General features: G+C 48.2%; 1 protein-coding gene across 1 annotated transcript; it reads left to right on the top strand.

Moving 5' to 3' along the window:
• The first annotated feature begins 16,666 nt into the window (after window positions 1-16,666).
• LOC149349304 (neuropeptide F receptor-like) lies at window positions 16,667-38,896 on the top strand. Its single transcript, XM_089575429.1, has 2 exons — window positions 16,667-17,023; window positions 37,322-38,896. The coding sequence occupies exons 1-2, from the start codon at window positions 16,667-16,669 to the stop codon at window positions 38,513-38,515; spliced, it is 1,551 nt and encodes a 516-aa protein (XP_089431555.1). The 3' UTR covers window positions 38,516-38,896.
• The last annotated feature ends 33,193 nt before the right edge of the window (window positions 38,897-72,089 follow it).

Here is a 72,089-nt window from a genome sequence, read left to right as displayed (position 1 = left end):
CAGAGCACTCGCCACTGTGCTAATTAAAAAACCCGACGAATGAATTTCATCTTTCGCACAAACCTCGAGCTTGCATCTAAAAAGTATAGTCACAATGCTGCAGAATCGGGAAGAAAATCGCCACTGCTGACCAAAAGCCGGTGCGAGCTCATTGACAACGAATTTGGGACAGCTCACATTAACGCGGTATGCATCAAATGAACAGATGCATGCAGTTCATTTCAGAACACAGCATAATATTCAAGAGATTCTGAACAAATCTAGTTTTCTCATTCAAGTCACGCGCAATTCAACTTGCGATGAAAAAAAAATGTGCGGAAAAAAAAAGTTTCACCATGCGGGATTTGAACCCACGCACTCCCATTACCTGTCGACTGTCAAGAGCGACGCGTTAGACCACACGGCCACAGAACCGCGCGGACTGATATACCTCTCTTTATTTTTTTGGCGGACTATTTCCGTAGCCTTCACAGCGTTGCACATGTACCTCGTCGCTCCATGCTCGTCGCCATTGGCAGTCAGCTGATGACGGGCGTTGGTAGCGTTCCCTCGCGGTACAAAGCAAAATTTAATAATGCAAGAATCACTCTAAAGCGCTTTAAATCCAAATCTTGCACACTATAAAATGCTTATAAAGGTGTAATAAGTGCAATATAAATTTCAACAAACCTCGTTTGTCTAATTGCACACGCAATGCACTTGGTAGAGCGACACACAAACGAAAAGTGCACCGGTGGTTGGCTCACGTGACCCGTTCTTTGTAGACCGCCCAAGAAGCCCATGAAGTGGGGCCGATGTGATGATAAAGCATGGAATATATCCAGATAACCCAATGAAGCTGGAGGCCTGACGAGGGTGGGATTTTGTCTTGCTATCATTAGTTCACTCATCTGAGGGCGTCGCGAGAGCTCGGGAAGATTCCGAGTTTCAGCAAACTCGGGCCTTCCAGCATAGCGCCCCAAGGTTACATTATTCGCAGGTGACTGCGTCCTGTATGTATAAGTACAGAGCCGGGAAGCCAAGTAGCTCTCAACAAGGATTTTGGTTTTGCAGCCCAATGGTGCACAAACTGACAAATGGCCATCAACCTTAAAAAAACAGTTATAATGCCAATAAGAAGAAAGAAATCCAAGCTCTGCTTTTCGTGCGGTCATGACGGTACCATCCATAACACTGTCACTGAGTTTAAGTATATGGCGTCTTGGTATCATCAGATCTCGGTTGGGCAGCTCTTGTATACCATATGGCAAACACATGTGGCAAAGTTTATGTACCTAAAACGGGCCCTGCGCTGGTCTATGAAGGGAGCCAAGCTTTTCGCTTATGTGACGTTTATACGTCCGATCTTGGAATACGTAAACGTGGCGTCGTTTCCGTTTACCCAAAATCTCATATCTACGGTTGAAACTGTCGAACGAAAGGCCGCGCGTTTTATCTGCAACAGATATCGTTGCGCCGACGCGCCGACTCGCCAACGCAGATGCTGACCGAGATTGGGCTTCATACATTAACCAGTCGTCCGATGCTACAACGTGTGAAATTTTTGTATGTTATCCTGCATAGCAAGATTAAAGTAAATTATATCATCTATTGGTATTTAAAAAGTCCAGAGAAACCCGTCACAAGCATAAATTCACACTTCAAGAAGAATTTTCCGCTAATGCATACAGTTTTTGATTTTTCCCGCGAGCTGTGAGTGATTGGAACTCTTTAGACAAGAAGGAGGTCTCGCACTCCACTATCGACACATTTGCTGAACTTGCTCGCAAATCTGTACTGTCATTAACGAGGAAGTGATGTTATCTTTACTGTGTGTTTCTTTTATTTTATTGTCGTGGTTTTATTTTATTGTCGTGGTAGAAACAATTCATTCAAAGCACTAATATATACCAAAACGGCCAATATGATTCATTATAACGACGAACCTTCGATTCAGTGGTACAAAAACAACATTGAAATGCAAATACTGTTACGACGGAGCTAATAACAGGGAAAAAATGGGAATTACAAATCGTACATACAAAAAGGCAGCTTAGCTCTGATTAAAATATTGGTCAAGATTTTATTGAAAAGCTGTCATGCAGACATTATGTACAACATGACTAGGCAGTTCGTTCCACAGCTGTATCGCACCAGGAAAGAAGGAACAACGAAAGACGTCAGTGCGCGCAAAGTAAGGACGTATTGTGAGATCATTGCTCAGCCGGGCGCTAAGTTTGGCTGGAGGATGCAGGTACCTGTGTCTGTCTATGTTTTATTCTCCATGCAGCATCTTAGTATAAAAATATCAAACTTTGTTTTTTTTTCTCCTGGTTTCTAGAAGATCAAGGTTGCAGGACTGCAACATTTCAGTGACCGAATCGGTCCTCCTGTACCTCCCACGGATAAAACCAGCGGCAAATCTTTGTATCCTTTCTAGATCAGATTTTAGCGTTCTTTGGTGAGGATCCCAGGCAACTGAAGCATACGCCAAAACTGGCCGAACGAATCTTTTATAGGCCAATAACTTGACGTCCTTCGGGGCTCTTGACGTCCTTGCCCTCAAGAAACACAGCTTTTAAAATTTGCTGTTGATACAGATTCAACACGCTTACGCCAATTCAGAACATGTGCAATAGTTATCCCCAAATATTTAAAGCTGCTTACATTTGTCAAGGAATAGTTACAGATAGAGTGCTGGAACGAAAGGGGATTCTTTTTCCTGGTAATATGCGTAAAAGTGCTTTTACCGTACTTTATTTGCATTCCCGATTTCTGACACCACTCGCTGAATGCATTACGACACTGGTTAATTCCTACCTGGTCATCGATAGAAGTTACTGATCCATAAATTAAACAATCATCAGCAAAAATTTTGATTTGCACAGGGGGGTCCACGGCGGTAACTACATCATTGATGTAGATCAGAAGAACAGAACCCTAAGGCACGCCAGAGTACACGTTCAAGAAACCAGATTCACAACCATCAATTCTTACAACCTTTGTACGCTTCTAATATACGATTACGTTATATGTATAATGTAAATCTTTGATAGTGTCTCCGTGTGAATGATAGAATCGTTTGTTTCTTTATTTCTTGTGGTTGCCTCCTTTTTTTTTGTAATAGTCTTCGGGTACCCTTGTGCGCATATGTGCGAATGCCTGTATGAGCAAATGTATACAGGTCCTCATAACCCACTCCTGTAAAAATCTCTAATGGGACTGACAGTATCTTGAAACGAATAAATTATGAGTAAATATTGACTGGCGGGCTGAAAGCAGCGAAAGTGTCGAATTCCCCAGTCTGGGCATGTCGCCCGCTTGGAGGGGGACCGCAACAGGTGGTCTAATTGGTGTTTACACGCCGGATATACAATTCAGATAAGGTGTATTAGGCTACAGGGAAAAAAACTATAGTATAAATTTGGTCCAATGGAAACAGTCAAATCAGAGGTCACAATCGCGTCATGGGAAGAAAGGACGCGACATGTGCGGGACAGCGATTGTGGTCTCGCCTGCAGCCAGACACGCGGACCGTGCCCACGAGTAGCCGCGATGTGGGCTCACGGGGCGTCCAGGGAGATCAAATACTGTTGCTGCTGTACACGGCCGTCTGTATAAAACAGTAATAATACTTCACTTCTATCAGATCAAATACAATTTGATTGAGGAGTGAGGAAAAAAGCGGCACGGAGTTCCCACCTTCCGTTCACACAGCAGTGACAGGGGACGAGAAACGTGCTCGATAACTCTACTGAAAAAACTTAGGCCACGGTCAGTATGCATGAACAAAAAACATTAAAATAAACATAACAGTGCACGCAATCAAACAGAATACAATGGACTGTAAGCAGTGAACAACATAATAGGCGGGTAAGCATCAAACAAGAAAAAGGGTTGAAAGCCATTTCATACAACTGCAGTTGATGCCTTAGTAATAACATAAATGAGGAATAATACTTCGCAGAGCGGGGATAGCAAGTTCTGAGAAGCTAACGCTAGCTTCAAAAAACAGGTTTAGCAAAAACTGTAATTGATAACGAGCCCATTGACAGCCGTAGTTTGTTCTTGTAAATGATGAAACTTCTTGTGGATTATGGCGACGCAGGTATGGCGAATCACAGTGTTGCAAAGAAGCCAGAGAGGAAATGTTATCAATACGTCGGTTTTGCTCAACTTCATACAAGTGCAACAGTCTATGAGCCTATATTTAGAATGGCAACGATGTCGAGGTTAATTATCAAATCCTGAGTTTTGCGTCTGTTGGGTAAGTCATAGACAATGGTAAGATTTTTTTAAGGATGAATATTTTATGCAACAATGTATGTATTGTTGTTGCCCGGACTAGATAGAGTACTGTAATTTAGGTGGGAGCAGTGTTCGGAATTATACAAGGCGTTTGACTTTCTCCTGCAAAATGTTTGTGTGACGCGATAGGAAGCATACAACCATGGATGCCTTCAACATGACATGACTGACATGGTCATTCCATTGCAAGTTTTCTTGAAAATACACACCAAGTGTTTGGAACGATTCCACTATTTCAGTTAGTTGTGATTTCCAAAATAAGCTTTCTGCGCTACAAGTCATGTTTTTCGGACGTAAAAGTAGAGCTTTGGATTTTGATACATTTATTGAAAGGGAATTTGAGTCCGGCAATTGTTCTAGATTGTTTAACATGCGACGTTATTTCATTTGTATTTGAATTATTGCAGTCTATATGAAGTCGCTGCTGCCAAAATGGTTCCCTGACCTAGTCAAGCTGTCCTCACAGATTTTTGTCACGGAAGCCATCAACATTGTATCAATGTTCAAAATAAATTTGATTTGATTTGACTTGCATGCATGTATAGATCGTTGCAGGTTTGGTTTACTGTTTACGGGGGTTTAACGTCCCAAAGCGACTCAGGCTATGAGGGATGCCGTAGTGAAGGTCTCCGGAAATTTCGACCACCTGGGGTTCTTTAACGTGCACTAACTGCGCACAGTATACACGGGCCTCTAGAATTTCACCTCCATCAAAATTTGACCACCGCGGCAGGGATTGAACCCGCGTGTTTCGGGTCAGCAGCCGAGCGAAATAACCACTGAGCCACCGCGGCTCGTTGCAGGTATCAGACCGTTGCATGTATCACCTGGTCTAATGGACATGGGAGAGCGGCTACCATGCGGTCGCTAAGTTCTCCATTCTGCTTTCTTGTGCAGCTTGCTGTCTATGGCTTCCCGTCATCACCGACTGACACGTGTTATGCATCGATAACTGCTTGGGAATTTGGCCTGGATCTGCGACTACCAACAGCTGACAACGGGCCTTATCTGAGCACAGTAGACGTCATCACCTTCACGTCCGAGTCTCGTGGAACATCGACGCATCCGTCAGCGGAAGCACTGCACCGCCCCTATTTAAGCAGCTGGCATCTACGAGGCGCTTCCAGTGGGCATGGGAGAGCGGCTACCATGCGGTCGCTAAGTTCTCCATTCTGCTTTCTTGTGCAGCTTGCTGTCTATGGCTTCCCGTCATCACCGACTGACACGTGTTATACATCGATATCTGCTTGGGAATTTGGCCTGGATCTGCGACTACCAACAGCTGACAACGGGCTTTATCTGAGCACAGTAGACGTCATCACCTTCACGTCCGAGTCTCGTGGAACATCGACGCATCCGTCAGCGGAAGCACTGGACCGCCCCTATTTAAGCAGCTGGCATCTACGAGGCGCTTCCAGTGGTCATGGGAGAGCGGCTACCATGCGGTCGCTAAGTTCTCCATTCTGCTTTCTTGTGCAGGTTAGTCAATCTGAATCGCTATTTTGCAAACGTACAAGCAATGTATGTTTGCTGCTCTTCCCTTGCCCACAAGTGCTTGCTGCCACCTTGAATGATTGTGCATCCACTGCAATGTTGCTGTTACTTTCCGGCGATGTAGAACTAAATCCTGGTCCTAACAAGGATGTGGACCGTCAGCATAGTGAAGTTATGGCCGCGATAGCTGCTTTGTCGTCCAAGTTTGATACACGACATGAAGAAATGATGAATGCCATAGCTGAACTCAAGGTTAACCAGGAAGCGCTGTCCGACACTGTTTCAGACCTTTCTAATAGGATGACTGCTGTGAAAGCCGCGGTTGAGTGTCTCGAAAACATGCCTTCTAGTATCGATGTTACTGCAGCAGTCTAAGAGGCTGTTTCAAATGACAGCGTTGCGCTCGCGTCCAGACTGGACGAGCTGGAGGACCAGTCAAGACGCGACAACTTAATATTCTATGGCATCTCTGACAATTCGTCAGAAACGTGGGCACAATCGGAAGCCCAGATCCAACACTTTCTTTCCAAGTCTCTCAATCTGAATTCCTCGGAAGTCGCGATTCACAGGGCTCATAGGTTAGGCAGCTGTGGAAATGGCAAAACACGACCTGTTATTGCTATGTTTGCGTCCTATAAAACTCGAGAATATATACTTTCACAAAAACCAAAGTTTAAAGAAGGCGTTTCTATCGGCGAAGATTTTTGTAAAGCTACCCGTAAATCGCGGAAAGCCCTTAGTGATTTCGGCAAGGCTAGCGGCCAATTCTATTCTTTACGCCACAACAAATTGATCATAGGTAAAAAATGCTACGCTTATTGTGCAGCTACTGACGAAGTATGCGAAATCGGACCAGCCAGGAGTGCAATTACCCCAAAAAGAGACATCACACCGCCAGGTTCACCCACCGCACATTCAAGCTCAGCATAGCTATCTCATGATCGAACGCAGACTACATATCGCTTCTTTTAACTAATGTCCGAAGTGTCATCAACAAACGTACATCACTATCGTCACATATCGATGCATGCTCGGCTGATATTGTTGTGCTCACCGAAACTTGGCTCTCAGCAAAAATAAAGAATAGCGAAATACTAGACTGCGAAAAAACATACAAGTTTTACAGATACGACCGCGATTTCCGAACAGGCGGAGGTGTACTGATTGCCGTGAGCTCTGCTATCAATTCCTTTGCTATCTCTATCGATTCACCACTAGAAATCGTTTGCATCCATGTTAGCTTTCCAACGGGTGACCTTATCTTTTGCGCTTGTTATAGATCCCCATCCTCACCTACTACTTTTTGCCCCGACCTTCATGATGCCCTGAATAAATTAATTGTTCGACACCCGAAATCACACTTATTCCTACTGGGTGATTTTAACTTCCCAAACATAGTGTGGCGAAGCTGTATTCCCTCCCTTAAGCAGCCATCCTCCGAGTGCACTAATTTTTTAGAAACCTGCGCCGATTTTAATCTAACCCAGCTAATTAACAAACCCACACATACCACCAGCACATCGTCTAATATTTTAGACCTCTGTTTTACTACAGCTCCAGATTTGGTCTCTCCGCCAACGTACCTAGAAGGACTGAGTGACCACTCAATGCTTCACTTCACAATTAGGAAGAATGTTCGTCCTAAGAAAATAGTTAAGACCATATGTGATTACAATGCCGCCGGTACCACGTCCATCACAGCTGAACTAGAATCATTCATTGCCGACTACACTGAGAACTTTTCCGAACTTACTATTGAAGAATACTGGTCATTGTACAAAAATAAACTGATAGAATTAATAGATAGATACGTACCTAAAATTAGGATTGTCTCAAATACTACCTCTCCGTGGTTTACCAAAACCCTACGCCGCTTATGCAACAAAAAAAAGCGTATTTTTCGTCGCGCTAAAGCATCTAACCTTCCTGAACGCTGGGCAGCATATCATCGCATTCATGCTGAATATTTAATAGCTGTTCAAGATGCTAAACAGAACTTTTTTGACAACACCCTCCCATCACTTCTGCCATCTAATCCGCGTAAATTCTGGAATATTGTTGGGGGCAAAGAAGATAAGGTAATTCAACTAACCCGTTTTGACAATATTTCCATTCCTCCGAACCAGTGCTGTTCCGTTTTAAATGATGTGTTTGCTTCCGTTTTCCAGAAAAGTGCTAATATTTTACCGTCCGTAACTACTTTCTCTTATTTGCCAATGGACCCTATTATTATTGACTGGGTCGGCGTGCAAAAGTTAATTGAAAACCTGAAAATGTCTTCTTCGCCCGGTGACGATGCAATCAGCTCTAAAATGCTGAAACTCACTGAACCCTACTCTTCTATTATGTTTTCAATGCTGTTTTCCCAGTCACTCTGTTCCTCAGTACTTCCAGGCGATTGGAGGGTTGGCAAGGTTGTTCCAGTACCAAAATCAGGTAACACTCATTCTCCCGATAACTATCGTCCTATATCACTCACAAGTATACCATGTAAAATTTTGGAGCATATCATATACTCTCATCTGATTGATTTCCTTGAGTCTAATTCCTTCTTTTCAGCAGAACAACACGGTTTCAGGAAAACATTTTCATGTGAAACACAGCTTGTATGTTTTACTAATGACATTTTTGCTTACACTGACTTGAACATTGATGTAGACTGTGTGTTTTTGGACTTCGCGAAAGCTTTTGATACTGTTTCCCACGATCTCCTAATTCTTAAGCTTAGCATACTTAACATTGACACTAACGTACTGAACTGGATTAAAAGCTTCTTATCGAATCTAAGTCAATATGTCTCTGCTAACGGCTGTTCCTCCTCTCACACCTCTGTGACATCCGGTGTACCACAAGGGTCGGTACTGGGACTTCTCTTCCTAATTTACATTAACGATATTCCTGAATGCATCTCTCATTCTTCTATCAGGCTTTTCGCAGACGACTGCGTCATCTATCACAAAATATCTAACCAAACTGATTCTATTTATTTTCAGGATGATCTCACATGCGTATCTAACTGGTGTGATAAGTGGTGCATGCGACTAAACGTTAATAAATGTAAAACGATGCATGTGTCACGTCGCACTAACATCACTGATAACAAGCGTACTTATGTTCTTCACGACATTCCACTTGAATCAGTTAACTCCTACAAATACCTAGGTGTTCATATCTCGCGTAACTTATCATGGCATAGACACGTCGAACATGTCGCAAATAACGCCAACAGGACTCTTGGATACTTGCGCCGAAATTTCTCTACCGCGCCTCTGCCGATAAAACTAACCCTTTATAAAACATTAGTACGACCAAAGTTAGAATATGCATCTGCAGTTTGGGATCCTAATATAATCACACTGATAAACACACTAGAATCCATTCAAAATCGTGCAGCACGTTTCATCTTAACTATTCCCGTTTGCGCCAGCATTACTTCTATGAAAAACACACTTGCCTTACCAGACCTTTCTTCGCGCCGGAAGTGTTTTCGACTACGTCTTTTCCACAGACTGTATCACCATAACCCTCTGTTAAACGATCATCTTTTTTCGAGCCCTTCGTACATTTCATCCCGTTCCGATCATATATTTAAAGTCGGTGTTCTATTTTCGAGAACAAAATTGTGTCATGATTCTTTTATTCCTAAAACCAGCGTTGACTGGAACGACCTTCCTCCCTCCATCGCTGCCATTACCGATGTTGAGAACTTCAAGAAAACTGTGTTTTTTGCCATCATATAACCTGTTTTGTATAACTATGTACTGTATCTTTTTTGTTGTTTTTTTGTAATGCCTTCAGGCCCTGAAAGTATGTGAAATAAATAAATAAATAAATAAATAAATAAATAATGATAGTAGTGTCATCTGCATAAATAATAAAGCAGACGATATTATCAATAGTAACCTTATCATTGAAATAGAGATTGAACAGCAGAGGACGAAGAATACTACCTTGAGGCCCACAGGTGTTAACCGAGCGTAATGGGGGTTTAAAGTTGCAAATCTGAATATATTGTTTCCGGAATGATAAATAGGATCTCCTGAGCAGTAAAGCCTGTCCTCGTATCCCGTATAATTCCAGCTTTCAAAAAGTACATTATGAATAATTCTGTCTCAAAAATAAAGCTAGTGCTAACATTTTCCTTCCAATATGTTGTAATATGTGTTGCGTTTCGTGAAGGGCGAGTTCTGTTGATTTATTTTGTCTGAATCCTTACTGTGAGCTAGTAATTAGGTTATAGATTGCACAAATTTTTCCATTCGTGTTATCACGATTTTTCCTAGACCCTTTGAAAATGCAGGAACAATACTAAGTGCCCTGTAAATACCGAAGCCATCCTTGTTATCCTTTACGTGGAGGACACTCACCATTGCTATTTCAATATGTGAGGGGAAAATTGCTTTTTCCAGATATTGGTTATATATATATATATAAGCAAGAGGGTTAGAGATGTATTCAATGATATATTTCACAGGGAGAATCTACAAATTGTTTACGTCACAAGAGGTGGAGTTTGATGAATAATCGAATGTTCATATAATTTATCTTCCGTCAACAGCGCAAGGAAAACGGTGGTAGGACACCTAGAGATACATGTATGGTGCACTAGAGATGCAGGCTCAACATGCTGTTACGTGGCGGCCAGCCGAAGAATTTTTATGATTGACTAATAAAAACTCTGATTCTGACCCGCGGTGAATGACGGACAAGAGATGTTCTGAAGGCCGCTGGCCTAGCGCGAGTTTGTTGTTGTTTTCCTCAAAATAATGGTGCGTGCCCACTGCGGGGGATTGCCCAAGACACAGGCGGTGACTGAATGATGCTGAAAACGTTAAAAAATATTATATATATAGGTTGCGAGAGCATGAAGTACATGCCTGCTTACAAGAGTATATAGCGAAGTATACGCTTCGTTAAAGGAAACATATTTATTCGACTCGACGTTTCGATCGGAAGACCCGCGAAAGCAGATTCACAGCCGTCGCCGTAGCGCAGAGGTAGAGCACCGGACGCGTGATTCGGAGGTCCTGGGTTCGGTTCCCACCGGCGGCACGTGGTTGTTTTTTGTTCTGTTTTTTTAATCAATTATCTTTAAGCGATAGAATATTCAGTAATATTCTCCATTGATCAACATCACAAAATGTCGTGTCCGGTCGCTGTGTTGAACGCAGCGAAAGACGCACACGGTACTTTAAGACTTCGTTTATTTAAAGCCGATGAGGGTGCGACCAGCGTCGACCGAGGCAGGAGCCGAACTGGCCGCCCGAAGAAAGGAGGGAGCGGAGAAGCGTCCACGGGAGGGAGTGGCTTCCCAGAACAGGAGGAGGGTGCGGGGGCGCACCGTGGGGGGGCATCTGGCGACAGCGTGCGACGAAGGGCAAGTGGTCGTTAGGAGGAGGATGCGAGTGGTCGTTAGGAGGAGGGTGCGGGGGCGCACACAAACAAAAGCAATAAGGGGACACAACACTTCCTTCCCCCTTAGAAAGTTGCCTGGTATCGTGCAGGGGGTCGGCGCTCACGCGTGGAGGCGCGCTGGCTTTGTGCGCTCGGGGGAGAAACACTTGTAGGCTGGCTGTTGTTCGCTGTGTCTCCTAGGTCTGTCCTGGGCGAAGTCTCTTCTTCCGGGAAGAGGTGCCAGGCTATGTGGGAAGATGGTGCACGTGTTCTCTCCGCTGGCGGACAGCTCTCAGACGGCGTCGTAAATCTACGCAGCTGGTTGAGATGTCGGCGTGCTACTGTGCCATGTATGTTGACGAGCCAAGAGCGCAGGCCTATGCGTCTGACAATTGTAGCTTCCTCCCAGCGTGGCTTTTTCAGAAACTGTCGGGCGAGGACGCGCTGCCCCTCATTAAGCGTGCCGCAGCGCGGAATTGCTTTTTCTTCCCGGAACGTCTCTGCCTTTGGCTCGGGGAGGATGGCTGTGAGCTGGGTTCGCATTTCACGCTCGAACATCATTTTCGAGGGGGTCTCGCCTGTTGTGCTCTGAACCGTCGTGTGCTGCTTGAAGAGAAAGCGCGCAAGGCGGCGCTGCAGCGAGCCTGTCTGATCTCTTTCAAGGGCGCGTTTTAGCTCGGCTACGTAGCGCTCGGCTTGTCCGTTTGTCGCTGGGTGGTAGGGGGCCGATGTAACTGATGAGATCCCGTTGTCGCGATAAAACTTGAGGATCTCCGCAGACACAAACGGTGTTCCGTTGTCCGACACTACCTTGCGCGGCAGGCCGAACGTTGCAAATAGTGATCGGAGGTTGTCAATGACTGCTGCCGAAGTCGTCTGTCCCATTTGCCTTATCTCAAGCCACTTTGTGTAGGCATCTACGACCACAAGGAAAGTGCAGCCCTCAATTGGTCCTGCAAAATCAATGTGCAGTGTGTGCCATGGTGTGTCTGGCTTTTTCCATTCTGGGACAGGAGCTTTCGGCGGGGCGCTCCGGCTGCTCTGGCAAGGCTTGCATTCTCGCACCACTGTTTCGATGTCGTTGTCAATGCCAGGCCACCACATGTAGCTTCTGGCACACTTTTTCATTGCAACGATGCCCCGATGTCCGGCGTGGATGAGAGACATAGCTTGTGCGCGTAGTTCTCTCGGCATCACAACTCGGGACCCAAATATGATGCAGCCGCGATGGGTGCTCAACTCTGTAGCTCGCCTGCGGTAAGCGTCGAAGTTGTCCCCTTTGAGTTTATGCACGTTGCCTTGTTGAACAGCTGTGTAAACTAGCCGGAGAGCTGCGCACTTCTGCGTAGATGCTGCAACTGTGCCTGCTGTAAGCGGAGGTTCTGGCAGTGCTTCGAACATCAGAACGTCTCCTGGTGGAAATGATTCGTCAACAGTTGCGTCTAGTGGCAGACGGCTTAGCGCATCGGCGTTTTGATGTTTACTCCCATTGCGGTAGACCAGAGCGTAGTCGTACGCTGAGAGTTTGATGCACCAACGTGTCATTCGCGGAGACAAAGTTGGTGGCATAGGCCTTTGTGGTCCCAGAATGCCCAATAGCGGTCGGTGATCGGTTATAAAGGTCACCTTCCGGCCGGCAATGTACTGGTGAAAATGTGTCGCCGCGTAGACGATGGCTAGCCCTTCTTTGTCAAGTTGCGCGTAGTTGCGTTCTGCTTGCGACAACGTACGTGAGGCGAAGGCGATGGGAGCTTCCCTTCCTTGCTCGTCAGTTTGCGATAGAACCGCGCCGACTCCGTACGGTGATGCGTCGCAAGCCAAAAGCAGAGGCTTCCTTTCGTCGTAGTGGCGGAGGACTGTACATCTTCGAATCAGGTCTTTCAGGGCATCGAATGACTGCTGATGGCGTGGCGACCATGTCCATGTCACATCTTTCCGAAGGAGTTGGTATAAGTCGTTGGCCACGGTAGCTCTTTGTTCCAAGAACCGGTCGTAGAACGTCAAGAGTCCGAGAAAAGCCTGTAGCTCCTGCTTGTTTGTTGGAGCTCGTGCTTCTGTGATCGCTCGCACTTTGTCCTCGGTAGGGTGAATGCCTTCCGCATCAATTCGGTGTCCCAGAAATTGCACCTCTGGCACCGCAAAACAGCATTTCACTTTGCTTATGCGCAAATTTGCGTTTGATAGCCTTTCGAGAACGAGCTCTAGGCGCACTGCATGCTCTTCAGTGGAAGTGCCACTGATGATGACATCGTCAAGGTAGACACAAACTCCTGGGATGCCCTGAAGCACTGTCTCCATGAATTTTTGAAATATGGCCGGGGCTGCAGCTACGCCAAAAGGCAGTCGCTTGACTTTGTACAAGCCTTTCAGTGTGTTAATTGCCAATAATTCAGCAGTTGACTCGCTCACCTTCAGCTGCTGATACGCCTGGGTGAGGTCCAATGTGCTGAAGACTCTTGCGCCACGTAGTACACTGAATACTTCTTCAGGTGTCGGTAGCGGGTAAGAGGACGCTTTAGTCGCAAGATTGACGGTGCTCCGGTAGTCTCCGCAGAGGCGTATGGTTCCGTTCTTCTTGCGAACTACGACAAGTGGTGTGGCCCATTCTGAATGCTGCGTCGGCTCGATGACACCTTGCTGCTCCAGTTTGTCCAACTCTTTTTCAACTGAATCTCGGAGAGCAAACGGCACCGGCCTGGCCTTCAGAAATTTGGGTTGCGCGTTGTCCAACAACTCCAGTGTGACCGGGGGCCCTTCGTTTCCTGGAATCTCTTCTGAGAATACTCTTTCGTATTTCTCTTGCAGTTGCTCAACCATGTTCTGGCTCGGCGTCTGGTGTATGCCGCATATCATCACGCCTAGTGGAGAAAACCAGTTTCTCCCTAGAAGGCTTGATCCTGTGCCCTTCACAACAAGCAGAGGTAGCGTATGGGTCTGGCCGTTGTAGTTAACCTGCACGTTGGCAGAGCCCAATAGTGGCAGATTCTGTCCTGACCACGTTCGCAGGTGCGTGTCGTCTTGTTGCAGGGCGGGTGCGTCAGATGGCCATGAAGTTCGGAACGTGTCCTCACTGATCAGAGTACAGGCTGCGCCGGAGTCCACCTCGAACTTAATCAGCTGGTGATGTACGCTTACTTCTGTAAAAATCTTCGGTCGCGTGCCGAGATTCATGGTGTTCAGGTCGTACAACACAGATGGTGTTGCTGATGTTCCATGGAGATCAGATAGCGGCGTATTCTCTGAGGCGTTGACGCTGTGATTAGGCTGGGAAGGTGACTTTATCTTGGCAAGTCTCCGTTTCGTAATGCATGCTCTTTCGATATGCCCTCGCTTGTGGCAAAAATTACACGTGGCTGACTGGAATCGACATCCCTGGGGGTTGTGTTGGTCGTCACACCGCCAGCAGCGTTGTGCCTTTTTGACCGATTTTACAACAACAGAAGGCTTGCGCACCTGGTTGCTTGTCTGGTGTACCGGCTCGGTGTTCCGGCGAATCCCTCTCTGCTGGTGACCGGCGCTCTCCGCTCGAACGGCGATGTCGTAAGCTTTGCTGAATGTGAGGTCCTTCTCAGCGAACAGGCGCTGCTGCAGTGACTCGTCACTCAGTCCGCACACAAATCTGTCGCGTAACATCACGTCCAAGGGAAGCATGGTGGTGTTAGCAGAAGAAGCTGCGTCTCCCTCCTGCCCGGTAGCTGTTGTCGACAGCGTTCCAAAATTGCAGTCGGCAGCGAGCTTCTTGAGCGCGGCTACGTAGGCGCTCACAGTTTCTCCTCCCAGTTGATCTCGTCGTTGGAAGCGAGCCCGGCTGTAGACCTCGGATGGCCTTGGGTCGTAGTGCTTTTGCAGCGCTTTTACGATGTCGTCGTAAGACACTGCCGCTGGTGTGCTTGGCTGAATAAGGGCGCAGACAGTATCGTAGGTCTGCTCCCCGCACAGCGTCAGCAGGTTGGCCCTCTTCAAGGCTGGGTCTGTGATGTTGTTAGCTTCAAAGTAGAACTGAAGGCGTCCAACCCACGATGACCACGATGAGCCGTTGAACTCTGGTATCTGATTGGGAAACCCTCGCGTAGCCATGGCTTGTCAATAGCGTTGCGTAGCGCGGGTCGAATCCACTTTCTCGTCGCCACTGTCGTGTCCGGTCGCTGTGTTGAACGCAGCGAAAGACGCACACGGTACTTTAAGACTTCGTTTATTTAAAGCCGATGAGGGTGCGACCAGCGTCGACCGAGGCAGGAGCCGAACTGGCCGCCCGAAGAAAGGAGGGAGCGGAGAAGCGTCCACGGGAGGGAGTGGCTTCCCAGAACAGGAGGAGGGTGCGGGGGCGCACCGTGGGGGGGCATCTGGCGACAGCGTGCGACGAAGGGCAAGTGGTCGTTAGGAGGAGGATGCGAGTGGTCGTTAGGAGGAGGGTGCGGGGGCGCACACACACAAAAGCAATAAGGGGACACAACACAAAATAAACAACTATATATAAAATCCCCTGTGTTCCTTGGTTTCCGTGCGTAACGAGCACCTCATTACCCTTCACTGATCTGCTGTATATATATATATATATATATATATATATATATATATATATATATATATATATACATAAACATAATTCGGTTGACACAAGGTACAAAAACATATATATATATATATATATATATATATATATATATATATAAAGGGAAGCATTCACAGTGTAAAATCACTCCTGAAGAAGATCGGTCTTCCGATCGAAACGTCGAGTTGAATAAATATGTTTCCTTTAACGAAGCGTATACTTCGCTATATACATATATATATATATATATATATATATATAAACGTAATTCGGTTGACACAAGGTACAAAAACAACTAACTTTATTTTAACGCTTCGACCAGGGTCTGGCCTTCGTCAGATCACTCTGACGTCAGATCACCGCCCTTTGAAACGGGGCGGTGGCAAGTGCCACCATGCTCAGCTTTTCTTTCTTTATTTTTGTTCAACTGTGTTGTCAATTCTCCTTAAGATTCGCCATCTTCTTTACGCACGGTTTCCTACATTTCTAACCTTATGCCACATCTCTGCTTTTCAGCCACCACTCCTCCAATCGCTTTTGGCTAACTTCTACTGCAGATTTATTTACATGACCATTGTTACTGCTGACACTCTCCGGCGCCACCTGGGGGCGGAACCTTACGCACTGCTGACACTCTGCCGGTGCCGCCTGGTGGCCGAACCTTAACTCCCAGCGCGTAGCCGAGCGTCTTCTTTGTCTTAACTAAGCTCGGCGGTTCGGCGAGCCTCGCGCTAGAGAACGGCTGCGCTTCCCGCTTCCTGCTGCGTTTGTCGGTGACATTTGGTGGAGCCGAGCTGGGTGCCGTCCCATGTACGCTGACTCCGACGACAGCCGTGACGCTTCTCCCCAACGCGCGGACGCCACACCCGTCCACAAAGCGAGCCGTAGCCTGCGAGGCCTGCAACCCGAGTTTGAGTCACTGACAAGGCCTGTGCGACTATGACGTCCACCCCTGAAAGCCAGACAGGTCAATGCTCCAGCAGTGCCCCGCCGTTCGTCCTTCTCGCACCTCGGTCGCCACCATCCTTCCACGGCGACCGTTTCGAGGATTTAGAAGATTTGTTGGCCAGTTTTGACCGTGTAGACGCATTCAACCAGTGGATCGACAAGCGGAAGCTGATGAATGTGTATTTCGCACGGCACGAGTCGGCGAAAACGTGGTTCGAGAACGACGAGGCGTCCTTCTCCAACAGGGCAGCTGTTCGCCGCGAGTTGCTCGCCACGTTCAGCTCGAGCGAACGAAAGGAAAATGCTGAAATTGCCCTTCGCTCCAGGTCACAGCAGTCCAAAGAGAGTGTGGCCATGTTTATAGAGGACATGACACGCCTCTCCAATCGGGCCGACCCTGCCATGCCAGAAGCTACAAAGGTACGGCACCTTATGCGTGGGGTGAAGGAGCAGCTCTTTGCTGGCCTCATGCGCGACCCTCCGCGAACCGTCGCTGCCTTCGCCAAGGAAGCCATGAGCATGGAACGTTCATTGCAGGAATGAAGTGCCCAATACGGCCGTCAGGCAAATGTAGCGGCCGCTCACTACGTGTCCTTGCCAGGCCCCGGAGACGAGGCGCTGCGAGAGCTTGTACTGAGCATTGTCCGCGAACAACTGCGACATCTCCACTTGGATGCTCCGTCGGCATACATAGCTTCCACAATGGACGTCCTCCGTGACGAAATCCAGCGAGCGGTGCAGCGACCATCAGCACCACTACCGGAGCCGCACGTCCTGTCTTACAGCGATGCCCTGCGTCGACCTGCCCCCGTGCGGCAAGCGTTTGGCCCCGTTGCTGGACCGCCACCCCCCCACTGTTACCTGCGCCCCGTCGAGCAGCAGCAGGACCTGCGCCCTCCTATCAGCAAAGCGCACGTGTGGCGCACGTCCAATGATCACCCGATCTGCTACCACTGCGGAGAGCCTGGCCATATTCTGCGGCATTGCCCGTACCGGCGTATGGGTTTGAGAGGGTTAGATAGATAGATAGATAGATAGATAGATAGATAGATAGATAGATAGATAGATAGATAGATAGATAGATAGATAGATAGATAGATAGATAGATAGATAGATAGATAGATAGATAGATAGATAGATAGATAGATAGATAGATAGATAGATAGATAGATAGATAGATAGATAGATAGATAGATAGATAGATAGATAGATAGATAGATAGATAGATAGATAGATAGATAGATAGATAGATAGATAGATAGATAGATAGATAGATAGATAGATAGATAGATAGATAGATAGATAGATAGATAGATAGATAGATAGATAGATAGATAGATAGATAGATAGATAGATAGATAGATAGATAGATAGATAGATAGATAGATAGATAGATAGATAGATAGATAGATAGATAGATAGATAGATAGATAGATAGATAGATAGATAGATAGATAGATAGATAGATAGATAGATAGATAGATAGATAGATAGATAGATAGATAGATAGATAGATAGATAGATAGATAGATAGATAGATAGATAGATAGATAGATAGATAGATAGATAGATAGATAGATAGATAGATAGATAGATAGATAGATAGATAGATAGATAGATAGATAGATAGATAGATAGATAGATAGATAGATAGATAGATAGATAGATAGATAGATAGATAGATAGATAGATAGATAGATAGATAGATAGATAGATAGATAGATAGATAGATAGATAGATAGATAGATAGATAGATAGATAGATAGATAGATAGATAGATAGATAGATAGATAGATAGATAGATAGATAGATAGATAGATAGATAGATAGATAGATAGATAGATAGATAGATAGATAGATAGATAGATAGATAGATAGATAGATAGATAGATAGATAGATAGATAGATAGATAGATAGATAGATAGATAGATAGATAGATAGATAGATAGATAGATAGATAGATAGATAGATAGATAGATAGATAGATAGATAGATAGATAGATAGATAGATAGATAGATAGATAGATAGATAGATAGATAGATAGATAGATAGATAGATAGATAGATAGATAGATAGATAGATAGATAGATAGATAGATAGATAGATAGATAGATAGATAGATAGATAGATAGATAGATAGATAGATAGATAGATAGATAGATAGATAGATAGATAGATAGATAGATAGATAGATAGATAGATAGATAGATAGATAGATAGATAGATAGATAGATAGATAGATAGATAGATAGATAGATAGATAGATAGATAGATAGATAGATAGATAGATAGATAGATAGATAGATAGATAGATAGATAGATAGATAGATAGATAGATAGATAGATAGATAGATAGATAGATAGATAGATAGATAGATAGATAGATAGATAGATAGATAGATAGATAGATAGATAGATAGATAGATAGATAGATAGATAGATAGATAGATAGATAGATAGATAGATAGATAGATAGATAGATAGATAGATAGATAGATAGATAGATAGATAGATAGATAGATAGATAGATAGATAGATAGATAGATAGATAGATAGATAGATAGATAGATAGATAGATAGATAGATAGATAGATAGATAGATAGATAGATAGATAGATAGATAGATAGATAGATAGATAGATAGATAGATAGATAGATAGATAGATAGATAGATAGATAGATAGATAGATAGATAGATAGATAGATAGATAGATAGATAGATAGATAGATAGATAGATAGATAGATAGATAGATAGATAGATAGATAGATAGATAGATAGATAGATAGATAGATAGATAGATAGATAGATAGATAGATAGATAGATAGATAGATAGATAGATAGATAGATAGATAGATAGATAGATAGATAGATAGATAGATAGATAGATAGATAGATAGATAGATAGATAGATAGATAGATAGATAGATAGATAGATAGATAGATAGATAGATAGATAGATAGATAGATAGATAGATAGATAGATAGATAGATAGATAGATAGATAGATAGATAGATAGATAGATAGATAGATAGATAGATAGATAGATAGATAGATAGATAGATAGATAGATAGATAGATAGATAGATAGATAGATAGATAGATAGATAGATAGATAGATAGATAGATAGATAGATAGATAGATAGATAGATAGATAGATAGATAGATAGATAGATAGATAGATAGATAGATAGATAGATAGATAGATAGATAGATAGATAGATAGATAGATAGATAGATAGATAGATAGATAGATAGATAGATAGATAGATAGATAGATAGATAGATAGATAGATAGATAGATAGATAGATAGATAGATAGATAGATAGATAGATAGATAGATAGATAGATAGATAGATAGATAGATAGATAGATAGATAGATAGATAGATAGATAGATAGATAGATAGATAGATAGATAGATAGATAGATAGATAGATAGATAGATAGATAGATAGATAGATAGATAGATAGATAGATAGATAGATAGATAGATAGATAGATAGATAGATAGATAGATAGATAGATAGATCTTTATTTAGACAACAAGGTCTCGGATGCAGGGGCAAAAGGCAGATGCACTCTGCCTGACGGGGCCCAAGCACCCGACACAATGCTCACGACAAGCGGCAAAAGAAGCAAGAGCTTCATGCACTCTCATTACAAAAAACAACACATAATTATACAAGGTAAAAGTAGGAGGAAGGTGCATACTTTTGCAAAGACATAATTAAAGTAAATATTTACAAGACACATCACAACTAGAAAAACACGAGAATTCAAAGAGTTGACGGAAAAACAGGGACATCAAGAATTTTAATCATTCGGGCGAGAAAGGAGGTAAGCTTTAGCATTTCTATTGAATGACTTTTGGGAAACAGATTTCTGAATAATTTCTATGGCCTGTATATGTTTATTTAGAAGACTGGGAATTAAATATGAAAGCATTTCGGTTCCATAGTTAGTCCTTACGAATGGTACTCTGTAACTGACGTGCCTTAATTTATAAGGCGCGTCACTACTAGAGTTTAATTGAACATATTTAGTGGGATGATGTTTGAAATCGTTAAACACATAAGAAAGCAGTTTCAACTCAAATAATTCATTGACTTTTAGAATAGAATGCTTAGAGAAGTACAAACCTGTATGATCATTGTATGCAAGGTTTTCGACATATCGTATTGCTTTTTTCTGTAATGTTATCAGCCTCGTGAGGTTAGTTTTCGTTGTAGATCCCCAAACAAGTAAACAATAATGAAGATGTGATTGAATTAGGGTATAATATAACTGCCACTTCAGCCATTTCGGAACAAGGTCTCGAAGTTTATATAATACACATAATGACCTTGATATGCTGGCATGAATCTTATTAATATGCAGGGTCCAACTCAAGTGTTCTTCAAAGATTATGCCTAAAAATTTGTAGGAAGAAACACGCTCAATTACGCTATTTTTGAATGTAAGATTAATTTCACTGTTATCAGGCTTGTTACGTGCCTTAAATACAATAAGCTTTGTTTTATTAACATTTAACTCTAGTTTATTTATATTCAACCATAAAGACAATTCTTGTAACCATGCATTTGCCTCAGCCTGAATATTACTAAGATGCATGCCAGAAAAAAATACACTGGTATCATCTGCATATAAAATTATTGTGGGAGTTCGAGGGATGGCTATTATATCGTTGATATAAAGAATGAAAAATACTGGACCCAAAATAGACCCTTGTGGGACACCGTATATTAATTGACCAGGTTGTGATTGATGACCATTCAAACATGTATACTGAACGCGACCGGAAAGATAAGTACGGATCAAATTTAAGGCAACTCCTCGAATGCCGTAAAAAGGTAGCCTATAAAATAAAATATCATGTTTAACTGAATCAAATGCCTTCCTGAAATCTAAAAAAAGTCCAACTGTAAATTGTTTGTCATCCATATTAGAAAATATTTTTTCCTTTATACTAAGCAATGCCATTTCTGTTGACTTCTTCTCACGAAATCCGAACTGTTCGTTAACAAAAATTTGTCTGTCGTCAAAGAACTTACACAGTCTGATTTTGATCAAATATTCCAGCAGTTTAGAAAACAAAGGGAGTACAGATATAGGTCTGTAGTTGTTTATATTGTCATAAGGGCCACCTTTGTGTAAAACAACCACTCTGGCAATTTTCATACCATCTGGAAAAGTACCTTGAACTAACGCGTTGTTACATATATGCTGCAAGGGCAAGCTAATTAGATCGGCAACAGCAATAATAGGCTCGGCCTTAATTTCATCTGCGCCTGCCGCAGTGGATTTGTCTAGGCTTCTAAGAAATGTGAATACTTCATGTTCGCTGCAAGGATTCAAGAATATGGAACTACCAATTGGAGAGGCAATATACTGAGCAATTTCATGATTTCTATCCTGCTTCTGAGATGATTCGCCAGAGGATAGGAAATGAGCATTAAACTTGTCTGCCAAAGCAGCGCCACTGTATTCAACACCATTGAATGTTAATGTGCTGGGAATATGGGTTGTCGCCCTTCCCATGAGGTCGCTCAAACAATCCCATATTTTCTTAGGGCAATTGGAGACTGCTGAAAATTTATTCTGATAATACTGTTTCTTAGCTTTTTTAATATCAGAGCCTAACTTATTTCTAAGTTTTTTTGTATTCCTTAAGTATGACTGGATCTTTTGATTGGATGAATTTGTCAAAAAGCCTGTCACGGGTTTGAATTCGTCGATATAACTCTCTCGTAACCCACGGCTTTCGAGACTTTTTGTGAGTTTTTCCCACTGTCAAAGGAAATGCGGTATCATATTTGCTTTTTACTAACTGAAGAAAGATATTGTACGCTATACTAGGATTTAACTCATTGTAAACTTCGCTCCAGGCAGTGCTTTCCATCATGGATCTAAACCTAGCTAAGTTTTCTTGATTGAAACTGCGATATACTATCTGGGGAGTTGGTACTTGCTTCCTTTTTTTATCGCCCGAGGAAAAAAACAGAATATAGGCAGATGGTCGCTCAAATCAAATGTAAGCACACCTGATAGCACTCTTGATAACTCATGATTTGTAACACATAAATCTAATAATGAGTCCCTCTCTAAGGTTATTCTTGTTGGTGACTGAATAACATTGGTGCAGAGAAATGCATCAATGGTTTCACAAAAAAGACGTCGCGGGGAGCTGTTTGTCAAAAGATCAATGTTAAAGTCTCCAACCAAAACAACAGGGATATTTACGATACAAGCATATTCAAGAAGATCACGCACAAACTTGATAAATTCGGCACTTTCACTAGATGGGGGCCGATAAATGCAAGCGATCAGTGTTCCATGACATTTTATAGCAACCGATTCGTAGTGGGTATCGACAAGAGAAAAATCTGATAAAGCTTCATAGTCAAGGTTTTCTTTAACATACAATGCGACGCCACCTCCTCTACGGTTTTCTCTGAACACGCCTTCAAACTTGTAGCCACGAAAGAAGATAACATCATTTTGATTTGTGAACCATGTTTCGGTGTACGCTAGTATATCAAATCTGTGATTCAGGGAATCCAAAGCTGATTGCATTTCAAAGTGCTTATTTTTTAGACTTCTAATATTCACATGAAAGACTGACATCCTGTCATTTTCGTGAACAAGACAACTGCGCACCGCAGAGTTAAAAGATAAAGCATTGTAGTAAAGAGGCTTTGTTTGTGATGCCATCAAAGAAAAATAATGAAAAAAACTGATCAGTAAGGTGAAGTAGAGGCGGTGCCTGCTCAGATGATATTTTCCAGGTCAGCAACACACGCGATCCGTGTTGCCGTTTCACCCTGGCACTTGCGCACAAAAAGCTTTCCATTACTGTGCCAAGCATATTCGTACTGCTTTTCTGTGGCCCTTGTCCTCATCATCCACATGAGCTTTTTGTTCTGCGCTGTTAAATTGTCAAGAAAGTACACTGTGGATTCAGCTTCCCGCATACTTTGCTTCTTTGCCATCCATTGGTCCTTCATTACACGTGAGGAAAAGCGAACCAGAACTGCCGGGGTTTTGCCACGTTTAGCGGGCAGTCTATGAAGGCCTTCAACGTCGTGCTCAGTCAACTGAGGAAGCTCTAGGTCCTGGGCTATAGCATTGATTTTTTGGAACAAGTTTTCATTTTTGGTTTGCGCAAGTCCATGTACTTCCAAGTTATTCCGCCTGCTGTACTGTTCCAGACTGTTTATTTGCTGTCGTAGTTCGCAGACTTCGGTGTTAGTGTTCTCTGACTGAATCTGTGCCTCAATCTTTTCAACCCTTTTCGATAAAGTGACAATCTCAGTGGACTGAAGCTGCATTTTGGCCAGCACTTCATCATACTGATCTGAAAGATGCTGAACAGACTTTTCCATACTTTCCACTGTCTCTTTTACCTGGAAAAGGATATCTAACTTCTGTTTGATTTCCGGTAGTTCACAGAGCTTTTTGTTGATTTCCATTAGCATCATTTCTGTCAGAGACTGCTCCTTCTGTACCTTTGTTACAATTTTTGAGCCTCGAGCAGCTGAAACTACACATGTTTGACACTTCCAACTTTTTTTATCGATATCTGTCATTGCTTTGTAGGCAGCTTTCGTCGTATTAGAACAAGCGCCTAAGTGGTAACCGTATCGGCATTCTGAGCAGGTAAGGGACGAGCCCTCTGCTGGAAGTGACTGATTACAAACCAGGCATATATCACAAACAGGATCACCCATAGCACTCGCGATGGAAAAGCATGCGGCACAGTAGAAAACAACTACAGCAACAGCACAGACTCAAGCGGCGGCGGCGTTTGGCAGAAGGTTTCTTATGACTTCAATAAGTGAAAGCACACCAACCTGCAAAGTGAAGGATTTGCAGTTACTCTGTGCCGCTGTTGCTTCCGCCACCGCCGCTGAGCAAGTGTGGGGGGCACAGGTGAGCCTTGTCCTTTTATATGCTCCTGGCTGGTGCTGCTTGTGTCGTTATCTTGCGGGGCCGATCGTCGTCGCTCTTGCCACTTTAGTTCATCAGGTGTATCGCTGCAAGCCTGGCCAAGAACTGCAAAGTGAAGGATTTGCAGTTACTCTGTGCCGCTGTTGCTTCCGCCACCGCCGCTGAGCAAGTGTGGGGGGCACAGGTGAGCCTTGTCCTTTTATATGCTCCTGGCTGGTGCTGCTTGTGTCGTTATCTTGCGGGGCCGATCGTCGTCGCTCTTGCCACTTTAGTTCATCAGGTGTATCGCTGCAAGCCTGGCCAAGAACTGCAAAGTGAAGGATTTGCAGTTACTCTGTGCCGCTGTTGCTTCCGCCACCGCCGCTGAGCAAGTGTGGGGGGCACAGGTGAGCCTTGTCCTTTTATATGCTCCTGGCTGGTGCTGCTTGTGTCGTTATCTTGCGGGGCCGATCGTCGTCGCTCTTGCCACTTTAGTTCATCAGGTGTATCGCTGCAAGCCTGGCCAAGAACTGCAAAGTGAAGGATTTGCAGTTACTCTGTGCCGCTGTTGCTTCCGCCACCGCCGCTGAGCAAGTGTGGGGGGCACAGGTGAGCCTTGTCCTTTTATATGCTCCTGGCTGGTGCCGCTTGTGTCGTTATCTTGCGGGGCCGATCGTCGTCGCTCTTGCCACTTTAGTTCATCAGGTGTATCGCTGCAAGCCTGGCCAAGAACTGCAAAGTGAAGGATTTGCAGTTACTCTGTGCCGCTGTTACTTCCGCCACCGCCGCTGAGCAAGTGTTCCCACCAGACGCGGCTCGACCGCGCTATGGGGAAAAACCACAGAACATAAAGGAGTACCTCGCCGATCCCACGCTGCCCCCGACCTCGCAGCAGCGCCAGTCGCGATCGCCATCCCCGAGGCGCTTTGCTTCGCCCAGTCGGCCCTCAACCTCTGGTCAGTTTAGACGCGCGTCCCCTCGCCGGGAAAACTGAAAACGGCGTCCTCTGGAGGTAGGGCCGCCACCACTGCACAGAGTCAACAGCCTCCACCTGACGATTTGACGCGACGACCCGGGCGGCGACCACCCGCTCCGACGACCTCACCGACGTGCTACGAACGATTAGTTTGTGCTGAAATTTTAGTAACCGCTGACAGTCACGAACTGACCGCACTCGTCGATACTGGCGCTGATTTTTCTGTGATGAGTAGTCAGCTCGCCACGACTCTTCGTAAGGTTCTGACTCCTTAGTGGGGACCCGTGATCCGCACCGCCGGTGGCCATGTAGTGACTCCGATCGGCCTCTGCACCTGCCGCATCCAGATCCATGATCTTATTTTCACTGGCTCCTTTGCCGTATTACGTGACTGTTCCGAAGATCTGATTCTTGGCATTGATTTCCTTTAAGAGTATGGTGCGATCATCGACCTTCGGGAGCTCATGGTATCTTTTTCCGCCCAGCGAGTCGTAAACACCAACACCGAGCCCAGCAGTGTAATTTTGCGCCTATGTGACGACTACATAACGATCCCTACGCGCGCCAGCAAGTTCGTCACAGTCGAGTGTAATGACAGCACAGGCACTCTGGGCATCGCTGAAGCAAACATGTCGCTGCTACTCTCTCGGCAAGTTTTTGTAGCTTGAGGCCTAGTAGAGCTTGCCAACGGTCGCATTGACATCTTAGTAGCCAACTTTACCCGTCAACCGAAACATTTCAAGAAGACAGAGGTCGTCGCTTATTTTGACGAGCTTGGCGAGTGTACCAGGCAGTGCTCTTTGTCCACTACGTCAGACCTCGACGAGGCGACGGCTACAACCATTCCGACATACGTAAACCCGCACCTCTTGGCCAGTCAGAAACGCTGCGTAAAAAAATCTGTATTCCGTCCGCTACTGTTTTGCATCAACTTTCAAGGTGCGACAGACAACGCTTACTAACCACCGAATTATCATTGCTGACGACCAAAGACCACTATGTCAGCGCCCTTATCGTGTATCTTCAAAAGAACGTGACGCCATCCGCCGCCAAGTTACACAAATGCTCCAGGACGAAGTCATACAACCGTCCACGAGCCCCTGCATCGCCTGTTGTCCTCGTCACGAAGAAAGATGGCACCCTCATGTTCTGAGTGGATTACAGGCGCCTAAATAACGTCACGAAAAAGGATGTGTACCCTCTGCAACGCACTGATGACTCCCTAGACCGCCTGCGCCATGCCACCTACTTTTCGTCCCTTGACCTCCGCAGTGGGTATTGGCAAATAGAGGTGGACGAACGCGACCGAGAGAAGACCGCCTTTATTTCCCCTGACAGTTTATACGAGTTTAAGGTGCTTCCTTTTGGCTTGTGCTCGGCCCCTGCCACATTCCAACGACTGATGGACACTGTGCTCTCTGGCCTGAAGTGGCAGTCGTGCCTCGTATATCTTGACGATGTCTTGATCTTCTCCGACACGTTCGATGAGCACCTGAAACGTTTGCGTGCTGTTTTCGAGGCAATATGTTCCGCTGGTCTCTCTATCAAACCAGAAAAATATCACTTTGCGTTTCATGAGGTGAAGTTTCTTGGTGACATTGTCAGCGCTCGAGTCGTTTGTCCAGACCCCGAAAAGACGGCCGCCGTAGCTGCCTTCCCCAAGCCCACAGACAAACGGAGCCTACGTCGCTTCTTGGGCCTCTGCGCCTACTATAGCCGGTTTGTTCATAATTTATCCAAGCTAGCTGAGCCTCTGACCCGCCTGAAGAAGGACGCTGAACCCTTCTGGGGCCAGGACCAAGAAAGAGCCTTCACTGAATTCAAGTCCCGTCTCCAATGTACGCCTGTATTTGGCCACTTCGACGAGGAGACCGACACGGAACTACACACTGATGCCAGTAACGTTGGTCTCGGTGCGGTCCTTGTGCAGTGGCAAGATGGCTTAGAACGCGTGATTGCTTACGCCAGCCGCACTTTATCCCGTTTCGAAGTCAACTGTTCCGCCACAGAAAAGGAATGTCTGGCTGTGCTGTGGGCCGTTACGAAATTTCGTCCGTACTTATATGACCGTCCATTTTGGGTTGTGAGCGATCATCATTCAATGTGTTGGCTGACGAATCTGAAAGATCCCTCGGGGCGGCTTGCTCGATGGAGCCTTCGGTTACAAGAATTTGATGTCACCACCGTGCACAAGTCTGGACAGAAACACAGCGCTGCTGACTGTCTGCCCCGCGCTCCTATTCCCTGCCCCGCGGACGAGTCCGACGACGATTCCGCTTTCCTCGGTGCTGTCCCCACGTCCACTCTTGCCCGCCAACAGAGGGCCGACTCCGAACTGCTGCCCCTGTCATCGTTTTGCTAGCGCGATGGTGTCCTCTACAAAAAGAATTACGGCCCAACGGACACTGTCTGTCTGCTTGGAGTACCTACAGTGCTTCGTGACAAGTTCTGCCTGCGTGCCACGACGACCTTCCTTCGGGCCACCTCGGGTTTTCCCGCACGTTGGCGCGCATACTTCACAAGTACTAGTGGCCCAGGCTTCCTGCGGTTGTCCACCGCTACGTACGAAGCTGTCGTGAGTGCCAGCGCCGGAAGACGCCACCGACTAAACCAGCCGGGCTCCTGTAGCCTATCGATCCCCCGCGCCCCCCATTTCAACAGGTCGGCATGGACTTACTCGGCCCATTTCCGGCGTCTTTCATGGGTAACCGGTATATTGCTGTTGCCACTACGAGGTCTGTTAGAAAAGTATCCGACCTTTTGCCGAAGAAAAAAAAACCGGCATAACTGGAACTTTGGAAACCTAATCATCTTCAAAGTAGGCTCCTTGGGACTCCACATAGTTCTTCCAGTGGTGCTGCCATTGTTGGAAGTATTCCGAAAAGGCCCTTTTCGGAATGGAGTTTAGCTCAGCTGTCGTTGCAGCCATAATGTCCTCTCTTGTCTGAAATCGCGCTCCTTCCAATGGCCTCTTGATTTTGGGAAACAGCCAGAAGTCACAGGAGGCCATATCAGGAAAGTAAGTAGTCTGTTGAACTACAGCAGTCTGGTTTTTCGCGAAAAAAGTGTGAATTTAGTGCGAGGAATGTGCAGGAGCATTGTCGTGATGGATGCGCGAATTTCCTGTTGACCTCAACTTCGGCCTCTTGCGCCGCACAGCACCACGCAGGCGACGGAGGACATCCCTGTAGTATTCTTTTAGTCAATGTTTACTTTGTGGGGTGCGTACGCGTGGTGTGCCACACAGAGGGAGTCAAAGAAAGCCGTCAGCATCATTCTGACATTGCTGCGCACTTGGCGGGCCTTTGGTCTTGGTGACGTGGAATGCTGCCATTGTGACGACTGGGATTTGGTTTCCGGGTCGTACCTGTACACCCAAGACTCGTCACCAGCGATTATGGTGTTGATGAAGTCGGGGTCACTGTTTGTGGAATCCAGCATACCCTGTGAGACTTCAACACGAAGCTGCTTTTGCTCCACCGTGAGCAGCTTCGGCGCGAATTTCGCCGCATCTTTCTCCATGGTCAAATTTTCGGTGATAATGGAATGTTCAGAAAAATTGGTGATGTCCACCTCTTCCACAATTTCTCGGATAGTCACACGATGATCCCGCGTCACCACAGCGTTCACTTCGGCAATGACCTGGTCATTTCGGCATGTTGATGGCTGACCGGAGCCTGGCTCTCTGTGCACCGATGTGCGGCCGTCTTTAAACCAATTATACCACTGCTTAATCTGTGTCCTGCTCATAGCATTGTCACCGAAAGCCGTCTGAATATTCCGAATGGTTTCCACTTGGCTGTCGCCTAGTTTCTGGCAAAATCTGATGCAGTAGCGCTGCTCCTTTCGCTCCGCCATTTTCCTTGCAATAAAAAACCGACGAGAGCACTGCGCACTGCCTCACTCAAACGCTGCGTGCCAGTGACTGACGGTATCGGCAGGCGAGAAAAAATTTGTGCATGCGCACGAAGGCTCAATGTAGCCTGGCGCAAGCGTGCTTGTTTCAAATCCATTAGATGTTCGTAAAAAAAAAATAAAGTTGGATACTTTTCTAACAGACCTCGTATCTTAGCCGCTACTGTGAGACCAAGGCCCTTCCCCGTGGTACCGCAGCCGAAGTTCCATATTTCTTCCTTCAGAACATTGTGCTTCGTCACGGAGCCCCCACAGTCGTATTAACTGAGAGGGGAACCGCGTTTACGTCGGCACTAACGAGCCAGGTACTTCGTCTCAGTGGCACCAACCATCGGAAGACTGCTGCCTACCATCCGCAAACGAACGGACTGAGTGAGCGGCTTAACAAGAGAATTTCCGATATGATTTCGATGTATGTCGACGATGACCATGGGAACTGGGACCGGATACTGCCTTACATCACGTTCGCGTACAACACTCCGCTACACGAAACGACACGCTTCACTCCGTTCCATTTGATGCACGGTCGCGAAGCCTTGACGATACTGGACGCCATGCTTCCGGATCCTGCTCCTTCTTCTGCCGTGGCCGCAATTTGTTTGTGATGCCGAAGCCGCTCGCCATGTTGCTCGACAACGAATACCTAAGCCAACAAAAACGCGACGACGAGCATTACAACCTCCGCCGCAGGGAGGAGATTTACACACATCGTGAGCAAGTCTGGGTGTGGAGTCCGATCCGTTTGCGAGGGCGCTCTGAGAAGCTTCGTCGCCGTTACTTTGGCCCATACCAGGTGTTACGCCGCCTCAGCGCGGCGACCTACGAGGTGCTCCCTCAAGGAACTGTCCGGTCCTCTCGACAACCGACGTCCGAAGTAGTCCACGTGGCGCGAATAAAGCCGTAATACTCCCGTTAGCCCCTTTCCACGAAGACCCACCTGCCTTTAACTTTCCGCTTTACCTTCATTCCCCCCCCCCCATGCGGCATCGAGTCGATGCCTCTTGGAAGGGAGGTGGGCAATGCCACACTGCTGACACTCTACCGGCGCCACCTGGTGGCCGAGCTTAACTCCCAGCGCGTGGCAGAGCGTCTTTTTTGTCTTAACTGAGCTCGGCGGTGCTTTCCGCTTCCTGCTGCGTTTGTCGGTGACAATATATATATATATATATATATATATATATATATATATATATATATATATATTGTAAAGATAAAGAAGAAGATGCGTCCGATGATCTGAAAAGACGAAGACGAGGTGGCAGTTCGCGAGTTTTGGCCAGCGCTATGCTTGTGTGTGCTTCGCCGATCTGATCCCGGACTGTTGCCGTCGCCGTTCCCGTTGCCCCAGTATCTCGTGATAAACCCCCCGTTACATTTGGTGGAGGTGCTGGGTACGATCCTAGTACCTCTCAGATATATATATATATATATATATATATATATATATATATATATATATATTTATATATATATATATATATATATAATAAAAACAGCTGAACAATAATTGTACTAACAATAAGAACAATACGTACATAAATAAAATAAATTCAGATTTGTTGACTGACATAAACTAATCAAACACTCTATCATTAACTGATAGAGGGAACGAGGCTGAACTTGTCATGCTTAGGAAGCTTTGGTTGCAGATAAATTTTGAACATGAGAAAGAGCGTAGGACGGCAGCCGTTTCGTGTCTGAAATCAAAATTTGAATGGTGGAGAGCACATTCCAGTTACTGTGCCCAAGGGAGGAAGCACCAAGAGACAGAACAACCCCAGCTGACAGACTTAGACCGAGCTGTAGTAACGGGCGCTCTAGCAGGCGCCTCTGTAAAGAGGAGAAAGGGCGGCAGGTCAAAAACAAGTGACCTATCGTTTCGTGTTCAGCGCAGCGCGGGCACAATGCGGAGACGTGCAGATCTATGAAGGTAGAAGTTAAACTGAGGTACGCGACAATGTAGACGCGTGAAGGTAACCTCAACCTTGCGCGATCGCCATCCTTTACTGCACCACGGGTAGAGGACATGACGGAAGTCGGGAGAGGAGGTCAGTGGTGATGCTGCAAATTCTTTCCAAGAGGAGATACCTGCGAAAGATGGCCACAGTAATATACGCGCTGGGCAGAAGAAGAGATACGACTAGGCCTTAAGAGATGCCTTCTCCAGGGTATCAGCAACATCATTCAAATGGATTCCTCTGTGCCCAGGCACCCAAATCAACCGTAACGAACACACGTGGTGTGGAGTCAAGCATTTGAGTAAGCGCAGTGCCTGAGATCCTGTAGGCGCGGTGAGAGATGAACACAGGGATAATGAATCCGTCAAAATTACGTCATAAGACAAAGAGCTGTCTAACTTGTGCAACGCCAGTACTACTGCTAGAAATTCTGCCAAATAACTGTGTAAGACAAAGAGCTGTCTAACTTGTGCAACGCCAGTACTACTGCTAGAAATTCTGCCAAATAACTGTGAGTGTAATCGGGAGGGTCGAGTGGGAATGACCAGTCAAGGGAGAGACAAAAAAATACCAACACGGGCCTTTTCTTCACACTGTGAGGTGTCTGAAAGGCTGGGGCACGGCCGGGCGACACAGGCCCAGAACTCACGGCCGACGACCATGGCCGACACAAGACGCCGATGCTAAAGGGCGGCCAGCCGAAGAAGTAGGCGCAGCAATGGACGATGAACGAGAGATGATTTAATAGCCGCTGGCCTGTCGCGAGCGCTCCGTCCTGTGTCACTGCCAGTTTCGTCTCCCTTGTCACAATATTGCGTGAAGTGGGTGTTTAATGCTTTGGCTAAATTTTCACCTGAATAATCTTTTCCATCGTGAGTAACCTTATCGACGTCTGCGTTCACATACTAGACATCAAGGAGGTTGAGTTGAGTTGAGTTTAATGGCGCATAAGCGACTAAGGCTATCATGCGCCAAGCTCAGGGTACAGAAAATTCTTTTAAATAGACGTCATGCAAGAGCCTAAATAAACGGCGGTGTAAAGGGCCTAAAAGGTTAATTCGTGCAACCTAGTAAAAATATAAGACAAAATTTTAGAAGAGACTTATGGTAAATGCTTTAAAAAGGGTTGGCAACCTCAGCAGCCATCCTTGGCTGTGCAAGGATCTCGAGATCCCCAACCGATGGAATAGTAACCTCAGCCGTCTTCTCACGACGAGAGGGTGGCTGAGGTGTGGTTCTAAAAAAATTCGCAAGTTGTAAAAAACTGAACATTATTCAGAGTTTCGAGAGTACATTGGCTTTTTTTAAAAAAGTTAAAAACGCTTGACATCAATAAGAGCTTCTTCACCTAAAATCAATGACGGATGAAAAACAATATGCTGGTTGTAAAACGAGGTAAAAAACTTGTTTCTTAGTGTTTCAAGTTCTATGCATGAGATTAATATATGAGTTACTGTCAGTTCATCTCCGCATTTTTCACAAGGTAGGTTTGTCTTGTGTTGTTAGTAGAAAGTTGTGGGTAAGGTGTGTGAGTCCAATACGTAAACGACATAAAATAACTTCAAAAAAGCGTTCCTGATGTGTACATGATTCCCATTCTCCTAATATTGGTTTTTTAAAGTGTAGCTTGTTATTTATCTGACTATTCCATGTGCTCTGCCATTTGTTCCTCAGTCTGCTCTGGACTAGCTTCATACAATCCTTATGTGGCATTCTTATTTTCTGTATTTCCTTGATGTGGGCTTGAGCAGCACATGCGTCCGCTGTCTCGTTACCATCCATTCCAACATGGCTTGGAACCCAACATAATTTTATGTTATGCCCTTGTGTTACGATCCTTGTTATGTTATGTATGACATTACCTAGTGATGGCATGACTGCATTTCTGGACTGTAGTGCTTTCAGTACACTGAGGGAGTCTGTGTATATAATACTGTTTTCGATGTTCTTGTTTATTATTTTCTCCGTAGCAAGAAACACAGCATAACACTCGGCTGTAAAAAACTGATGCACACTGAGGAAGCCTTACTATTTTTTCCCAGTTCCCTTCCACTACTGCACTTCCTACATAACCTGTAGTTTTCGATCCGTCTGTGTAGAACTCGGTGTAGCTATCATATTTTTCCTTTAGTGCAAGGAACTCTTGTATGATGTGTTCTAGTGGAGTTTGTCTTTTGTTGAACTGCGTAAGACATATCACAGACCGACGGAAAAATATACCAGGGGGCAAATGCGTCGCAACGTTCTGCAACATTTGGTAATGTTTCTGATAAGTCAAGTTCACGGCAGATCTCCTCAAACCGCATTAGCAAAGGCCTGGTTGCTTGGGGCTTATTTGTAAATATTATTGGAGACGGGCATGTTGTGACTATTGTATAACACACGTGTTTTGTTCGCGACCTAATTCTAAGAATGTATGCACATGTAAGTGCTTTTCTTCTATCTTCTAGTGATGGATCATTTGCTTCAACATGAAGGCTCATTACCGGAGACGTTCTGTATGCTCCACAAGAAAAGCCGACACCTAGAGTATGAACTGGATCTAATCTTTTTAGATATGAAGGCCTTGCCGAGCCGTACACTATACTCCTGTAATCTAGACATGAGCGCACTAGAGAACGGTAGATATGAAGAAGGCATGCTCTGTCAGGTCCCCAGCGCTTTCTTGAGAGTACTTTAAGGGTATTTATTCATTGCACGGGAGGCCTTTACTTTCAAGTTGTTTATGTGCGGCAGAAATGTAAGGTTTTTATCAAATGTTATTCCTAAAAATTTATGTTCTTGTTTTACCGGTAGTGTGACTCCATTTAGGTGTAAGTTCGGATTGATCTGCAAGCCTCTTTTAAGCGAGAAAACTAGACATCAAGGGATGACAGCTTTTTCCAGAGTATGTAAGAACGATCGACTGTAGCAAAGTAATTCTCGTAATAATGTCTCCTGGAATTACGTATATCACTGTTTAACTTACTTCTGTAGTTCTTGAATTTGTTCCAGACTTGAAATGTTTTTTTTTTCACGTAACAAAACAACTCCACAGTTTATTCTTCTGTTTAATACGTGCGAGTAACTCTAGTGACATCCATGGTTTTTGCACGTTCCTACCCTTTCGTTTCTTTTTAAGAGAAAAGTCTCGTTATATATGGAGTTAAGTTTTTCTAAACAGACTTGATATGCTTCGTTCGTGTTGATTTTGTTATATACGCCGTTCCAGTGTACAGCGCACATCTCTGCACGAAAAGCGTCAAGCGAAGCTGCTATTATAACCTAGTTTCGAGGTTCATTCTGATTTCGAAATTTGGGTTTCACATTCTGATATAATAGATAGGTTTCCATGTGGTCGCTCAAATCACAACCCGTTCCTCTGGAGAATATCGATGAAGTATTGATATTGGTGATAAATAAATCGACAAGAGCTTCTCAACTAGAGATCACACTAGTCAGCTCTTGCACAGTAATTTCCATAAAGAAGCTGCGCAGAATTACGCTAAAACTTACACAATTTGCTGCATTGAATAACAGGTCTATTCTAAAGTCACCGCTTATGGCTAACTCATTTTCTTGTTCGCATATAAAAGTAAGAAAGGGCGGGATGTATTCAAAGAACAGAGAAATGTCACCGCTGGATTGTCTATAGACCAGATTCTTTTACCCTCACACACAGGCTGCTGGCGCGCCCCTACTCTCGACACCAGTCGCCATCTATCGGCGCGCGCGGCCCGATGGACTGCGGGTCGCGCCGGCTCGCAGACACAGTATTATTGGTCATTACAGAAACAACTTCCACATCTGCCAACATATAACATTGGTCTTCCAACATATCACACTCAATTCGGTTATTGACAAGAATATAGACTCCTCCACCACGACGATAATCACGGTTCGTGGAAAACGTTGAACATACGGGCAACTGGAAATCATCTGCATTTAGCCATGATTCTGAGATCATAACTAAGTCAAAGGATGAGCTGAAGACTGCAACAGAATTTGAAACTCAGCTAGCTTGTTGTTTAAGGACCATGCAGTGAGATGGAAATACAGTGAGAATACAGAAGAACTCAGCCACTGCGGGAGCAGCGTGCTGCTTATAGCACCGAAGAACAGATAACGTGAGCTTGCAGCCACCACTGAAGTGGTGGTGTGGTATTTGACTGAACAGGCAATTATCAGTTAATGACAAGCCTGGCCAGATCCCGTGCGTCGGTGGTTACTTGTGCGGAGTCGCCTTCCTTTTGCGGATGACTTTTCAATTAAGATACCAAACAAAGTGCAAGTTATTGCTTTTGAACCGTTCTTTAGTTGTTGAGAAGCTTTGCTCGGCGTGCCAGGTTTTCACACATGTACAGAGTGCTCTCCTTCTCTCGGAGCAAAGCTCTTTTTTTCATCCACTCATCTTTGAGTGTTTGCCTCACAAACCACACTAAAATAGCAGGGGCACCTTACAGGGTTTAGATGTCAGCCCATGACAGGCCTGAAAATCGAACGATGGACCTCTGCTAAATCAACAAGTTTAGCAACCTCATTAACTTTCTGTAGGAGATTTTTCTTCTCGGTTGCCGGAGCGCCATGCATCTCTACATTATTTTTTTTTTGTTGTCGTGAAACTCATGGTCATTTATATCAGCATGCAGCTGGCATATTTCTTCGACAGGATTGGCGTTCTCTACATGCTCAAGCGTTTTCTTGATCTCCCTGATCCTTTCTCCTGGTTCTCATTATGGTTTAGAATATTGTTACGTGGCCCGCAGTCTAAGCAGACACAAGGACGACCGGAGCACAGGGCACAGATCACCGCGAACACCGAGCGGATAGCGCACACACACCGGACACTTCCTCCATGTCGTGTTTACGGAGATTATCCGTTGTAATATCATCAGAATGGTCAGACATTGGTTGCAATGAGTGTTCGATGCTGTCGACCTGTTCTTTGAGTGGCAAGAGCGAGTAGAGCTTATGACTCAGTTCAGCGAAAGTGGCCGTTACATTGAAGCTCTGGGAGACACCACTTGCACAAACCGCGCTGCTACTCGAAGGAGCTGTTTTGAATGTCGGACAATAAAAAACTGTTCCTTTAGTTCCCACTACTGGTCTCCGCAGACGCATCTCTGAAGGCAAAAAAATTTTCCACGAGATATGGGTACGCGGATTGCTTATATTTAATAATGTTGTCAGCAGTTTCAATCTCACAGTTGCAGGCCAAACAAATTTCTAGTTCTGTATCACCCACGGCGGTCGATAACGTACACTTCGCAAGAAAAAAACCACCGCGAAAAAAACAAAGCAAACAAACTAGCGAGGTTGGTAGCAGCAGTGATTTGAGCGTGGACAGCAATGAAAAGTATGGAACAAGTTTCACAATCCTGGGAATAGTGCACAGGGACTTGTAAAAAATGCCCGTGCGTAGCTCGTCACAGCCGCGGCCAAACTGCTGTTGAAGTGGGGCGTAGCCAGTTGATGGCTGTTGCGTAGCGCAGTGTTTGCGACGCAGGATTCGTGAGCCGCCGATTCCTGGACGTCCAAGAAAAGGAGGTAACTTATATACATGATAAAAAGTATATGCCCAGCCAACGACAACCGAGTCCCTCGCTTTCCTGCAAGGCATCGGAGAGCTGCAGTACTTCGCAAGAATAAAAAGAGGCTTGTAGGTGTTAGCCTGAGCTTCCTGTCAATCGCGGGTGTTCATGAAGGTTTGCCAAGTGGTCGCTTTTAGTGTGAGCTCCATAAGTCGTAAGCAAAATGATGTTTATTTTCGCCAAACGCCCATAGAGTGTCAAATGGGTAATGTGCTTTCCTTTATGATAGCTACGCGCATTTACCTCTTGCAGTTGCTTCAACTGCCGCCGTTTGCACTTTGTTTGGCGCCGCAGGCCTTGCTGTCGAAGAACAAGAGCACCAACATGAGCCAGGACCTGCATCAGCTGGAGAGCCGGCTGCTGTCATTCCTGGACCGGCGCGCCATCGATGGAGACGCGCTTGCCGCGTTGCTGGCGGCCTACACGCTGCTCATCCTCACCGGCGCCATTGGGAACGGGCTCGTCTGCCTGGCCGTGGCGAGCAGGCCCAAGATGCGTACGGCTCGCAACTTGCTCATCGTAAACCTGGCCGCTGCTGACCTGCTGTTGTGCCTCTTCACCATGCCCTTCTCGCTCGTGGAGATCGCGCTCAAGTTCTGGCCCCTGGGAGGCATTACGTGCAAGCTGGTGGCCGGCCTGCAGGCAACCAGCGTCTTCGTCTCTACGCTCAGCATCACGGCCATTGCCATAGACCGCTACCTGGTTATCGTGTACCCGACGAAACAGCACTGGTGTTTCTCGGCTCTGGTTGGCATGCCTCTCATCTGGCTGCTGGCGCTGCTCTTATCTGTGCCCATGTTTGTGTTCCGCGTTCTCGACCCCATAGACCTGCCGGACCCCGAGCGGGGAACGTTCGTGCACCTAGAGTACTGCGTCGAGCACTGGCCCATCGAAAAAGGCCGCTTCTACTACTCCATATTCTCCATCGTATTCCAGTACTTCATGCCCATCACCACGGTGACGGTGGCCTACGCGAGCATCTGCCGCCGGCTGCGCGTGCGCCTTGTGGCCAAGGCGGGGCCCCTGAATCAGAGCGCGCCGCGCCAGCAGCATGACCAGCGCCGCATGCACCGTACCAATGTGCTGTTGGTGGCTATCGCGGCCATCTTCGCCGCCAGCTGGCTGCCGCTGCACATCCTCAACCTGGTGGCCGACTCGACGCCCAGCCTGACAGAGGACTCGCGTCTCTACCGCGTCTACTTCGCCTGCTGCCACATGGCCGGCATGAGCTCGGCATGCTCCAACCCCCTGCTCTATGGCTGGCTCAACGACAACTTCCGTCGTGAGTTCCGGCGCATCCTGTCCCCGTGCTGCCCACGGCTGCGCGCCCGCCGCGCTTCGGCCACCGCGCCGCCCTCTGAGAGCCGGCCACTCACGGGCCAGGCGCTGGTGCTGTTCTGTCGCCTGCCCCGCACCGAGGACACCTGCGCCGAGGCCGCACCGGCGCCACGGCCTGCCGAGACGCTTATCGTCCTCAGCCAACCTTGAGGGCCCTTCCCGGAATTGACGACGCGAATGCTGATATCGCTTAGCCGAATGCTGCGGGCTATGCTTTCTCCCTGCAACGCTGGTTTGCGAAAGCAGCGCTGCATTCCTCTGCGTCGGTAGCGTTCACAAGTGTGGGGTGCTGTTTGTGTGTGACGTGCAACTACTGTGGAACCAGCTGGCAGTGGGCCGCTGTCCAGGAAACTTGGCGCAGGCCAAGCTCGTCTAGTGCTTCTCAAGTCGTGTGTTAAGGTGAAGCTCATATTCGATGACAGTGAAGAATGAAAACAGTAACCGGCCTCACGCCCCACACCTTATTTCTACGAAGCTGCCCTTTTAGGGCAGCCACAAAGCGGAAATCTTTCTTTTTGTCTTGGTGGTGAGAACTGCAATTTCAAAGGGGTGGTTTTTGCTGTGCCTACCGGCCCTTTATTTCTTTTCATTCGGGCTAACTGGATTGCTTCGAATTCTGACTCCACAATGCAGACTCTAGTTGTTACGTTCGTGCAATAAATTATCTGACACTCGCAGCAACTGTTGCCGGGAGCCTTTTCGAGCATGAGGCAGGTTGAAGTCTGCATACGAATGCGCATTGGAGGTAGCAGACTACTTGGAATTATTTTCGGTGGTATTAGAATGTTGTGTAGAAGATGAAAACAGGCAAATAATTAAAAGTTGTGTTTATTGCCGCTGTTACTTCCACAGATTAGCGCACTTCATTCCTATGCCTGCCACGGCAATTTACAGAATGGTTGACATGCACCATCTGGTTTCATTCGCGATGAACCCACCCCCAAAGTAAAAAAAAAATGCAACGGGCAAATTTTCGACAGATCATGCACATTTGGTGTATGGCATGGTCGGCAGGAGGAAACCCTCTTGCAGTGAAGCGTGCTTGCCTAGCTTGGGTGGCACACACCAGATGTGCTGAGGAGGCAACACGCATCGCATTCTTTTACATCACATTAGTAATAACAGCCCCGTGCTTTTACGATATTTGTCCCTTCTCTTCGGCACCTCAGTTCCACTGCGCTCGTTTCAAATCTCGTCGTGGCTTCAAGGCAAATGTTGTTTCTTTATACAAGAAATTATCTGTGTGAAGTGTTTGGATTGACAGACTCCAGGCTTGGTATTTCGGTTGAATACAAAACATTGGCGCATCCACAAAAATAAGCTGCAACCCATCGCCGCAACAACTGTAGAAAGAGCAGAATACAGCAAAATTGCTGCTTAAATATACTGTGGGAGGAAATTAACTATTGAGGACGATTTATCCAAATTTTAATGTTCTAATTCTACCGGTACCGTACTTAAACCTTGATTTCAACGATTACGAACATCCCTTCTGCGTGCACATTTTTTAAAATTACCGTTAACAGGGGGTTTGCGTTCGTAACAGCCATGATTAGGTTCAAAAAGAACGGAGAATTGTTACAGTGGTTACAAAACAAAAATTCTGTGATCATGCAGAGTAGTGCATTTTAAAAACTGAAGTTGTAGGCTCCTGCTTGCACGATCTAGTAGCGTCTAGTCCTACCCATTATATACTGTTATTCATATAATCGAAATGATCAATTGCCTCCTCTGTCGATGTGCTAATTGTCGAAGAACTGCAGGGTACCTTTGCCAATCACACAGGCGGCTAAGTTGTTAAGTAACATGGAATGACATGCGATATCAAACGCCTTACATTAAAGCGATACTGAAGCGATAAACATGGCTCTCACAGAAATGGCTGAAATCGCACTCTGAAGTCGGAACTACCCGAAGTTCTTGCGCTTACTTCACGTATTTTTCCATCCCATGAACAACTGGCTGCCGAAATCAAAGGAAATCACACCCCCACAGAGGTCAGCCTATCTGCCCATATCGGCGGTGTTTTGTATCGATTACTATCTCGAAAGCGGGCGCATGCACGTAGGCTCTCATCTCTTGCGCGGAAAGCCAAGCTTGCCCCATGCAATCCGCTTCAGTTTTTGAACTCACGTCGACATCCTCTGGACGCTTCGACTTTCACCATGGCTGCCGAGACGTGACCCAACTATGCTGTGTTGCCTGAATCAGTACGCGCTTTAATTATTATTATTATTTTATGTGATTATTTCTTTATGATGTTCATTTCTTTAGCGCAATACATGTCTACACTGTCTGCATCCTTAGTCAAAGGCTATTTATGGACTCATACATTGAAAGCAGAGAAATCGTTGATGACAACTGCTTTTCACTGCATATGAAGATAATACAGATAAACATCTGAAGCACATATGCAAAAAGGTACAGGTGCCGTCAAAAGTAAATGGAATGCAATATTAACGAAAAAAATTTAATCATTGCCCGCTCAATTCATGCGTCCTTGAATACATATGTGCAGACTACTTGTGATTGTGCGAATTGCACTCTGCACCAACAAACATAGACCATTATAAGGGATCGGTAATGTACGCGGGGTCATCGGAACGCGGCTGGGGGCGCTCAAAGCGAAGCGTCTCCTTTCTTGGAACGCGGCCGCTCGAGAACGCGCCGGGAAGTACGGGTGTCCCCCCGCCCCGCGGTACTGATTCACGCGCGTGCTGGCACGAATGTGTATTAAGCATGAAATGCTTTTAGCCCCCGTTGTCGGCAGTGTGGTGACGTCATGCCGAGACCGAGAGCCATCACCCGGGCACTGAAATCCACTCATCCGGGCACTGAAATCCACTCATCCGGGCACTGAAATCCGCTCATCCGGGCACTAAAATCCACTCTTCCGGGCACTGAATTCCAGTCATCCGGGCTCTGAAACGAGAACATCAGGGCACCGTACGAGACTTAACGAGATTTAACGAGACTCTCTAAGCCCTCCTACGCGACCGGCATGCAAGCACCGGTTGGTCTCCAAAGGAGTCACAAAAAATAACTGCTGCCAGTGCCTTCTCAATGTTTATCAAGATATCAGTCGCTGTGCGTTTGATAATGCACGGAATTATAATTTCCGATTTCTAATAACGCGTGCAAAAAGCACATAAATGCCACGATACACTTCGTTGTCATACGTGAGCAAAGCCGCGCAGGCGCACAGGGGCCCGGGGGAGAAGCGCTGCGTTCAAAGGGCAAGGCATCGCGCCGAACGGGTGGTGGCGTTCCTCCCTTCCATTACGGTGCGATTCGGGTGTCCATCGAGATGGCAGAGAATTACTGCGCCATTTGCTTTCCTCAAAAAACCTTGCGTTCAAATGGCAAGGCATCGCGCTGAACGGGTGGTGGCGTTCCTCCCTTCCTGTACGGTGCGGTTCGGGTGTCCACCGAGATGACATTAGGCCCGTAAACATTTCATGCTTACTCTACTCTCGGTTACTGGAGAGGCAGAGATTTTTTGTGTTTGTTTTTTACTTTTATTTTGCAATGGAAAGGGCGTTTTGCCCTTCGGAAGCTGGAGGGCTGGCCATGCTCTCGGTAAACCAATCATGTGAGCAGTGCAACATGATTGGGAACTACCAAATGTGGGCCGGGCCTTTAGGGCTTTAAAACCGGGCCCCGGAGCTGGAAGCGAGGTTCTACGCTAAGGTGAGATGCTATGCATCTTCGGCTATGCCGAGTAGGGGCCTCCCCTAGAGTTAGCTAGTTCCACCTTTTTGTTGTTTGTCCTTTGCTGTTTAATTTTGTCTCTAGTGCCTAAACTTGTATGCAGCGTAACTTGTATCTATTGTAAATTGCTGTACATAAACTGTACATAAGTATTCCCTTTATCCCTGCGTCTCAACTCATCGCGAGAGCGTCTCTGACGGGGCACCCCTGGTGCGAAAATCAAGCTTCAGTCTTCCAGTTAAACAAACCATCTCTGGCGGGGCACCTCTGGTGCAGGGAAGGAAGATAGAGAACCTGAACTTTACTGGCGCAGTCGACAGGATCCTGCGGCCATCGGAAGACGGAGCAGGAAGAAGATAGAAGGCAGAGAGAAAGGCGACGGTCAGGCAAGAGCAGCGTTCGAGAAAGGACCTGCGGAGAGACGGCATCAAGGACGTAAGGACCACGGCAGTAGTCCAGCGACGCGGGACTGCGTCCGGTCAAGGAAGCAGCGCGTCGAGAACTCGACGGTCACCGGCGGGTCGCAGCAAGTGGCGACAACGTGCACAGGACCAGCAGCGTGCGACAGCGCATCGCAGCGTGCGGTGAAAGTGGCGGTGGACTCCGACACCAGAGGGCTGGCAATGCGGATCGACGCATCGAGACTGTGAGTTTCCTTCGTCGCATTGTTAGCGTCCCTGTGCATGTGTTCGAGCCGGTAGGACAGTTGAGGGATACAGACGGCGGTATGGAGAGTTATCCATGCCGGCCCACAGTCGACGTGAGGTATCGAGTAGAATTGGCGAAGGCGCGGTTAGCTTATTTTCAGGCTGCACTTGCAAAAGTGAATGGAGGAAAGGCGCCGCTATGCGAGGAAAAACCTCCGGATTTGCAGGTGTTAGAAGCAAGGCGCCAGCAGCTAGAGCTCGAGCTGGCTAAGCTCAAAGAATCTAGGAGAGCTAGTGAAGTAGCCAAGGAGAACTGCTCCGAGCCCCGAGTGGAGAGGCCGCCAGTGCTGGAAGGCAAAGGCATATGCCTGTCAAACACAGGTCAAGAAAACAGCCAGGGAGAAATAAAGAGAGAGCCAGCTTTCCGCGAAACTGGAATCTCTCGTGAAGAAAGTATCGTGGCGGAACGCAGCGTCGCGGTATTAGAGGCGGTGAACGCGCACTCCGACGATCCAGCTGCACAGGTTAGCTCTACCCCAAATGACACCAGGGACGCGGGCGCGAGTTCAGGAATAAAAACTCGGTCTCAGGCAAGCCGCGAAAAAGAGCAGTTGGTTCAGCGTGAAACGACCAGCGACGAGAGACGTCAGATCGGATCGGCGAGCTAGTGACAGCAGGAAACCTAACGTTGCCGCAGCGAAAGACGGTGTCGGGCAGGTGGCAGGAAGTGCCTCGTAGCGTTAGTGATGGCAGGAGCGTTCCATCAGAGCCAGAGAACGGAGGTGGGCCTGTTGCGCCTACCGGGCGGAGCGCCGCGCAATTGTCGAACGCACCCGACGGGCGTCCGACCAGGTCCTTCGAGGAGAAGGAAATGCGTGACGACTTGACTCAAGGCAACTTCGAATCAAGTGTCTACGAGTCACCTCATACAGCCTCAGAGTCAGATGATGCCGTGAAGCCGCCAAGCGCCTAAAAAGTAGGGAGTGACAATTTCAATGTTTGCCCTTGCAGGAACGAGGAAAATGGCTCGAAGCGAAGCAAAGTACCAGGAGGCAAGGGCGAGGCTTTCAAATTGAAAGTCGGTGCGACGAACAGTACGCTCCGTGCTACAGGTCGCAACATCAAGTGTAGCAAGACTGACCGTACTGATATATTTGGACGGGCCAGGGGCTATGCTCCTTGTGCAGCACGCGGTTCGTACCGGCGCGCCGGAGAGAGCGTGCTCTTAGGTGCGTTGTGTGATCAGGGGTTCGGACCCATCAAGAACCGGGACGTGTTTGATCCTGGAGGGCACCCGCTTTTGAGTTCTTGCCCCGCTGTGGCACCAGTCTAATGAGCGTAGCGGCCATTAGGGGTTAATCGTGTCGATCGAGACACCTGTTGGCTCGAACGCACACAGGCACGCGCGGTGCGACTAAGGAGGCTCACGTGACCGCTTACGGACCCAATATGAGTGCCAATGAACGCTCCTGTTGCGAGTGTCTGTGTGCAAGTGTGCCCATTCGCGAGGACGAGTGTGTACTTGGAGGTGGTGAATTGGGTGCAACCCACCAACTTGGACGCCGTGTTAAGGCGCACGGCAGGCATACCATTGTGTGTATGGAGTGTGCATTTTGTTTATGTTTTCTTGGTGCCCCTAAGCATTTTGCGTATGTTGTGTTGGTGCCAGTGCTTGTGTAGCTGCGGTATGTCACCCACAGGGTGGTTTCGTGACCGACACCGATCTCTTCTTTGTTATAATTCTAAAAGTGCCATTTGGGCCCTTTGTAGAATCTTGGGAAGAGCATGTAAGGGATCGGTAGTGTACGCGGGGTCATCGGAACGCGGCTGGGGGCGCTCAAAGCGAAGCGTCTCCTTTCTTGGAACGCGGCCGCTCGCGAACGCGCCGGGAAGTACGGGTGTCCCCCCGCCCCGCGGTACTGATTCACGCGCGTGCTGGCACGAATGTGTATTTGTGTTTGTTTTTTACTTTTATTTTGCAATGGAAAGGGCGTTTTGCCCTACGGAAGCTGGAGGGCTGGCCATGCTCTCGGTAAACCAATCATGTGAGCAGTGCAACATGATTGGGAGCTACCAAATGTGGGCCGGGCCTTTAGGGCTTTAAAACCGGGCCCCGGAGCTGGAAACGAGGTTCTGCGCTAAGGTGAGATGCTATGCATCTTCGGCTATGCCGAGTAGGGGCCTCCCCTAGTGTTAGCCAGTTCCATCTTTTTGTTGTTTGTCATTTGCTGTTTAATTTTGTCTCTAGTGCCTAAACTTGTATGCAATGTAAATAGCTGTATATAAAATTCAAGTATTCGCCTTACCCCTGCATCTCCACTCATCGTAAGACCGTCTCTGACGGGGCACCCCTGGTGCGAAGAAATAAGCTTCAGTCTTCGAGTTAAACGAACCGTCTCTGGCGGGGCACCTCTGGTGCGACAAAGGAAGATAAAGAACCTGTGAAATTTACTACCATTATGCTTCAGATTTAAAGAAATTAAATTTTTCTGACAAAGTCGCTTTCCATTTACTTTTGACGGTGACTGTACTCACAGATTAATCAAATTACACAAGGGTAGAAACGCTGATGAGTACACAGCAAAGTGATACATATAGTCACGTAGTGGTGACTGCTGTTCAGAGAGCAGGAAGGCGGCGAAAATAGCTTCTAAACAAAACTCTTTATTTGGACTGACTTGCGCCTGCAAAGGACTGAACGAGTCGGCTGTAGTGTAGCAACAAGTGTGCTCGGTGGTCGTCAAACCGAATGCCCGGCACACTCGGCCGTGCTGAATTTAAAGCTGACAGCGAACTTTGGAGGTTAAGCGTGCAAAGTTACTAGAACATTCTAAGCACTATAGAAGAGGCTCCGCCTAGATGCGATCAGTCGAGATAGATCTGCTCGCTTCTTGCATCACAAACGAAGTGATAAAGCGGCGCGCCGGCAGCTCTGAAGATAAAACAAACACTACAAAATTTTGCGGCAGTATTCAGAAATGTTGGAGAAATGCAAAACGTACAAATAATAGCAAATTAATAAAAAATATAAAAGTGCACAAGGGCTGATAATAATAAACGTGCGTATGGGAGCAAAAGCAGTATTCATGATAGAAAACAAAAGCATTTGCCTCCGCGTTGCTTATTCGATGATATAATATGAATAGCAAACCTAACATCAACCAATGAGAGGATAATAAGAAATAGGCAACTGAGCGATTCACTTTAGGTAATCAGGTAATTAGTTGTAAAAAAAGTCTTCAATTAAATAGACAGATTCTTATTACAGTTCTTTACCTCCTGATACTGAAGGCAGTGCGAGATGTAGGTACCAGAAATTTTCGCTGTGCTGCAGAGCAACTGTTTTAAATGGGGGCTGTGTTCGAAGGAAAAGGGGAGGCGCCGGGCAGGGTTCTTAGCACGAGTATTGCAACTTGGAAACCTTGAAGTTGCAATACTTGCATTACTTGGTTACTAAAAACAAAGGTTGAGAGGGCGTGTTCGGTACTGTGCAAGTAATTATTCTCAATGCCCGCTTCTGTAGGCGTAATACTGTTTCAATGAAAGTTATATAAGTGAACGCCCACGATTCTAAGAAGTATGTTAATCGACACTGCAAAGAACTGAAGTATGTTGCTTTCAGTGGGTATATTTCGAAATGTTTTTGAGCTTTATCCAGTATATAACATGCATAAGAAAGTTTCCTACGCAATTTTTCAATTTGCGCTTTCCAGTTTAATGCAGCGTTTAATGTTACACTTTGGTACTTATTAGTTTTAACTTCTATGTCGTTATCTCCTATCGACAGAGCGGAGCAAGTATATGGCACCTTTTAGAGGGGAATACCAATGTAACGTATTTGTCTTGCTGTATTCAGGGTAAGTCTATTTTTAGATAGCCATTTATTCACTCTCTCAAGTTCTGAGTTTAAAATATGCATGGCTGTTTCAACCGAATCAGCGCTAACCAACAATTAGGAATCGTGAGAATACATAATGGCATGGCTATTATTTAGGCAGTCGGGTAAATTGTTTGTGTAAAGCGTAAAATGTGTGGGTCCCAATACTGAGCCTTGCGGAACACCTACAAAAATCGAACGCGAACTTGACGCGTGTTCGTCAATAATAACACACTGTGGTCGCCTAGGAAAATAACTTCGAAAGAGATCTTGTGACACGCCTCTAAATCCTTATCGTTTTAGTTTCGGGTATGAAATTTTAAGATCCGCAGTGTCGAATGCCTTTTTAATCTCTAGGAATACACCAATAGAAATATTATTATTGTTGAGAGCTTCATTAATTATGTGGGTCGCAGAACACACGGCTGGGGTGGCCCATCTAAATTTTTGAAAATCATGCCGGAACGTTGAGAGAATGGTATTTTTAGTCAGAAATTGTGTAATTTTATGAGTCAATACTTTCTCCAAGGGAGTGTTGATGTAGCTAAGAACAGAGGTCAGCCTATAGTTTCCAACTTTATTAGAATTCCCACTTTTGTAGATAGGGACAACCCTCGCAAGCTTTAATATATCAGGACAGGTGTAGGACAGAAACGCTTTAATAAAACCACGAATGCTATTTTTAATTATGGATATTGGAATACCCTCGAGGCCCGTAACCTTACTGGCCTCCATTGTATTAAGTGGGCTTATTATTTCGTCGCCGCTTATTTCTATGAAACCGAAATAGTTTTCACGATGCTCGGGCAAATAACGTTCATCTGTGAGGCCGATACTTGAGAGTGAATCAGCCCCCACCGAGCAAACGTTATCATTAAACTTATCTGATAAGAGGCCCGTGTGCTGTTCAATCTCAGTGCACGTTAAAGAACCCCAGGTGGTCGAAATTTCCGGAGCCCTTCACAACGGCGTCTCTCATAGCCTGAGTTGCTTTGGGACGTTAAACCCCACAAGCCAAACAAAACCAGATGTTTATATGCGGCGAAGGCTAGATTAGGAAGTATCCACTTTGGTGCAGTAGGCTGAAATATCGACTTTACTACAGCCCACAGTTTCTTGGAATTGCCTACGCATGCGTTTATTTGCTTGCTAAAATATAGCTTTTTTTGTATACGCATGGACGCTACTGCTTTGTTTCTATGAACCTTGTACTGAGAACTGGAATATGCGTTCCCTCTGTTTTGTTTCATATTGGTGTGCCAGTGAACGCGTGTTTTCATCATGCATAGCAGGATTTCTGTCATCCAAGGGCATACTGAATCTGTACAGTATGTTTTTTCTGTCTAAAGCTACAGTCATTTATCACAGCTTTGATTCTACTGACAAGGCTGCGGCAATGTTAATTCGCAGTCATTTCAACCAGGTCAGCAAAGCTGATCTTAGAGAGCATAAGTGCACATTTCTGGTAGTCTATTTTCTTCATAAATCCGCATATACTGCCAAAACTTTTATGGCCATATTCTACCCGGCATAAAAAGCAACCGCAAGGCGATCTGCCATAGCTGTGCCATAAGCCCTAGCCAGATTGCAAGGCGGCATGAAACTGCATATCACATGATGAAGACATGTCGATCTAGAACCCACAATTCGTGTCAAGGTTGATATAAGATTCGTAAATCCATATGAAAACAACAGGTCAGTGTACTCACTCCGGCCATTGCCTAAAGTATCAATGTTAGTGTTACCGGCGATGACTGCATTTTTGTTCATTTCTATTATGTGCATAAAAACAGAACCTAGATCATTCATGATTCATTACCATCTGCGTGCGGGGCTTTACATACGAAAACTTCAAGCTCAACAAATAGAAATTCTGAAATGCTACTGACGGGCGCATTGAAAGATGGACATTCGCGGCGTACAAGGGTCTGTTTAATGTGCAGGCGTTCCCCACCATCTGGATTCTTAGCAATGCAAGGACGGGACAAAAATACATAATTGAAAATATTATAGCTATCACCACGAATCACCCAGGTTTCTGTAATAGCTATAACATCATACAAAACGTTGTGCTCTGCTAGAAACCAAGAAAGGCCATCAAAATGTCTAGGTATGTTCCTTGCATAGCAATGGATCATGCTGCGGGGTTGATTTAATGAGTAATATTTGTCAGTCGCTTGTATAGTGAGTAATGTATAGTGTATAGTGACTTGGCAGCAGCGGCAGCGACGCGGCTACATCGGTAACGCGCTTCGCCCTTGTTGCAGATCGAGCTCCCCGTTCTCAAGTGATCCTGCTGCTAGGAACCGGCCACCGCTTCTGCTGTACGCCTTCTTATGCCTACGCCAAAGCTACGCCTTTCCATCATCAAGCTCAACCATCGGACGTTTGGCACGCTTCGGGGACAATCTGCGCAGACGCCGACCGGAAGGCCCTGCAAGATAAACGCAAGCAATCGGACCAGCGGTCACTTGGCAGCAGCGGCAGCGACGCGGCTACATCGGTAACGCGCTTCGCCCTTGTTGCAGATCGAGCTCCCCGTTCTCAAGTGATCCTGCTGCTAGGAACCGGCCACCGCTTCTGCTGTACGCCTTCTTATGCCTACGCCAAAGCTACGCCTTTCCATCATCAAGCTCAACCATCGGACGTTTGGCACGCTTCGGGGACAATCTGCGCAGACGCCGACCGGAAGGCCCTGCAAGATAAACGCAAGCAATCGGACCAGCGGTCACTTGGCAGCAGCGGCAGCGACGCGGCTACATCGGTAACGCGCTTCGCCCTTGTTGCAGGTTAGTGCAGCACTACGTTGAATTGTCATAGTTTTTGTGGTTCATGCCATTGTGTCTGTCGCTGCTGCTGCCACTGCTGCGATTGTATTTTGGTGAAGCGTGCTTTTATGTCGTTTGGTGAAGTGTCCGCCTACGAAAAGAAATGTCTAGTGTGTGTTCGTCCTGCGAGGGAACTATTCATGTCAATGTGCCGAGTGTGACATGCACGGAGTGCCAAAGCGCTTACCATTTCGGTAAATGTGCGGGAGTGACGGAGAAATCTTTCAAAGCAAAAAACAATGCTTCAAAGAAAGCGTGGCGCTGCCTCACATGCCGGGAAAATGGGTCGCACACGAGTAGTAGAGCAGACAGTGAATCAGAACTAGATGTTAAGCTAGCTCTTGCCTCTATACTAGAGAAACTTGAGAGCTTGCCAGAGCTAACAAAAAAGGTGGCAGAAATGGAAGAATCTGTCCAACATATGTCTAAGAAATTTGATGAATTTGAAAGACATGTTTCCAGCCAGGACAATGAGATCAAGGTACTGAAGAAAAGAGTAGCAGAACTAGAAGAAAAAGATGACATGACGCAAGTTGTGCAAACGCAACTTCAACAAGATGTTAATGATCTTGAATACCGAAGCAGGAAACTTAATCTAGAGATACACGGTATTGCTGCTCTGCCCGATGAAAATCTGCTTACTTTGTTAAATGACATCGCCCCGAAGCTTGAAGTACCACCCCTGACGGCAGCAGACATTCAAACAATACACAGACTGCCTGCCCGACGGGATAAGACGCAAGGAATACTCGCTCGTTTCACCAGACAGACGACAAGAGATTCGTGGCTGAACGCTAGGAGCAAAGTAAAAGATAATGAACCGAGCATTGTCATTCAGGAAAACCTGACACGGTATCACAGAGACTTGCTTCGAAGTGCGAAGCAGAAGGCAAAAGATACAGGTTATCGTTTTGTCTGGTATACGAATGGGAAAATTCTCGTTCGTAAAGATCAAGGAATGACTGCCATACATATCAAAGGAGCAAGCGATCTGGACCAGCTTACGTAGCACTGCGCAAGCTCAGTACCAAAGGAAAATGGAAAAGAAAAATGGCACAGTGCCCGTATCACCTTCCGCATGACTTGAACCACATCGCTTCCTCTTTCTCATCCGCATCCGTTAAAGCTATACATGTCAACGCACGCTCAGTAAAAAATAAAATGGTCTTGCTAGATGAATTTTTTAGCGAATTTCGGTTTATGTTTTCAGTGATAATGCTGAGTGAAACATGGAGCACCAGCGCGCACAATGTTTTCAGAATGACCAATTACAAAACCTACTATCTCAACAGACCCGTCGGGCGTGGCGGGGGAGTGGCTTTACTTCTGAATGAAAATGTAACTGGTGAAATGTTAAACCCATACAGTGTGGTTACGCCGGACTACGAGATAATATCATTATGTTCAAAGAAATGTATTTACTCTGTCTGTTACCGCCCACCCAGTGGAGATTTATCCGTTTTTCTTAAATTCTATGAACACTTTTTGTCTTTTGTAGCTGATGGAGGTTATACGCTTATTGCTGGAGGTGATTTCAACATCGACATGAGCAGTAACAATTTTTCTACGAGAGAATTTAGGACTGTTTTGGCTTCAAATGGTTTCATTAGTGTAATAGAAGTCCCTACCAGAGTAACAACAGGAAGTCAATCCACTTTAGACTTGTTCATTACCAATCTCGCCCATCCAAAAATTGAGACCGGTGCCTTATCATGTTCTATCAGTGACCACCTCCCAGTGTTCTTGTGCATGAATGAGCCAACCCATACACTGAAAGAACCAGAAGGTATTAGGTACCAGCGTATAACCAGTGTTACACTGAAAGCTTTTCGCGATGCTCTTAAACAAGTTGACCTGGCCCACATAGCTCACCTCAATGATGCTAATGAAGTTTATAATAAGTTCCTTGGTATTTTCAAACAACTATACCAATTCTACTTTCCCTCTACAACATATAAAGCCTCACGAAAAACTCGGAAACCATGGATCAACCATGAGTTACGAAAAGAAATAAAAATGAAAAATAAGCTGTATAGAACATTTTTAACCACACGTACAGTTGAAGATTTGAGGTTATTTAAAGAATTTAGAAATAAATTAACAAAGAAATTGCGATCAGCACGAACAGAATATTACTCTGCATTTCTAGACGTCAAGAAGGGTCGTCATGATGTGGTTTGGACCCGTTTAAACTCATTGCTGCACCGTAACCAGTCACATGGCCAAGTGCGGAATCTTAAGATCGATGATAAAGAACTTTCAGGGACAGAGCTGGCAAATGCTTTCAACGACTTTTTCACGAAAAAGAAAACGGATGGGTCTGCACGGAATGCATGCGATTACTTAGACTTTCATAACGATAATACAATATTTCTTGAACCTGTCACGACGGATGAAGTAGCATCGGTCATACTCAGCCTAAAAAATAGCAGCAGTCGAGATATTGACGACATCCAGATAAAGCCCATAAAATATGTAGCCGATATTATAGCTCCAGCTGTGGCACATATTTTTAATGTTTGTTTAGCTACATCAGTATTCCCAGAAAAAATGCAGATTGCTAAAATAACTGTTTTATTTAAAAAAGGAGACCGAAATGACTTGGGTAATTATAGACCCATCTCTGTATTGCCTGTTTTCTCTAAAGCATTGGAGAAAATTCTACACTCTAGACTGAATAAATTTTTAGATAAATACATCTTGCTCACACCATATCAGTTCGGATTCCGGAAAAACAAGTCGACTGAACTAGCACTCTTAGAGCAAAAAGAATATATTCTGTCACAGTTTGAACACAAAGAGCTCGTAATAGGAATATTCATAGACTTCTCAAAGGCATTTGACTTGGTTAATCATAAGTTACTTCTAGAGAAGCTATGGCACTACGGAATTCGGGGCCAGGCTGCAGAACTAATAAAATCTTACCTGTCAAAAAGGAAACAAACTGTCAACATAGATAATACATATTCAGAAATAAAAGAAATTTATTCTGGTGTCCCACAGGGAAGCATACTTGGGCCCCTACTTTTCAACATTTACCTTAATGATATTGTGAACATTAACCCAAATGTCAGGTTTATCATATATGCCGATGATACTAGCATTTTTTTCTCCGGAAGTAACATTCATGACCTGATACAAATGTGCAACACAACAATGATCACACTGGAAAGATGGTCACAATCAAACTATATGCGCGTGAATGAAAAAAAGACTAAAGCTGTAATATTTCGACCAAGAAACAAACCGATCACCCCACACGATAGTATTACCTTTAACTCGAGAGAAATAGAAATAGTTGATCACTTCAAATGCCTAGGTGTAGTATTTTCTTCGCACATGTCTTGGGAAGATCACACAAATCATGTTGTCCGGCAGTTAGCCAGGGTAACAGGCACGATTGGCTGCATTAGATACATTCTTCCTAAATCAATTAAACTACTTCTCTATAACACACTGTTCTGTGCCCAAATTAACTACTGCCAGCTTGTATGGGGCACTGCAACGTATTCTTCATTACAAAAAATTCATGTTCTGCAAAAAAAGTTTCTTCGCTACGTCTTTAATGCGGACTATGGAGCACCCAGCAAAGCGTTCTTTCGTGAAACTGGCATAATCAAAATCTTTGATTTATATCAATATCGACTGAGTGTGCGTTTTAAACTAGAAACCAAAAATAACATAAGTTATATTCGACGTCTGGCAAATTTGAAAGAAAAAGAAGCGAGTTACCCTTTTAGAGAGCCTGAAACCTGGTTGGTGCCTACACCACGCATAAATACCGGTAAACAACGCCTGCAATATAGACTTCCTTCTCTTCTAAACACATACAAATCTGCCAATTTCAACTTGTCTACCTGTACTAATCGTGAGCTGCGTTGCTTATACATAGACTGTGTTACAAAATGATTTTTTTCTTTAAACTGCACTAAGAGGTGTTTTTGTTTTGTTTAATTTGTTTTGTTTGATTCATTGTGCTTTTGTTGTACTGCTGAAAGATACTTATGCAATGATGTTTGGATGAACATGTAAATTGCCCACATGTACAATCTAGTGGTAAGATTTTTTTGGTGTTAATGTGTTTTTCTCTGAATTGTTTTCTTTTGTTTGTTTTGTTATTTTTTCTCGTCGCCTGTCACTGCTGCCCGGTATAATGGGGGCTGCGGCTCAGTCAAGCTGTCTATGACAGCTTTTTCTGCAGCTCCTCTGTCACTTTTTTGAGGCAGAAATAAAAATGATTGAATGATTGATTGATTGATAATTACGATGAACTAGACTATAAGGCCGAAGTCAGCCTCTGTAGTGATTCGGATCACGTCTGAGTTGCCTGATTTTCGTGCCAAGATCCGGCCACGAGATAGTCATGCATATTTTCAGTTGTGGACTTCCTTCGTTGCTATAGACCTAAACACTTCGTACTCCGGGAACAGATGTTCGTTTACGAACACGGGTGCACACCCAGGAGATCTAAGGTCTGTAATGGTTAACCAAGTTTTCTTTACAGACTCCAGCACCTCGTCACGAGCGTTTCTTGACCCGATCTTGATGAGAATGTTAGACTTGTTCTCATTATTTGTTGGTACTGGATGCACGAAGCAAACATCGTCCATCGTTATCGCCGCTCCCACCTTCGTGGCAGCAGCAGAGACACTGTTTGTCAATGACTAGCTAGGTGTAGAAGGGATGCCTTTCACCTCGAGGTTATTTATGCGACTGTACTGTTGAAGTTCGGTCAGTTCTGCTCCAGTACGTTGCAGCTGTACACAGTGTTCACTGTTTTCTTTTTATAGACACTCCTGCTCTTCCTTAAGCTCGCGAAGCTCACATCGGATTAAGTCCAGTTCTTTCAAAAACTCTTGAAAACTTTAATTTATAAATTCAACCGATTCCCGAAGAGTACCAAGCTCAAACTTGAGGTTATTTCCTAAGGGTTCCAAATTCCTACTAAGCCTTACCAGAAGGCTTCCAAACTTTTCACAGTAGTTGGAGCCTTATCGAATAGTCTTCCATCCTTTTCTTTCGTATAAGACGTGGTCCCAGACTAATCATCATCACCCATTGCTGCAGGACAACCCAGGCACAAACTGTCTCCTTAAAGAAATACAAGCAAACACTATTACACACTTGTACCAAGAGAAGTATGATGAGCGTTGTGCCGATGTGTCTGTGCCTGAATGCTCCTCAGCAATGGTTTGTCCAGGGCCGGGAGCACAGCTTTTATACTCCCCGTCGCTTCAGTGCGCCATAGTCGGAAAGCCGGAACATGTGCACATGCGCCTACGCAGCAGCCACTGGGCCTGGTGTGAGGAGGTTAATAGAAGGCAGGAAGTTGCTTCAGCAATCGCTTGAACGAGCTGGTGAACCGGATAGCCGCGCCAGTGATCCAGACAGTCAGGACCAGCTGTAATACGAGAAGTATGATGAGCGTTGTGTCGATGTATCTGTGCCTGAATCATCCTCAGCAATTTTTCGTCCAAGGCCGGGAGCTCAGCTTTTATACGCCCCGTACCTTGAGTGTGCCACAGCCAGCCGGAGAGCCGGACTATGCGCACATGCGCCTATGCAGCAGCCACTGGGCCTAGTGCGGCGAGGTCGGCAGAAGAAAAAGAAGTTGCTTCGAAAATCGCTGGAGCGAGCTGGTAAACTGGGAAGCTGGGGCAGTGATCCAGACAGTCAGGACCAGCTGTAATACGAGAAGTATGGTGAGCGTTGTGCCGATGTGTCTGTGCCTGAATCGTCCTCAGCAATGGTTCTGCCAGGGCCGGGAGCTCAGCTTTTACACGCCCCGTCGCTTCAGTGCGCCACAGACGGAGAGCCCGAACATGCGCACATGCGCCTACGCAGTAGCAATTGAACCTGGTGTGACGAGGTCAGCAGAAGAAAAGAAGTTGCTTCGGGAACCGCTGGAGCGCTCTGGTGAACCGGGAAACCGCGGCAGTGGTCCAGATAGTCAGGACCAACTGTAATACGACAAGTATGATGTATGATGAGCGTTGTGTCGATGTATATGTGCCTGAATCGTCCTCAGCAATGGTTCGTCGAGGGCAGGGAGCCCAGCTTTTATAATCCCCGTCGCTTCAGTGCGCCACAGTCGTAGAGCCGGAACATGCGTACATGCGCCTACGCAGCAGCCACTGGGCCTGGTGTGACCAGGTCAGCAGAAGGAAGGAAGTTGCTTCGGCAATCCCTTGAACAAGCTGATCAAGCGGGTAGCCGCGCCACTGATCCAGACAGTCAGGACCAGCTGTAACACGAGAAGTATAATGAGCATTGTGTCGATGTATATGTGCCTGAATAGTCCTCAGCAATGGTTCGTCGAGGGCCGGGAGCCCAGCTTTTATAATCCCCGTCGCTTGAGTGCGCCACAGCCGGAAACCCGGAACATGCGCACATGCGCCTACACAGCAGCCAATGGGCATGGTGTGACGAGGTCAGCAGAAGGTAGAAAGTTGCTTCGGCAATCACTTGAGCGCGCTGGTGACCCTAGCAGCCGCGCCAGTGATCCAGACAGTCAAGACCAGCTGTAGTACGAGAAGTATGATGAGCGTTGTGTCGATGTGTCTATGCATCAATCGTCCTCAGCAATGGTTCGTCCAGGGCCGGCAGCCCAGCTTTTACACGCCCCGTCGCTTCAGTGCGCCACAGCCGGAGAGCCGGAACATGCGCACATGCGCCTATGCAGCAGCCACCGGGCCTGGTGTGACGAGGTCAGCAGAAGCCAGGGAGTTGGTTCGGCAATCGCTGGAGCGCGCTAGCGAACCGGGTAGCCGCGGCAGTAACCCAGAGAGTCAGGACCATCTATAATACGAGAAGTCGATGTTACCAGTTGTGCCGATGTATCTGTGCCTGAATCGTCCTCAGCAATGGTTCGTCCAGGGCCGGGAGCTCAGCTTTTACACGCCCCGTCACTTGAGTACGCCACGGCCGGAGAGCCGGAACATGCGCAATCTGCGGCTACGCAGCAGCCACTGGGCCTTGTGTGACGAGGTCAGTACAAGCCAAAAAGTTGCTTCGGCAATGGCTGGAACGAGCTGGCGAGCCGGGAAGCTGCGGCAGTTATCCAGGCAGTAAGGACCAGCTTTAACACGAGATGTGTGATGAGCGTTGTGTCGATGTGTCTGTGCCTGAATCGCCCTCAGCAATGGTTCCTCCAGGGCCTGGAGCTCAGCTTTTATACGTCCTGCCGCTTCAGTGCGCCACAGCCGGAGAGCCGGGACATGAGCACATGCGCCTATGCAGCAGCCACTGGGCCAGGAGTGACGAGGTCAGCAGAAGCCAGGAAGTTGCTTCGACAATCGCTGGAACGAGCTGGTGAACCGGGAAGTCGCGGCAGCGATCCTGACAGTCAGGACGAGCTGTAATAGGAGAACTATGATGATAGTTGTGTCGATGTGTCCGTGCCTGGATCGTCCTCGGCAATGGTTCGTCGAGGGCCGGGAGCTCAGCCTTTATACGCCCCGCAGCTTCATTACGCCACAGCCGGAGAGCCGGAACATGCACAATATGCGCCTACGGAGCAGCCACTGGGCCTTGTGTGAGGAGGTCAGTAGAAGCCACGAAGTTGCTTCGGCAATCTCTGGAGCGAGCTGGGGAGCCGGGAAGCTGCGGCAGTTATCCAGGCAGTCAGGACCAGCTTTAACACGAGATGTGCGATGAGAGTTGTGCGGATGTGTCTGTGCCTGAATCGTCCTCAGCAATGGTTCGTCCAGGGCCGGGAGCTCAGCTTTTATATGCCCCGTAGCTTCAGTGTGAGACAGCCGGAGAGCCGGAACATACGCACATGCGCCTACGCAGCAGCCACTGGGCCTAGTGTGGCGAGGTCACCAGAAGCCAACAAGTTGCTTCGGCAATCGCTCGAGCGAGCTGGTGAACCGCGAAGCCGCGGCAGTGATCCAGGCAGCTAGGACCAGCTGTGATACTAGAAGTATGATGAGCGTTGTGCCGATGTTTGTGTGCCTGAATCGTCCTCAGCATAGTTGGTCCAGGGACAGGAGGTCTCCTTTTATACGCCCTGTCGCTTCTGTGCACCACAGCCTACGCAGCAGCCACTGGGCCTGGTGTGACGAGGATAGTAGAAGGCAGGAAGTTGCTTCGGGAATCCCTGGAGCGAGCTGGTGAACCGGGACGCCACGGCAATGATTAAGACTGTCAGGACCAGCTCTAATACAACATGTATGATGAGCGTTGTGCCGATGTGTCTGCGCCTGAATCGTGCTCAGCAAGTGTTCGTCCAGGGCTGGGAGCTCAGCTTTTATACGGCCCGTCGCTTCAGTGCGCCACAGCCGGAGAGCCGGAATAAGCGCAGATGCGCCAATGCTGCAGCCACTGGGACTGGTGCGAGTAGGTGAACAGAAGGGAGGAAGTTGCTTCGGGAATCAGTAGAGAGAGCTGGTGAACCGGGAAGCCGGGGCAGTGATTAAAACTGTCAGGACCAGTTCTAATACGACAAGTATGATGATGTCTGTGTGCCTTAATCGTCCTCAGCAATGGTGCGTCCAGGGGCGGGAGCTCAGCTTTTTACACGCCCCGTCGCTTCAGTGCGCCACAGCCGGAGATCCGGAACATACGCACATGCGCCTACGCAGCAGCCACTGGGCCTAGTGTGGCGACGTCAGCAGAAGCCAGGAAGTTGCCTCGACAATCGCTGGAGCGAGCTGGTGAACTGGAAAGCCGCGGTAGTGATCCAGACAGTCAGGACCAGCAGTAATATGAGAAATACGATGAGCGTTGTGCCGATGTCTCTGTGCCTGAATCGTGCTCAGTAATGGTTCATCCAGGGCCGGGCGCTCAGGTTTCTTACGCCCCATCGCTTCAGTGCGCCACAACCGTAGGGCCGGAACATGCGCAAATGCGCCTACGCAGCAGCTACTGGGGCTGGTGTGAAGAGGTCACTAGAAGCTAGGAAGTTGCTTCGGCAATCGCTGGACCAAGCTGGTGAACCGGGAAGCCGCGGCAGTGATTCAGACTGTCAGGACCAGCTCTAATACAGCAAGTATGATGAGCGTTCTGCCGATGTGTCTGTGCCTGAATCGTGCTCAGCAAGTGTTCGTCCCGGGCCGGGAGCTGAGCTTTTATACGCCCCGTCGCTTCAGTGCGCCACAGCCGTCGAGCCGGAATATGCGCAGATGCGCCTACGCAATAGCCACTGGGACTGGTGTGACGAGGTGAGCAGAAAGCAGGAAGTTGCTTCGGGAACCCCTGGAGAGAGCTGGTGAACTGGGAAGCCGCGGCAGTGATTCAAACTGTCAGGACCAGCTCTAATACGATAAGTATAATAATTGCTCTGTCGATGTCTGTGTGCCTGAATCGTCCTCAGCAATGGTTCGTGCAGGGGCGGCAGCTCAGCTTTTACACGCCCCGGCGCTTCAGTCCGCCACAACCGGAGAGCCGGAACATGCGCACATGCGCCTACGCAGCAGCCACTGGGCCTAGTGTGGCGACGTTAGCAGAAGCCAGGAAACTGCTTCGACAATCGCTGGAGCGAGCTGGTGAACTGGGAAGCGGCCGCAGTGATCCAGACGGTCAGGACCAGATGTAATACAAGTATGATAAGCGTTGTGTTGATGTCTCTGTGCCTGAATTGTCCTCAGCAATCGTTCTTCCAGTGCCAGGAGCTTAGCTTTTATACGCCCCGTCGCTTGAGTCCGCCACAGCCGGAGAGCGGGAACATGCGCACATGCGCCTACGCAGCAGCTACTCGGCCTAGTGTGGCGACGTCAGCAGAAGCCAGGAAGTTGCTTCGACAATCGCTGGAGCGAGCTGGTGAACTGGGAAGCCCCGGCAGTGATCCAGACAGTCAGCACCAGCTATAATACGAGAAGTTAATGAACGTTGTGCCGATATGTCTGTGCCTTTATGGTCCTCAGCAATGGTTCGTAGAGTGCAGGGAGCTCAGCTTCCACACGCCCCGTCGCTTCAGTGCGCGACAACAGGATAGCCGGAATATGCGCAAATGCGCCTACATAGGAGCTATAGTGCCTTGTGTGAAGAGGTCACTAGAAGCTAGGATGTTGCTTCGACAATCGCTGGAGCGAGCTGGTGGACCGGTAAGCCGCGGCAGTGATCCAGACAGTGAGGACCAGCTGTAATACTAGAAGTATGATGAGCGTTTGGTCGATGTGTCTGTTCCTGAATTGTCCTCGGCAATGGTTCGTCCAGGGCGAGGAGCTCAGCTTTTATACGCCCTGCCGTTTCAGTGGGCCGCAGGCGGAGAGCCGGAACATGCGCACATTCGCCTACTCAGCAGCCACTGGGCCTGGTGTGACGAGGTTAGTAGAAGGCAGGAAGTTTTTTTGGGCAATCACTGGAGCGAGCTGGTGAACCGGGAAGCCGCGGTAGTGACTCAGACAGTCAGTACCAGCTCTCATACGACAAGTATGATAATTGTTCTGTCGATGTCTGTGTGCCTGAATCGTCCTCAGCAATGGTTCGTCCCGGGTCGGGAACTCAGCTTGTACACGCCCCGTCGCTTCAGTGCGCCACAGCCGGAGAGCCGGAACATGCGCACATGCGCCAACGCAGTAGCCATTGAGCCTGGTGTGACGAGGTCACTAGAAGCTAGGAAGTTGCTTCGGCGATCGATGGAGCGAGCTGGTGAGCCGGGAAGCCGCGGCAGTGATCCAGACAGTCAGGACCAGCTGTAATACGAGAAGTACGATGAGCGTTGTGCCGATGTGTCGGTGCCTAAATCGTCCTCAGCAATGGTTCATCCAGGGCCGGGTGCTCAGGTTTCTTACGCCCCATCGCTTCAGTACGCCTCAACCGGATAGCCGGAACATGCGCAAATGCGCCTACGCAGCAGCTACTGGGCCTGGTGTGAAGAGGTCACTAGAAGCTAGGAAGTTGCTTCGGCAATCGCTGGACCGAGCTGGTGAACCGGGAAGCCGCAGCAGTGATCCAGACAGCTAGGACCAGCTGTAATACTAGAAGTACAATGAGCGTTGTGCCGATGTTTGTGTGCATGAATCGTCCTCAGCAACGGTTCGTCCAGGGCCAGGAGCTCTGCTTTTGTACACCCTGTCGCTTCCGTGCGCACAGCCGGAGAGCCCGAATATGAGCACATGCGCCTACTCTGCAGCCACTGGGCCAGGAGTGACGAGTCAGCAGAAGCTAGGAAGTTGCTTCGGCAATCGCTGGAACGAGCTGGTGAACCAGGAAGCCGCGGCACTGACCCTGACAGTCAGGACGAGCTCTAATACGAGAAATATGATTATTCTTGTTTCGATGTGTCTGTGCCTGGATCGTCCTCAGCAATGGTTCGTCCAGGGTCGGGAGCCCAGCTTTTATACTCCCCGTCGCTTCAGTGCGCCACAGTCGGAGAGCAGGAACATAAGCACATGCGCCTACGCAGTAGCCATTGAGCCTGGTGTGACGAAGTCAGCAGAACCATGAAGTTGCTTCGGGAATCGCTAGATCGAGCTGGTGAACCGGGAATCCGCGGCAGTGATTCAGACTGTCAGGACCAGCTCTAATACAACAAGTATGATGAGCGTTGTGCCGAGGTGTCTGTGGCTGAATCGTGCTCAGCAAGTGTTTGTCCAGGGCCGGGAGCTCAGCTTTTATACGGCCCGTCGCTTCGGTGCGCCACAGCCGGAGAGCCGGAATACGCGCAGAGGCGCATATGCAGCAGCCACTGGGACTAATGTGAGCAGGTGAACAGAAAGCAGGAAGTTGCTTCGGGAATCACTGGAGAAAGCTGGTGAACCGGGAAGCCGCGGCCGTGATTGAAACTATCAGGACCAGCTCTAATATGATAAGTATGATAATTGATGTGTCGATGTCTGGGTGCCTGAATCGTCTTCAGCAATGGTTCGTCCAGGGCCGGGAGCTCAGCTTTTACATGCCCCGTCGCTTCAGTGCGCCACAGCCTTACAGCCAGAACATGCACACATGCGCCCACGCAGTAGCCTTTGAGCCTGGTGTGACAAAGTCAGCAGAACCATGAAGTTGCTTCGGGAATCGCTAGACCGTGCTGGTGAACCGGGAATCCGCGGCAGTGATACCGACTGTCAGGACCAGCTCTAATACGACAGGTATGATAATTGTTTTGTCGATGTATGTGTGCCTGAATCGACCTTAGCAATGGTTCGTCCAGGGCCAGGAGCTCAGCTTTTACACGCTGAGCTCCCGGAATATGTGCAAATGCGACTACGCAGCAGCTACTGGGCCTGGTGTGAAGAGGTCACTAGAAGCTAGAAAGTTGCTTCGGCAATCGCTGGACCGAGCTGGTGAACCGGGAAGCCGCGGCACTCATCCACACAGCTGGGTCCAGCTGTAATACTAGAAGTATTATGAGCGTTGTGTCGATGTGTCTGTGCCTGAATTGTCCTCAGCAATGGTTCTTCCAGTTCCGGGAGCTTAGCTTTTATACGCCCCGTCGCTTCAGTGCGCCACAGCCGTAGAGCCGGAATATGCGTAGATGCGCCTACACATTAGCCACTGGGCCTAGTCTGGCGACGTCAGCAGAAGCCAGGAAGTTGCTTCGACAATCGCTGGAGCGAGCTGGTGAACTGGGAAGCCGCCGCAGTGATCCAGACGGTCAGGACCAGATGTAATACAAGTATGATAAGCGTTGTGTTGATGTGTCTGTGCCTGAATTGTCCTCAGCAATGGTTCTTCCAGTGCCAGGAGCTTAGCTTTTACACGCCCCGTCGCTTGAGTCCGCCACAGCCGGAGAGCCGGAACATGCGCACATGCGCCTACGCAGCAGCTACTCGGCCTACTGTGGCGACGTCAGCAGAAACCAGGAAGTTGCTTCGACAATCGCTGGAGCGAGCTGGTGGACTGGGAAGCCGCGGCAGGGATCCAGACAGTCAGCACCAGCTAAAATACGAGAAGTTAATGAACGTTGTGCCGATATGTCTGTGCCTTTATCGTACTCAGCGATGGTTCGTAGAGTGCAGGGAGCTCAGCTTCCACACGCCCCTTCGCTTCATTGCGCCACAACAGGAGAGCCTGAACATGCGCACATGCGCCTACAGAGGAGCTACGGGGCCTGGTGTGAACAGGTGACTAGAAGCTAGGATGTTGCTTCGACAATCGCTGGACGGAGCTGGTGAACCGGGAAGCCGCGGCAGTGATCCAGACACTGAGGACCAGCTGTAATACTAGAAGTATGATGCGCGTTTGGTCGATGTGTCTGTTCCTGAATTGTCCTCGGCAATGGTTCGTCCAGGGCCAGGAGCTCAGCTTTTATACGCCCTGCCGTTTCAGTGGGCCGCAGCCACTGGGCCTGGTGTGACGAGGTTAGTAGAAGGCAGGAAGTTTTTCTGGGCAATCACTGGAGCGAGCTGGTGAACCGGGAAGCCGCGGCAGTGACTCAGACAGTCAGTACCAGCTCTCATACGACAAGTATGATAATTGTTCTGTCGATGTCTGTGTGCCTGAATCGTCCTCAGCAATGGTTCGTCCCGGGTCGGGAACTCAGCTTTTACACGCCCCGTCGCTTCAGTGCGCCACAGCCGGAGAGCCGGAACATGCGCATATGCGCCTACGCAGTAGCCATTGAGCCTGGTGTGACGAGGTCAACAGAAGCCAGTAAGTTGCTTCGGCAATCGCTGGAGCGATCTGGGGTGAACTGGGAAGCCGCGGCAGTGATCCAGAGAGTCAGGGCCAGCTGTAATAGTAGAAGTATGGTGAGCGTTGTGCCGATGTTTCTGTGCCTGAATCGTCCTCAGCAATGGTTCATCCAGGGCCGGGCGCTCAGGTTTCTTACGCCCCATCGCTTCAGTACGCCTCAACCGGATAGCCGGAACATGCGCAAATGCGCCTACGCAGCAGCTACTGGGCCTGGTGTGAAGAGGTCACTAGAAGCTAGGAAGTTGCTTCGGCAATCGCTGGACCGAGCTGGTGAACCGGGAAGCCGCAGCAGTGATCCAGACAGCTAGGACCAGCTGTAATACTAGAAGTACAATGAGCGTTGTGCCGATGTTTGTGTGCATGAATCGTCCTCAGCAACGGTTCGTCCAGGGCCGGGAGCTCAGCCTTTATACGCCCCGCAGCTTCATTACGCCACAGCCGGAGAGCCGGAACATGCACAATATGCGCCTACGGAGCAGCCACTGGGCCTTGTGTGAGGAGGTCAGTAGAAGCCACGAAGTTGCTTCGGCAATCTCTGGAGCGAGCTGGGGAGCCGGGAAGCTGCGGCAGTTATCCAGGCAGTCAGGACCAGCTTTAACACGAGATGTGCGATGAGAGTTGTGCGGATGTGTCTGTGCCTGAATCGTCCTCAGCAATGGTTCGTCCAGGGCCGGGAGCTCAGCTTTTATATGCCCCGTAGCTTCAGTGTGAGACAGCCGGAGAGCCGGAACATACGCACATGCGCCTACGCAGCAGCCACTGGGCCTAGTGTGGCGAGGTCACCAGAAGCCAACAAGTTGCTTCGGCAATCGCTCGAGCGAGCTGGTGAACCGCGAAGCCGCGGTAGTGATCCAGACAGTCAGGACCAGCAGTAATATGAGAAATACGATGAGCGTTGTGCCGATGTCTCTGTGCCTGAATCGTGCTCAGTAATGGTTCATCCAGGGCCGGGCGCTCAGGTTTCTTACGCCCCATCGCTTCAGTGCGCCACAACCGTAGGGCCGGAACATGCGCAAATGCGCCTACGCAGCAGCTACTGGGGCTGGTGTGAAGAGGTCACTAGAAGCTAGGAAGTTGCTTCGGCAATCGCTGGACCAAGCTGGTGAACCGGGAAGCCGCGGCAGTGATTCAGACTGTCAGGACCAGCTCTAATACAGCAAGTATGATGAGCGTTCTGCCGATGTGTCTGTGCCTGAATCGTGCTCAGCAAGTGTTCGTCCCGGGCCGGGAGCTGAGCTTTTATACGCCCCGTCGCTTCAGTGCGCCACAGCCGTCGAGCCGGAATATGCGCAGATGCGCCTACGCAATAGCCACTGGGACTGGTGTGACGAGGTGAGCAGAAAGCAGGAAGTTGCTTCGGGAACCCCTGGAGAGAGCTGGTGAACTGGGAAGCCGCGGCAGTGATTCAAACTGTCAGGACCAGCTCTAATACGATAAGTATAATAATTGCTCTGTCGATGTCTGTGTGCCTGAATCGTCCTCAGCAATGGTTCGTGCAGGGGCGGCAGCTCAGCTTTTACACGCCCCGGCGCTTCAGTCCGCCACAACCGGAGAGCCGGAACATGCGCACATGCGCCTACGCAGCAGCCACTGGGCCTAGTGTGGCGACGTTAGCAGAAGCCAGGAAACTGCTTCGACAATCGCTGGAGCGAGCTGGTGAACTGGGAAGCGGCCGCAGTGATCCAGACGGTCAGGACCAGATGTAATACAAGTATGATAAGCGTTGTGTTGATGTCTCTGTGCCTGAATTGTCCTCAGCAATCGTTCTTCCAGTGCCAGGAGCTTAGCTTTTATACGCCCCGTCGCTTGAGTCCGCCACAGCCGGAGAGCGGGAACATGCGCACATGCGCCTACGCAGCAGCTACTCGGCCTAGTGTGGCGACGTCAGCAGAAGCCAGGAAGTTGCTTCGACAATCGCTGGAGCGAGCTGGTGAACTGGGAAGCCCCGGCAGTGATCCAGACAGTCAGCACCAGCTATAATACGAGAAGTTAATGAACGTTGTGCCGATATGTCTGTGCCTTTATGGTCCTCAGCAATGGTTCGTAGAGTGCAGGGAGCTCAGCTTCCACACGCCCCGTCGCTTCAGTGCGCCACAACAGGATAGCCGGAATATGCGCAAATGCGCCTACATAGGAGCTATAGTGCCTTGTGTGAAGAGGTCACTAGAAGCTAGGATGTTGCTTCGACAATCGCTGGAGCGAGCTGGTGGACCGGTAAGCCGCGGCAGTGATCCAGACAGTGAGGACCAGCTGTAATACTAGAAGTATGATGAGCGTTTGGTCGATGTGTCTGTTCCTGAATTGTCCTCGGCAATGGTTCGTCCAGGGCGAGGAGCTCAGCTTTTATACGCCCTGCCGTTTCAGTGGGCCGCAGGCGGAGAGCCGGAACATGCGCACATTCGCCTACTCAGCAGCCACTGGGCCTGGTGTGACGAGGTTAGTAGAAGGCAGGAAGTTTTTTTGGGCAATCACTGGAGCGAGCTGGTGAACCGGGAAGCCGCGGTAGTGACTCAGACAGTCAGTACCAGCTCTCATACGACAAGTATGATAATTGTTCTGTCGATGTCTGTGTGCCTGAATCGTCCTCAGCAATGGTTCGTCCCGGGTCGGGAACTCAGCTTGTACACGCCCCGTCGCTTCAGTGCGCCACAGCCGGAGAGCCGGAACATGCGCACATGCGCCAACGCAGTAGCCATTGAGCCTGGTGTGACGAGGTCACTAGAAGCTAGGAAGTTGCTTCGGCGATCGATGGAGCGAGCTGGTGAGCCGGGAAGCCGCGGCAGTGATCCAGACAGTCAGGACCAGCTGTAATACGAGAAGTACGATGAGCGTTGTGCCGATGTGTCGGTGCCTAAATCGTCCTCAGCAATGGTTCATCCAGGGCCGGGTGCTCAGGTTTCTTACGCCCCATCGCTTCAGTACGCCTCAACCGGATAGCCGGAACATGCGCAAATGCGCCTACGCAGCAGCTACTGGGCCTGGTGTGAAGAGGTCACTAGAAGCTAGGAAGTTGCTTCGGCAATCGCTGGACCGAGCTGGTGAACCGGGAAGCCGCAGCAGTGATCCAGACAGCTAGGACCAGCTGTAATACTAGAAGTACAATGAGCGTTGTGCCGATGTTTGTGTGCATGAATCGTCCTCAGCAACGGTTCGTCCAGGGCCAGGAGCTCTGCTTTTGTACACCCTGTCGCTTCCGTGCGCACAGCCGGAGAGCCCGAATATGAGCACATGCGCCTACTCTGCAGCCACTGGGCCAGGAGTGACGAGTCAGCAGAAGCTAGGAAGTTGCTTCGGCAATCGCTGGAACGAGCTGGTGAACCAGGAAGCCGCGGCACTGACCCTGACAGTCAGGACGAGCTCTAATACGAGAAATATGATTATTCTTGTTTCGATGTGTCTGTGCCTGGATCGTCCTCAGCAATGGTTCGTCCAGGGTCGGGAGCCCAGCTTTTATACTCCCCGTCGCTTCAGTGCGCCACAGTCGGAGAGCAGGAACATAAGCACATGCGCCTACGCAGTAGCCATTGAGCCTGGTGTGACGAAGTCAGCAGAACCATGAAGTTGCTTCGGGAATCGCTAGATCGAGCTGGTGAACCGGGAATCCGCGGCAGTGATTCAGACTGTCAGGACCAGCTCTAATACAACAAGTATGATGAGCGTTGTGCCGAGGTGTCTGTGGCTGAATCGTGCTCAGCAAGTGTTTGTCCAGGGCCGGGAGCTCAGCTTTTATACGGCCCGTCGCTTCGGTGCGCCACAGCCGGAGAGCCGGAATACGCGCAGAGGCGCATATGCAGCAGCCACTGGGACTAATGTGAGCAGGTGAACAGAAAGCAGGAAGTTGCTTCGGGAATCACTGGAGAAAGCTGGTGAACCGGGAAGCCGCGGCCGTGATTGAAACTATCAGGACCAGCTCTAATATGATAAGTATGATAATTGATGTGTCGATGTCTGGGTGCCTGAATCGTCTTCAGCAATGGTTCGTCCAGGGCCGGGAGCTCAGCTTTTACATGCCCCGTCGCTTCAGTGCGCCACAGCCTTACAGCCAGAACATGCACACATGCGCCCACGCAGTAGCCTTTGAGCCTGGTGTGACAAAGTCAGCAGAACCATGAAGTTGCTTCGGGAATCGCTAGACCGTGCTGGTGAACCGGGAATCCGCGGCAGTGATACCGACTGTCAGGACCAGCTCTAATACGACAGGTATGATAATTGTTTTGTCGATGTATGTGTGCCTGAATCGACCTTAGCAATGGTTCGTCCAGGGCCAGGAGCTCAGCTTTTACACGCTGAGCTCCCGGAATATGTGCAAATGCGACTACGCAGCAGCTACTGGGCCTGGTGTGAAGAGGTCACTAGAAGCTAGAAAGTTGCTTCGGCAATCGCTGGACCGAGCTGGTGAACCGGGAAGCCGCGGCACTCATCCACACAGCTGGGTCCAGCTGTAATACTAGAAGTATTATGAGCGTTGTGTCGATGTGTCTGTGCCTGAATTGTCCTCAGCAATGGTTCTTCCAGTTCCGGGAGCTTAGCTTTTATACGCCCCGTCGCTTCAGTGCGCCACAGCCGTAGAGCCGGAATATGCGTAGATGCGCCTACACATTAGCCACTGGGCCTAGTCTGGCGACGTCAGCAGAAGCCAGGAAGTTGCTTCGACAATCGCTGGAGCGAGCTGGTGAACTGGGAAGCCGCCGCAGTGATCCAGACGGTCAGGACCAGATGTAATACAAGTATGATAAGCGTTGTGTTGATGTGTCTGTGCCTGAATTGTCCTCAGCAATGGTTCTTCCAGTGCCAGGAGCTTAGCTTTTACACGCCCCGTCGCTTGAGTCCGCCACAGCCGGAGAGCCGGAACATGCGCACATGCGCCTACGCAGCAGCTACTCGGCCTACTGTGGCGACGTCAGCAGAAACCAGGAAGTTGCTTCGACAATCGCTGGAGCGAGCTGGTGGACTGGGAAGCCGCGGCAGGGATCCAGACAGTCAGCACCAGCTAAAATACGAGAAGTTAATGAACGTTGTGCCGATATGTCTGTGCCTTTATCGTACTCAGCGATGGTTCGTAGAGTGCAGGGAGCTCAGCTTCCACACGCCCCTTCGCTTCATTGCGCCACAACAGGAGAGCCTGAACATGCGCACATGCGCCTACAGAGGAGCTACGGGGCCTGGTGTGAACAGGTGACTAGAAGCTAGGATGTTGCTTCGACAATCGCTGGACGGAGCTGGTGAACCGGGAAGCCGCGGCAGTGATCCAGACACTGAGGACCAGCTGTAATACTAGAAGTATGATGCGCGTTTGGTCGATGTGTCTGTTCCTGAATTGTCCTCGGCAATGGTTCGTCCAGGGCCAGGAGCTCAGCTTTTATACGCCCTGCCGTTTCAGTGGGCCGCAGCCACTGGGCCTGGTGTGACGAGGTTAGTAGAAGGCAGGAAGTTTTTCTGGGCAATCACTGGAGCGAGCTGGTGAACCGGGAAGCCGCGGCAGTGACTCAGACAGTCAGTACCAGCTCTCATACGACAAGTATGATAATTGTTCTGTCGATGTCTGTGTGCCTGAATCGTCCTCAGCAATGGTTCGTCCCGGGTCGGGAACTCAGCTTTTACACGCCCCGTCGCTTCAGTGCGCCACAGCCGGAGAGCCGGAACATGCGCATATGCGCCTACGCAGTAGCCATTGAGCCTGGTGTGACGAGGTCAACAGAAGCCAGTAAGTTGCTTCGGCAATCGCTGGAGCGATCTGGGGTGAACTGGGAAGCCGCGGCAGTGATCCAGAGAGTCAGGGCCAGCTGTAATAGTAGAAGTATGGTGAGCGTTGTGCCGATGTTTCTGTGCCTGAATCGTCCTCAGCAATGGTTCATCCAGGGCCGGGCGCTCAGGTTTCTTACGCCCCATCGCTTCAGTACGCCTCAACCGGATAGCCGGAACATGCGCAAATGCGCCTACGCAGCAGCTACTGGGCCTGGTGTGAAGAGGTCACTAGAAGCTAGGAAGTTGCTTCGGCAATCGCTGGACCGAGCTGGTGAACCGGGAAGCCGCAGCAGTGATCCAGACAGCTAGGACCAGCTGTAATACTAGAAGTACAATGAGCGTTGTGCCGATGTTTGTGTGCATGAATCGTCCTCAGCAACGGTTCGTCCAGGGCCGGGAGCTCAGCCTTTATACGCCCCGCAGCTTCATTACGCCACAGCCGGAGAGCCGGAACATGCACAATATGCGCCTACGGAGCAGCCACTGGGCCTTGTGTGAGGAGGTCAGTAGAAGCCACGAAGTTGCTTCGGCAATCTCTGGAGCGAGCTGGGGAGCCGGGAAGCTGCGGCAGTTATCCAGGCAGTCAGGACCAGCTTTAACACGAGATGTGCGATGAGAGTTGTGCGGATGTGTCTGTGCCTGAATCGTCCTCAGCAATGGTTCGTCCAGGGCCGGGAGCTCAGCTTTTATATGCCCCGTAGCTTCAGTGTGAGACAGCCGGAGAGCCGGAACATACGCACATGCGCCTACGCAGCAGCCACTGGGCCTAGTGTGGCGAGGTCACCAGAAGCCAACAAGTTGCTTCGGCAATCGCTCGAGCGAGCTGGTGAACCGCGAAGCCGCGGTAGTGATCCAGACAGTCAGGACCAGCAGTAATATGAGAAATACGATGAGCGTTGTGCCGATGTCTCTGTGCCTGAATCGTGCTCAGTAATGGTTCATCCAGGGCCGGGCGCTCAGGTTTCTTACGCCCCATCGCTTCAGTGCGCCACAACCGTAGGGCCGGAACATGCGCAAATGCGCCTACGCAGCAGCTACTGGGGCTGGTGTGAAGAGGTCACTAGAAGCTAGGAAGTTGCTTCGGCAATCGCTGGACCAAGCTGGTGAACCGGGAAGCCGCGGCAGTGATTCAGACTGTCAGGACCAGCTCTAATACAGCAAGTATGATGAGCGTTCTGCCGATGTGTCTGTGCCTGAATCGTGCTCAGCAAGTGTTCGTCCCGGGCCGGGAGCTGAGCTTTTATACGCCCCGTCGCTTCAGTGCGCCACAGCCGTCGAGCCGGAATATGCGCAGATGCGCCTACGCAATAGCCACTGGGACTGGTGTGACGAGGTGAGCAGAAAGCAGGAAGTTGCTTCGGGAACCCCTGGAGAGAGCTGGTGAACTGGGAAGCCGCGGCAGTGATTCAAACTGTCAGGACCAGCTCTAATACGATAAGTATAATAATTGCTCTGTCGATGTCTGTGTGCCTGAATCGTCCTCAGCAATGGTTCGTGCAGGGGCGGCAGCTCAGCTTTTACACGCCCCGGCGCTTCAGTCCGCCACAACCGGAGAGCCGGAACATGCGCACATGCGCCTACGCAGCAGCCACTGGGCCTAGTGTGGCGACGTTAGCAGAAGCCAGGAAACTGCTTCGACAATCGCTGGAGCGAGCTGGTGAACTGGGAAGCCGCCGCAGTGATCCAGACGGTCAGGACCAGATGTAATACAAGTATGATAAGCGTTGTGTTGATGTCTCTGTGCCTGAATTGTCCTCAGCAATCGTTCTTCCAGTGCCAGGAGCTTAGCTTTTATACGCCCCGTCGCTTGAGTCCGCCACAGCCGGAGAGCGGGAACATGCGCACATGCGCCTACGCAGCAGCTACTCGGCCTAGTGTGGCGACGTCAGCAGAAGCCAGGAAGTTGCTTCGACAATCGCTGGAGCGAGCTGGTGAACTGGGAAGCCCCGGCAGTGATCCAGACAGTCAGCACCAGCTATAATACGAGAAGTTAATGAACGTTGTGCCGATATGTCTGTGCCTTTATGGTCCTCAGCAATGGTTCGTAGAGTGCAGGGAGCTCAGCTTCCACACGCCCCGTCGCTTCAGTGCGCCACAACAGGATAGCCGGAATATGCGCAAATGCGCCTACATAGGAGCTATAGTGCCTTGTGTGAAGAGGTCACTAGAAGCTAGGATGTTGCTTCGACAATCGCTGGAGCGAGCTGGTGGACCGGTAAGCCGCGGCAGTGATCCAGACAGTGAGGACCAGCTGTAATACTAGAAGTATGATGAGCGTTTGGTCGATGTGTCTGTTCCTGAATTGTCCTCGGCAATGGTTCGTCCAGGGCGAGGAGCTCAGCTTTTATACGCCCTGCCGTTTCAGTGGGCCGCAGGCGGAGAGCCGGAACATGCGCACATTCGCCTACTCAGCAGCCACTGGGCCTGGTGTGACGAGGTTAGTAGAAGGCAGGAAGTTTTTTTGGGCAATCACTGGAGCGAGCTGGTGAACCGGGAAGCCGCGGTAGTGACTCAGACAGTCAGTACCAGCTCTCATACGACAAGTATGATAATTGTTCTGTCGATGTCTGTGTGCCTGAATCGTCCTCAGCAATGGTTCGTCCCGGGTCGGGAACTCAGCTTGTACACGCCCCGTCGCTTCAGTGCGCCACAGCCGGAGAGCCGGAACATGCGCACATGCGCCAACGCAGTAGCCATTGAGCCTGGTGTGACGAGGTCACTAGAAGCTAGGAAGTTGCTTCGGCGATCGATGGAGCGAGCTGGTGAGCCGGGAAGCCGCGGCAGTGATCCAGACAGTCAGGACCAGCTGTAATACGAGAAGTACGATGAGCGTTGTGCCGATGTGTCGGTGCCTAAATCGTCCTCAGCAATGGTTCATCCAGGGCCGGGTGCTCAGGTTTCTTACGCCCCATCGCTTCAGTACGCCTCAACCGGATAGCCGGAACATGCGCAAATGCGCCTACGCAGCAGCTACTGGGCCTGGTGTGAAGAGGTCACTAGAAGCTAGGAAGTTGCTTCGGCAATCGCTGGACCGAGCTGGTGAACCGGGAAGCCGCAGCAGTGATCCAGACAGCTAGGACCAGCTGTAATACTAGAAGTACAATGAGCGTTGTGCCGATGTTTGTGTGCATGAATCGTCCTCAGCAACGGTTCGTCCAGGGCCAGGAGCTCTGCTTTTGTACACCCTGTCGCTTCCGTGCGCACAGCCGGAGAGCCCGAATATGAGCACATGCGCCTACTCTGCAGCCACTGGGCCAGGAGTGACGAGTCAGCAGAAGCTAGGAAGTTGCTTCGGCAATCGCTGGAACGAGCTGGTGAACCAGGAAGCCGCGGCACTG

Source organism: Amblyomma mixtum, chromosome 3 (assembly GCF_055824585.1).
Source record: "Amblyomma mixtum isolate Tamu chromosome 3, ASM5582458v1, whole genome shotgun sequence".
Lineage (NCBI taxonomy): Eukaryota > Metazoa > Arthropoda > Arachnida > Ixodida > Ixodidae > Amblyomma > Amblyomma mixtum.
Note: the sequence above shows the minus strand (reverse complement) of the source record. Positions and strands in the feature narration are given on the sequence as shown.

What these genes read in the sequence shown, in the direction of transcription:
- LOC149349304 (XM_089575429.1), top strand. Translation starts at nt 16,667, where the DNA reads ATGACGTCCACCCCTGAAAGCCAGACAGGTCAATGCTCCAGCAGTGCC. An exon ending in CACAGCAGTCCAAAGAGAGT is followed by an intron (nt 17,024 to 37,321) that starts GTGGCCATGTTT and finishes TTGGCGCCGCAG; the next exon opens with GCCTTGCTGTCGAAGAACAA.